This window comes from Kogia breviceps, chromosome 10 (assembly GCF_026419965.1).
Source record: "Kogia breviceps isolate mKogBre1 chromosome 10, mKogBre1 haplotype 1, whole genome shotgun sequence".
Lineage (NCBI taxonomy): Eukaryota > Metazoa > Chordata > Mammalia > Artiodactyla > Physeteridae > Kogia > Kogia breviceps.
Window position 1 is genome coordinate 16,355,948 of NC_081319.1, and position 72,089 is coordinate 16,428,036.

Sequence of the window (72,089 nt, forward strand, 5' to 3'; positions counted from 1 at the left end):
TGTGAGGGAAAAGCAACAAATAACAAACAAGGGAATCCCCATAAGGTTAACAGCTGATATTTCAGCAGAAACTCTGCAAGCCAGAAGGGAGTGGCAGGACATATTTAAAGTGATGAAAGGGAAAAACCTATAACCAAGATTACTCTACTCAGCAAGGAACTCACTCAGATTTCATGGAGAAATTAAAACTTTTACAGACAAGCAAAAGCTAAGAGAATTCAGCACCATGAAATCAGCTTTTAAAACAAATGCTAAAGGAACTTCTCTAGGCAGGAAATACAAGAGAAGGAAAAGACCTACAAAAACAAACCCAAAACAATTAAGAAAATGGTAATAGGAACATACATATCGATAACCACTTTAAATGTAAATGCATTAAATGCTCCAACCAAAAGACAAAGACTGGCTTAATGGATACAAAAACAAGACCTGTATATATGCTATCTACAAGAGACCCACTTCAGACCGAGAGACACATACAGACTGAATGTGAGAGGATGGAAAAAGATATTCCATGCAAATGGAAATCAAAGCAAAGATGGAGTAGCAATTCTCATATCAGACAAAAGAGACTTTAAAATAAACATTATTATAAGAGACAAAGAAGGACACTACATAAAGATCAAGGGATCAATCCAAGAAGAAGATATAACAATTGTAAATATTTATGCCCCCAACATAGGAGCACCTCAATACATAAGGCAAATACTAACAGCCATAAAAGAAGAAATCGACAATAACACAATCATAGTAGGGGATTTTAACACCCCACTTTCACCAATGGACAGATCATCCAAAATGAAAATAAATAAGGAAACACAAGCTTTAAATGATACATTAAACAAGATGGACTTAATTGATATTTATAGGACATTCCATCCAAAAACAACAGAATACACATTCTTCTCAAGTGCTGATGGAACCTGCTCCAGGATAGATGATATCTTGGGCCACAAATCAAGCCTTGGTAAATTTAAGAAAATTGAAATTGTATCAGGTATCTTTTCTGACCACAACGCTATGAGACTAGATATCAGTTACAGGAAAAAAACTTTAAAAATACAAACACATGGAGGCTAAACAATATGCTACTAAAAAACCAAGAGATCAATGAAGAAATCAAAGAGGAAATCATAAAATACCTAGAAACAAATGACAATGAAAACACAAAGACCCAAAACCTATAAGATGCAGGAAAATCAATTCTAAGAGGGAAGTTTATAGCAATACAATTCTACCTGAAGACACAAGAAAACTCTCAAATAAACAACCTAACCTTACACCTAAAGCAATTAGAGAAAGAACAAAAAAAAGAACACCCAAAGTTAGCAGAAGGAAAGAAATCAAAAATATCAGATCAGAAACAAATGAAAAAGAAATTAAGGAAACGATAGCAAAGACCAATAAAACTAAAACCTAGTTCTTTGAGAAGATAAACAAAATTGGTAAACCATTAGCCCAATTTATCAAAAAAAAAGAGAAAAGACTCAAACTGATAGAATTAGAAATGAAAAAGGAGAAGTAACAACTGACACTGCAGAAATACAAAGGATCATGAGAGATTACTACAAGCAACTATATGCCAATAAAATGGACAACCTGGAAAAAATGGACAAATTCTTAGAAATGCACAACCTGCCGAGACTGAACCCGGAAGAAATAGAAAATATACACAGACCAATCCCAAGCACTGAAATTGAGACTGTGATTAAAGATCTTCCAACAAACAAAAGCCCAGGACCAGATGGCTTAACAGGCGAATTCTATCAAACATTTAGAGAAGAGCTAACACCTATCCTTCTCAAACTCTTCAAAACTATAGCAGAGGGAGGAACACTCCCAGACTCATTCTACGAGGGCACCATTACTCTGATACCAAAACCAGAAAAAGATGTCACAAAAAAAGAAAACTACAGGCCAATATGTCTGATGAACATAGATGCAAAAACCCTCAAGAAAATACTAGCAAGCAGAATCCAACAGCACATTAAAAGAATCATACACCATGATCAAGTTGGGTTTATCCCAGAATGCAAGGATTCTTCAATATATGCAAATCAATCAATGTGATACACCATATTAGCAAACTGAAGGAGAAAAACCATATGATCATCTCAATGGATGCAGAAAAAGCTTTCGACAAAATTCAACAGTTTATAATAAAAACCCTCTAGAAACTAGGCATAGAGGGCACTTACCTCAACATAATAAAGGCCATATATGACAAACCCACAGCCAACATCATTCTCAATGGTGAAATACTGAAACCATTTTCACTAAGATCAGGAAAAAGACAAGGTTGCCCATTCTCACCACTATTATTCAACTTAGTTTTGGAAGTTCTGGCCACAGCAATCAGAGAAGAAAAAGAAATAAAAGGAATCCAAATCACAAAAGAAGAAGTAAATCTTTCACTGTTTGCAAATGACATGATACTATACAAAGAGAATCCTAAAGATGCTACCAGAAAACTAGTAGTGCTATCAATGAATTTCATAAAGTATCAGGATACAAAATTAATGCACAGAAATCCCTTGCATTGCTATACACTAATGAAGAAAAATCTGAAAGAGAAATTAAGGAAGCACACCCTTTACCAATGCAACAAAAAAAAATAAAATAAAATACCTAGGAATAAACCTACCCAAGGAGACAAAAACCTGTATCCAGAAAACTATAAGACACTGATGAAAGAAATTAAAGGCGATAAAAACAGATGGAAAGATATACCATGTTCTTGGATTAGGAAGAATCAACATTGTGAAAATGACTCTACTACCCAAAGCAATCTACAGATTCAATGCAATCCCTGTCCAACTACCACTGGTATTTTTCACAGAACTAGTACAAAAAATTTCACAATTTGTATGGAAACACAAAAGACCCCGAAGAGCCAAAGCAATCTTGAGAACGAAAAACAGAGCTGGAGGAATCAGGCTCCCTGATGTCAGACTATACTACAAAGCTACAGTAATCAAGATAGTATAGTACTGGCACAAAAACAGAAATATAGATCAATGGAACAGGATAGAAAGCCCAGAGAAAAATCCACGCACATATGGTTACCTTATCTTCAACAAAGGAGGCAAGAATATACAATGGAGAAAAGACAGCCTCCTCAATAAGCAATGCTGGGAAAACTGGACAGCTTCATGTAAAAGAATGAAATTAGAACATTCCATAACACAATACACAAAAATGAACTCAAAATGGATTAAAGACCTAAATGTAAGGGCAGACACTATAAAACTCTTAGAGGAAAACATAGGCAGAACACTCTATGACATAAATCACATCAAGATCCTTTTTGACCCACATCCTAGAGAAATGGAAATAAGAACAAAAATAAACAAATGGGACCTAATGAAACTTAAAAGCTTTTGCACAGCAAAGGAAACCATGAACAAGATGAAAAGACAACCCTCAGAATGGGAGAAAATATTTGCAAATGAATCAACAGACAAAGGATTTATCTTCAAAATATATAAACAGCTCATGCAGCTCAATATCAACAAAACAAACAAGCGAATCCAAAAATGGGCAGAAGACATAAATAGACATTTCTCCAAAGAAGATATACAGATTGCCAACAAACATATGAAAGGATGCTTAACATCACTAATCATTAGAGAAATGCAAATCAAAACTACAATGAGGTATCACCTGGGGCTTCCCTGGTGGCGCAGTGGTTGAGAATCTGCCTGCTGGTGCAGGGGATACGGGTTTGTGCCCCGGTCCGGGAAGATCCCACATGCCACGGAGTGGCTGGGCCCATGAGCCATGGCTGCTGAGCCTGCGCATCTGGAGCCTGTGCCCCGCAACGGGAGAGGCCACAACAGTGAGAGGCCCACGTACCGCAAAAAAAAAAAATAATAATACAATGAGGTATCACCTCACAATGGTCAAAATGACCATCATCAAAAAATCTACAAGCAATAAATGCTGGAGAGGGTGTGGAGAAAAGGGAACCCTCTTGAACTGTTAGTGGGAATGTAAATTGATACAGCCACTATGGAGAACAGTATGGAGGTTCCTTAAAAAACTGAAAATAGAATTACCACATAACACAGCAATCCCACGACTGGGCATATACTCTACGAAAACTATAATTCAAAAAGAGTCATGTACTACAATATTCATTGCAGCACTATTTACAATAAGCAGAACATCGAAGCAACCTCAGTGTCCATTGCCAGATGAATGGGTAGAGAAGATGGGGCACGTATATTCAATGGAATATTACTCAGCCATAAAAAGAAATGAAATTGAGTTAATTGTAGTGTGGTGGATGGATCTAGAGACTGTCATACTGAGTGAAGTAAGTCAGAAAGAGAAAAATAAATACCATATGCTAACATATATATGGAATCTAAAAACAAAAACAAAAGGTTCTGAAGAATATAGGGACAGGACAGGAATAAAGACACAGACGCAGAGAATAGAGTTGAAGACACTGGGAGGGGGAAGGGTAAGCTGGGACGAAGTAAGAGAGTGGCATGGACATATATACAGTATGAAATGTAAAATAGCTAGTGTGAAGCAGCTGCATAGCACAGGGAGGCCAGCTTGGTGCTTTGTGTCCACCTAGAAGGGTGGGATGTGGGGTGGGATGGTGCAAGAGGGAGGAGATATGGGGATATATTTATACATATAGCTGATTCACTTTGTTATACAGCAGCAACTAACACAACATTGTAAAGCAATTATACTCCAGTAAAGCTGTTAAAAAAAAAGATTAAAATCCTACCTTCCTGGTACTCCAAAATGTAGAAAACATAAATTGGCCAGTTGCTGCAGATAACAACTGTATATTATTGAAATAACAGACTCTTGGAGTCCTGATCTACTATTTAAAATTTTACGACTGAATGTTTTATCCAGATTTTCAAAACTCCTGTTGTGCATGATTTACACGGTGCTATTTTGCTATTTTGAAGTCTATGTAAATATAGTGGTGGGCGTAATAAATTCTTAATACATAAGTTTAAACCATTCTGTGCTCCTTTTAGCAAAGTGTGATAAAAGATAAAATAGGCATATAATCGTGTTTGTGAGAAGGATGTTTCTAAGAAAAGAAACACTGTCTAACGGAATAATTTTGCAATTGGAATATAAATATTTCCAGTATTTTTTTTCCCACTGAATATGAGTGGGATACTCTTATATGACAACATAGACTTGATATGTACATTGTTTGAACTAATAAGTACTTTCTCTAGATAAAAGTACAATGTTTTAGGGCACTAGATTTTTGGGTTTTTTTCTTGTTTTCTTTTTCTCTCACCAAGATACCTCTCGGAATACATTTCTTAAGCTCATGAACTAAACCATATAGGATTAGAAAGGAAACACATTCTGAAATGCAATTATAAAAATATTAATAACATATATTTGTAGTATAGAAATATGTGCACTTCTTTAATAACATATTAAATAGCACAACCTAGCAGTGAGTTTAACAATAACCATAATTTCAAAGTAAAGAATAATATTTCAAGATATCAGAAATATATGTAATGTGGTACAAAAATATCTGTAATTTTTATTAGGTACGACTAATAATAGTGTGGTTTGTTGCCTACAATCATAATTAAAGGACACGCTGAAGATAAAGATGTAATATTTTATATTTTCCCACTCAAATTCACAAACCTCCTGAGTTCTATCAATGACCACTGGATAAGAATTGTGGTTTTGGAGTAACAATATGATATTGATAGATCTTGCTAAAAGAACCTTGAGGATGTTCTAACCCAAAGTGATTTTAAGAAAGAAATGACTAGAAGTTCTCAATGTTTCCACAAAATAAATTTTCATTTCTGAATTCTTAAGAGCTGCAGTAGCAACTCAAATATTTACAGAAAATGAATTAATAAAATGGGCCAACAGGAACATAGGACTTGTGAAGACACAAGCTCTTTCTGAAAGAAATCACATACATAAGCCAAATAAAACGTCTTGGGACCCACCTAGTACAAGGGCCAACAATTTGTAAACTGTGATAAAATGTGCAAAACCAAAGATAGTTTTAAGTATTTATTTTTGAAAGCTATTTGCAAATAGTGTCTTCTGTCTTTACCAGCTATGTATATTGCTACAGGTAAACAGATAATATTATCTCTGCTTCACAACAGAAAAACAGATGAAGAACAATCTAGGTCACATAGCTAGTTAGAAAGTCTAAGCATAATAGCCAGTATTCCACTTTCCTCTAAAGAATAAGTCATTCCTGAGACCTTGTGTTGGTGACACATATTTAGAAAAATAAAAGCCAAACTTAACTTATTGTGTGAGCAAACAGTAAAACTTAACTTGCAAATGAATGCATAAGATAGTTAAGTCCCTCTGTGTTGAGCTGTCTACTATATGCGTTGTGCTCAATTCTTGACAGGTATGTATTCTGCAAGGAAGGTGTTGGCATCAATATTAGATACTCTAACTAGTATTAGACAAAAAGGGAGTTCAGGTAGGGAAATCTTAAAGTGTCCAATGGCACCATATAGCCAAAACCTCATCATAACTCTTCTGTCACATTTCCAATTCCATTATTGGCATAAATGGAATCTTCCAAAACCAATGCCAACATGAAAAGAATCTTTTAATCAGACTGTTACTAAGTCCAGCTTTGTTGATTCAACATTTCAGAGAATGTTTTAACCTCTGTATATCTGTTGACTTTAAGGGTGTCAAATAGTGTGGATCAATTTTAATCTATGAACTTTTTAAAAATTGAAATTATGCAATCCATATTTTATGGAAGAGAGGAGCAATTCTATGGCAAAACTCAATTTTGTTAAAAAGGTTTTATTATTTTTTTTAATCAACTGAAAATAAAATTTAAATAGATACATCGGCATAAATATCAGCAAATAACTGTTAAAATCTTTAATCCTCTTAATAATACACTACTGGAAAATTTGAAGCTGTTCATACCACATAGGTTTCCAAAGGTTAGCATGGTCCCTGAGCAGGGAGGACATGTAAATTCATGAAGCGTTCCATATTTTTTAAAGCATAGCTCTCAAAAATAAATTACAAAAGTTAATATTAAAAGTGCTGTATACACACATGCAGATAATGTAAGATGCATTTTATGCTTTCAAAAGAAACCGTGTGAATATAAGTACATAGGTTAAAGGTGAAATGATGGAAATAAATATACCATCCAAACAAAAATCAAAACGGATAATGTAAGAATGGCTATAATAATTTTAAAAAAAGGAAATAAGAAGTGTTTGTGAGGGTGTGGAGAAGTTGGAACCTTCACAGATTGCTGGAGGAATATAAAATGGTGCAGCTACTTTTTTTTTTAAACATCTTTATTGGAGTATAATTGCTCTACAATGGTGTGTTAGTTTTTGCTTTATAACAAAATGAATCAGTTATACATATACATATGTCCCCATATCTCTTCCCTCTTGACTCTCCCTCCCTCCCACCCTCCCTCCACCCCTCTAGGTGGTCAAAAAGCACCGAGCTGATCTCCCTGTGCTATGTGGCTATTTCCCACTAGCTAGCTATTTTATGTTTGGTAGTGTATATATGTCCATGCCACTCTCTCACTTCGTCACAGCTTACCCTTCCCCCTCTCCATATCCACAAGTCCATTCTCTAGTAGGTCTTTGTCATTATTCCTGTCTTGCCCCTAGTCTCTTCATGACATTTTTTTTTTAAGATTCCATATATATGTGTTAGCATACGATATTTGTTTTCTCTTTCTGACTTACTTCACTCTGTATGACAGACTCTAGGTCCATCCACCTCACTACAAATAACTCAATTTCGTTTCTTTTTCTGGCTGAGTAATATTCCATTGTATATATGTGCCACATCTTCTTTATCCATTCATCTGTTGATGGACACTGAGGTTGCTTCCATGTCCTGGCTATTGTAAATAGAGCTGCAATGAACATTTTCATACATGGCTCTTTTTGAATTATGGTTTTCTCAGGGTATATGCCCAGTAGTGGGATTGCTGTGTCATATGGTAGTTCTATTTTTACTTTTTTAAGGAACTTCCATACTGTTCTCCATAGTGGCAGTATCAGTTTACATTCCCACCAACAGTGCAAGAGGGTTCCCTTTTCTCCACACCCTCTCCAGCATTTATTGTTTGTAGATTTTTTGATGATAGCCATTCTGACCGGTGTGAGATGATATCTCATTGTAGTTTTGATTTGCATTTCTCTAATGATTAATGATGTTGAGCATTCTTTCATGTGTTTGTTGGCAATCTGTTTATCTTCTTTGGAGAAATGTCTATTTATGTCTTCTGCCCATTTTTGGATTGGGTTGTTTCTGGTTTTGATATTGAGCTGCATGAGCTGCCTCTAAATTTTGGAGATTAATCCTTTGTCAGTTGCTTCATTTACAAATATTATCTCCCATTTTGAGGGTTGTCTTTTTGTCTTGTTTATGGTTTCTTTTGCTGTGCAAAAGCTTTTAAGTTTCATTAGGTCCCATTTGTTTATTTTTGTTTTTATTTCCATTTCTCTAGAAGGTGGATCAAAAGGGATCTTGCTATGATTTATGTCAGAGTGTTCTGCCTGTGTTTTCCTCTAAGAGTTTTATAGTGTCTGGCCTTACATTTAGGTCTTTAATCCATTTTGAGTTTATTTTTGTGTACTGTGTTATGGAATGTTCTAATTTCATTTTTTTACATGAAGCTGTCCAATTTTCCCAGCACCACTTATTGAAGAGGCTGTCTTTTCTCCACTATATATTCTTGCTTCCTTTATCAAAGGTAAGGTAACCATATGTGCGTGGATTTTTCTCTGTGCTTTCTATCCTGTTCCATTGATCTATATTTCTGTTTTTGTGCCAGTACCATAGTGTCTTGATTACTGTAGCTTTGTAGTATAGTCTGATGTCAGGGAGCCTGATTCCTCCAGCTCTGTTTTTCGTTCTCAAGATTGCTTTGGCTCTTCGGGGTCTTTTGTGTTTCCATACAAATCGTGAAATTTTTTTGTACTAGTTCTGGGAAAAATGCCATTGGTAGTTGGAAAGGGATTGCATTGAATCTATAGATTGCTTTGGGTAGTAGTGTCATTTTCACAATGTTGATTCTTCCTAATCCAAGAACATGGTATATCTCTCCATCAATTTGTATCATCTTTAATTTCTTTCATCAGTGTCTTATAGTTTTCTGGATACAGGTCTTTTGTCTCCTTGGGTAGGTTTATTCCCAGATATTTTATTCTTTTTGTTGCAGTAGTAAATGGGAGTGTTTTCTTAATTTCACTTTCAGATTTTTCATCACTAGTGTATACAAATGCAAGAGATTTCTATGCATTAATTTTGTATCCTGCTACTTTACCAAATTCATTGATTTGCGCTAGTAGTTTTCTGGTATCATCCTTAGTATTCTCTATGTATACTATCATGTTATCTGCAAACAGTGAAAGATTTACTTCTTCTTTTGTGATTTGGATTCCTTTTATTTCTTTTTCTTCTCTGATTGCTGTGGCTAAAACTTCCAAAACTAAGTTGAATAATAGTGGTGAGATTGGGTAACCTTTTCTTGTTCCTGATCTTAGTGGAAATGGTTTCAGCTTTTCACCATTGAGGACGATGTTAGCTGTGGGTTTGTCATATATGGCCTTTATTATGTTGAGGAAAGTTCCCTCTATGCCTACTTTCTGGAGGGTTTTTATCCTAAATAGTTGTTGAATTTTGTTGAAAGCTTTTCCTGTATCTACTTAGATGATCATATGGTTTTTCTCCTTCAATTTGTTAATATGGTATATCACGTTGACTGATTTGCATATCTTGAAGAATCCTTGCATTCCTGGGATAAACCTCACTTGATCATGGTGTATGATCCTTTTAATGTGCTGTTGGATTCTGCTTGCTAGTATTTTCTTGAGGATTTTTGCATCTATGTTCATCAGTGATATTGGCCGTCGTTTTCTTTTTTTGTGACATCTTTGTCTGGTGTTCGTATCAGGGTGATGGTGCCCTCGTAGAACGAGTTTGGGAGTGTTCCTCCCTCTGCTGTATTTTTGAAGAGTTTGAGAAGGATAGGTGTTAGCTCTTCTCTAAATGTTTGATCGAATTCGCCTGTTAAGCCATCTGGTCCTGGGCTTTTGTTTGTTGGAAGATCTTTAATCACAGTCTCAATTTCAGTGCTTGGGATTGGTCTGTGTATATTTTCTATTTCTTCCGGGTTCAGTCTCAGAAGGTTCTGCATTTCTAAGAATTTGTCCATTTCTTCCAATTTTTCCATTTTATTGGCATAGAGTTGCTTATAGTGATCTCTTATGATCCTTTGTATTTCTGCAGTGTCAGTTGTTACTTCTCCTTTTTCATTTCTAATTCTGTTGATTGGAGCCTTCTCCCTTTTTTTTCTTGATGAGTCTGGCTAAAGGTTATCAATTTTGTTTATCTTCTCAAAGAACCAGCTTTTAGTTTTATTGATCTTTGCTATCATTTCCTTCATTTCTTTGTCATTTATTTCTGATCTGATCTTTATGATGTCTTTCCTTCTGCTAACTTTGCGGTTTTTTTGCTCTTCTTTCTCTAATTGCTTTAGGTATAAGGTTATGTTGTTTATTTGAGATGTTTCTTGTTTCTTAAGGTAGAATTGTATTGATATAAACTTCCTTCTTAGAACTGCTTTTGCTGCATCCCATAGATTTTGGGTTGTCATGTTTTCATTGTCTTTTGTTTCTAGGTTTTTTGATTTCCTCTTTGATTTCTTCAGTGATCTCCTGGTTATTCAGTAGTGTATTGTTTAGCCTACATGTGTTTTGTATTTTTTACACATTTTTTCCTGTAATTGATATCTAGTTGCATTGCATTGTGGTCAGAAAAGATACTTGATACGATTTCAGTTTTCTTAAATTTACCAAGGCTTGATTTGTGACCCAAGATATGATCCTGGAGAATGTTCCATGAGCACTTGAGAAGAATGTGTAGTCTGTTGTTTTTTGATGGAATATCCTATAAATATCAATTAAGTCCATCTTCTTTAATGTATCATTTAAAGCTTGTATTTCCTTATTTATTTTCATTTTGGATGATCTGTCCATTGGTGAATGTGGGGTGTTAAAGTTCTCTACTATGATTGTGTTACTGTCGATTTCCCCTTTTATGGCTGTTATAATTTGCCTTATGTATTGAGGTGCTCCTATGTTGGGTGCATAAATATTTACAATTGTTATATCTTCTTCTTGGATTGATCCCTTGATCTTTATGTAGTGTCCTTCTTTGTCTCTTGTAATAGTCTTTGATTAAAAGTCTATTTTGTCTGATATGAGAATTGCTACTCCATCTTTGTTTTGATTTCCATTAGCATGGAATATCTTTTTCCATCCCCTCACATTCGGTCTGTATGTGTCCCTAGGTCTGACGTGGGTCTCTTGTAGACAGCATATATACAAGTGTTTTTGTATCTATTAAGCCAGTCTTTGTCTTTTGGTTGGAGCATTTAATGCATTTACATTTAAAGTAATTATCGAGGGCTTCCCTGGTGGCGCAGTGGTTGAGAATCCGCCTGCCGATGCAGGAGACACGGGTTCGTGCCCTGGTCCGGGAAGATCCCACATGCCGCGGAGCGACTAAGCCCGTGAGCCATGGCCGCTGAGCCTGTGCGTCCGGAGCCTGTGCTCCGCAACGGGAGAGGCCACAACAGTGAGAGGCCCGCATACCGCAAAAAAAAAAAAAAAAAAAAAAAAAGTAATTATCGATATGTATGTTCCTATTACCATTTTCTTAATTGTTTTGGGTTTGTTATTGTAGGTCTTTTCCTTCTCTTGTGTTTCCTGCCTAGAGAAGTTCCTTTAGCATTTGTTTTAAAGGTGGTTTGGTGGTGCTGAATTCTCTCAGCTGTTGATTGTCTGTAAAGGTTTTAATTTCTCCGTCAAATCTGAGTGAGATCCTTGCTGGGTAGAGTAACTTGGTTGTAGGTTTTTCTCCTTCATCACTTTAAATATGTCCTGCCACTCCCTTCTGGGTTGCAGAGTTTCTGCTGAAATATCAGCTGTTAACCTTATGGGGATTCCCTTGTGTGTTATTTGTTGTTTTTCCCTTCCTGCTTTTAATATTTTTTCTTTGTATTTAACTTTTGATAGTTTGATTAATATATGTCTTGGCATGTTTCTCTTTGGATGTATCCTGTATGGGACGTATCCTGTAGGGGACTCTCTTTGCTTCCTGGACTTGATTAACTATTTCCTTTCCCATATTAGGGAAGTTTTCAACTATAATCTCTTCAAATATTTTCTCAGTCCCTTTCTTTTTCTCTTCTTCTTCTGGGACCCCTATAATTCAAATGTTGGTGTGTTTAATGTTGTCCCAGAGGTCTCTGGGACTGTCCTCAATTCTTTTCATTCTTTTTTCTTTATCTGTTCTGCAGTAGTTACTTCCACTATTTTATCTTCCAGGTCACTTATCCATTTGTTATTCTGCCTCAGTTATTCTGCTATTGATCCCTTCTCGAGAATTTCTAATTTCATTTATTGTGTTGTTCATCACTGTTTGCTTGCTCTTTAGTTCTTCTAGGTCCTTGTTAAACGTTTCTTGTATTTTCTCCATTCTATTTCCAAGATATTGGATCATCTTTACTATCATTATTCTGAGTTCTTTTTCAGGTAGACTGCGTATTTCCTCTTCATTTGTTAGGTCTGGTGTTTTTTTGCCTTGCTCCTTCATCTGCTGTGTGTTTCTCTGTCTTCTCATTTTGCTTAACTTACTGTGTTTTTGGTCTCCTTTTCACAGGCTGCAGTTTCGTAGTTCCCATTGTTTTTGGTGTCTGTCCCCAGTGGCTAAGGTTGGCTCAGTGGGTTGTGTAGGCTTCCCGGTGGAGGGGAGTAGTGCCTGTATTCTGGTGGATGAGGCTGGGTCTTTTCTTTCTGGTGGGCAGGTTCACATCTGGTGGTGTGTTTTGGGGTGTCTGTGGCCTTATTATGATTTTAGGCAGCCTCTTTGCTAAAGGATGGGGTTGTGTTCCTGTCTTGCTAGTTGTTTGGCATAGGGTGTCCAGCACTGTAGCTTGCTGGTCGTTGAGTGGAGCTGGGTCTTGGCATTGAGATGGAGATCTCTGGGTGATTTTCGCCGTTTGATATTACGTGGAGCTGGGAGGTCTCCTGTGGACCAATGTCCTGAACTTGGCTCTCCCACCTCAGAGGCACAGCCCTGACCCCTGGCTGGAGCACCAAGAGCCTGTCATCTACATGGCTCAGAATAAAAGGGAGAAACAAAAGAAAGAAAGAAGAAGACAAAATAAAGTAAAATAAAATAAAAGTATTAAAATAAAAAATAATTATTAAAAAAAAAATTTTAAGTAATTTTAAAAAAGAAAGAAAGAAGAGAGCAACCAAACCAAAGAACAAATCCACTAATGATAACAAGTGCTAAAAACTATACTAAAAAAAGAAAAATACAGCCAGACAGAACCCTAGGACAAATGGCAAAAACAAAGCTATACAGACAAAATCATACACAGAAACATACACATACACACTCACCAAAAGAGAAAAAGGGAAACAAATATATATATCGGTGCTCCCAAAGTCCACCTCCTCAATTTGGGATGATTCATTGTCTATTCAGGTGTTCCACAGATGCAGGGTACATCAAGTTGATTGTGGAGATTTAATCCTCTGCTCCTTAGGCTGCTGGGAGAAATTTTCCTTTCTGTTCTTTGTTCACACAGCTCCCGGGGTTCAGCTTTGGATATGGCCCCGCCTCTACAAGTAGGTTGCCTGAGGGTGTCTGTTCTTTGCTCAGACAGCTGGGTTAAAGGAGCAGCTGATTCGGGGGCTCTGGCTCACTCAAGCCTGGGGGAGGGAGGGGTACGGAGTGTGGGGCGAGCCTGCATGGGCCGAAGCAGGCATGACATGGTGCACCTACTGTGGAAAACAGTTTAGCAATTTCTCCCAAAGTTAAATATAAAACCTCACAACCCAGCAATTCCACTCCCAGTATATACCAAAGTGAAATGGAAACATAGACACATGAAGTGTGCAAGTGTATTATTCATAAACACCAAAAAGTAGAAACAGCCAAAATGTCCATCAACTGACAAATGGATAAATCCAAATGGGGTAGGTAGAATAATGGCTCCCAAATGTGACCGTGTCCTAATCCTCAGAACCTATGACTGTGTTAACTTACATGGCTAAAGGGACTTTCTAGATGTGAGTTAGTTAAGGAACTTGACATGGGGAGATTACCCTGAAAGATGAGGGAGCCCAAAGTAATCACAAGCGTCTTAACATTGAAAGGACACAGAAGGGTCAGTCACAGGAATTCAATGTGAAAACTACCTGCTTTTGTTGGTTTTGAAGATGGAAGAGGAGGCCCATAAGGCAAGGAATATGGGCAGTCCCTAGAAGATGAAAAAAAAACAGGACATGGATTCTCCCCTAGCCTCCAGAAAGGAATACAGCTCTGCCAACACCTGAGACCTGTATTGGACTTCTAATCTACAGAACTGTAAAATAATAAATGTATGTTCTTTCAAGCTACTAAATTTGTGGTAATTTGTAATATCAGCAATAGAAAACAAATCCATGCAGCTACAAAGATAAACTTTGAAAGCATTATGCTAAGTGAAAGAAGCCAGTCACAAAGACCACATATTATATGATTCCACTTCTATGAAATGTCCAGCATAGGCATATTTACAACAGCAGAAAGTAGACTAATGGTTGCTTACACTTGAGAGTGGGGTTTCTAGGAGAAATGGAATTAACTACTAATATGTATGGAGTTCCTTTGAGGGGGGAAAGGTGTTCTAAAATTAGGTTATGATAATGGTTTCACAATTCTGTGTAAATATACTAAAAAGCAGTCATGAGTGAGCTGTATGATATATGAATTATATCTCAATAATGCTGTTTTTAAAACAAAATAAAAAAGAAAGTTGGGATGACTATGTTAATGTCAGATAAAGTTGACTTCAGAACAAAATCATTACCAGAGATAAAGAGGGACATTATGTAACAATAAATGGGTCAGTTTACCAAGAAAACATAGCTATCCTAAATGTTTACATCCAACAACTAGAGTTTCAAAATACATGAAGGAAAAACTGATAGGTAAATAAAGGGAAAAGTAGAGAAATCCAGAAGTGTAGTTGAAAATTTCAGTCCTCCTATTTGGTAGGTCTGTTTGCTAAAAAGACCTGAAAGCAATGAAACCCTAGTGGCAAAATGCACACCTAGCACCCATTATCTTGGTTTCTAAATACCATCTCCAATAAAAGGAACCAGAGCTCCTTGAAGAGATGGCTGACATGGAAAGTACAACAGGATGAACTTAGAGTATTTTGTGCCAGACTGTAAGGATGTTTTCAAAGATTCATTGAAACATATCAGAACAACACTGGAGTCAGGTTAAAAGGACTACTACTGGCAAGGTCTGGTACACCTGAGCAAAATAAATTATCATGGTGATGAATTATAAACCACTGAATAAAATAAGTATCCATGAGTCCATACTGATATAAATAAATGTGAGAAACTAAAAAAAAAAAACAGAGGAGAAAGAAAAACTCTTCTTTAAAACAGGATTCCAATCATAAATAGAGAACTGATGAAAGAATTAGAAAATCACTACATGACAACCACTATAATAATAATTTTTTCAGGCAAGGACTATAAATAGATGCTAAGATGGGTGAACAAAAATCTAAAAGTGTCTCCTAACAAGATACTTACTAATTATAAAGAGGAAATTCGTCACTTTATAGTAAAGAAAACTGGTAGCTGCCACCTTAACCAAGTGACCAAAGTTAATATCACCAGTAACTGGACAAACTGCCTCATCTTCCTACTGGTATGATGCACTGAGCAGGGTACTTCTGTGGTATTCCTGCCAAAAATGCATGACCCGAATCTAATCATGAGGAACCGTCAGAGACACACATTGAGGAATCTTCTGCAAAATAATTCGTCTGTACTCCTCAAAAATGTCATTGACATGAACGACACAGGGCTGAGAATATGTTACAGAAAAAGGGGACTCAAAACTCATGATAACTAAATGTACTCCGTGATCCTGGATTGGATCGTTGATCAGCAAAAACAAAACAAAAAACAAAACAAAACAAAAACAACCCCCACACCAATTTTGATAAAAAGGGCATTAATGAGAGAAAATTTGACTAAGGACAACAGATTGAAGTATTGTGTTAATATAAATTTCTAGATTTTCAAAACTGTCTGTGATTGTGTAAGAAAAGGTCCTTATTCTTAAGAAATACATGCTGAAGTATGCAGAAGTTACAAAAGTGCTGTGGACAGGGTACTAAAAAAGGATATCTGGGGCTTCCCTGGTGGCGCAGTGGTTGAGAATCCGCCTGCCGATGCAGGAGACACGGGTTCGTGCCCTGGTCCGGGAAGATCCCACATGCCGCGGAGCAACTGAGCCCGTGAGCCATGGCCGCTGGGCCTGCGCGTCCGGAGCCTGTGCTCCACAACGGGAGAGGCCACAACAGTGAGAGGCCCGCATACCGCAAAAAAAAAAAAAAAAAAAAAAAAAGGATAGCTGAAGAACATCTAGCCAAATTTGGGATATAAGGGAGAGTTTTCCATAGGAACTGATAACTAATGGTATTTTAATTTCCTATTTCTATTGTACAAATTACCACAAACTTGGTGGCTCAAAACAACACAAATTTATTAAGCTTTGGAGATCAGAAGTCCAGTGGGTCTTACTGGGCTAAAATCAAGATGTTGTCAGGGCTGTGCTCCATGTGGAGCTTTAGGGGAGAATCTGTTTCCTTGCATTTCCGTTTCCTGGTGATTGCCCACTTTCCTTGGCACTTTGCTATAGACTTCCGTCTTCAAAGCTAGCAATAGGTGTTTGAATCTTTTTCAAGTCGTATCACTCTGACACTAACTCATCTTCCACCTCCTTCTTCCAATTTTAAGGATACTGTGATTACTTTGGGTCCATCCTGGTAATCCAGGATAATCTATTTAAGAATCAGACAATTAGCCACCCTAATTCCATTTACAATCTCAATTCTCCTTTGTCATGTAATTTAACATTTTCACACAGGGATCAAGGTGTGGACATCTTTGGTTGGCCATTATTCTGGCTACAAGGAAAGGGCTTAGTTTTCCTTCTGTACCAGGTACAATATTGTTAATCTTTTTTTTTTTTGGAAAAACAACTCATATCGACTAAGAAATAATGTTTTTGGTTTATGAAAGTAAAAAGTGCGGAAGAAGAGGCTGGATTTAGGACAGGCTTGATATCTTCAAATGACTGGTTTCTATCAATCTCTCTCTGTTCTGCTGTTTTCAGCATTGATGTCATCCTAAGTCATTCACCCTCATGATCCCAAGACGGTTGTCAATAGGTCTCACAGATACAAAATTATCCCTTCATGTAAGAAATAGAGAGGTTATTGTTGTCTCAGCAACCTGAGCACAACTTCTGAGGTTCATTCTGATTGGAGCAGCTCATATGCCTTTCACTGCACCAGTTCTATGGCCAGAAGAATGGAATGTGGTAATTGGCTTAGCCTTGCTGCCAGGTTCCAGGAATGGATTCAGCTTCTCCAAAACAACCAGGATCTCAAATGGAAAATTCTTGAGAAGAGAATAAGGAGGAATGGATTGAGGAGGACAACTAACAAATGTCCAGTCTATCCCCATATCCCAATCTCATATAGACAATTATAATATTTTATTAATAAATTGTGAAGAACCTAGAATATTTTAGGAGTTCTGTAATTTTACCCAACAGTATCCAGTAAAGCAATGCAAATTAAAGGAAATATGTGGACACTAAGCTCATTATTACATGAGTTACTGAATCTCAAGGTAAAAGCAACCAGGCAGTGTTGTCTTCTCTGAAACAGTATCTGCTCAGTCTTCCACAGAAATTAGAAAACAAGAAGTCTTTGGTTGGTTCTTGAATGCAAACGAGAGAAAGATGGACAACTCTGCTCAACATAATCAGATTTCTGCCTTTTTTTTTTTCCCACAGCAAATGTTTTTTGCCTGTAGTGAATTTTTTACTTTAATTTTAAATCTTTTATTTATTTATTTTTTACTTTCATATTAGAAAAAAGACTCATGAGTTACCCAGCTAGTTTTTTCTACACCACTCAATTTGCTTAAACCCAGACTTAACAAGTAAAAGTCCTTTGGTGCCTCCGGTTTTTTACACCCTACACTACCTTTCCTTTACAAAACCAAACTCCTCTCATGAGAAACTCAGTTTGGAAATAATCCTATTAATTAGCTTATAACTGAATCACAATTTTGCATGACTGAAAAGTTAAGTTACATATAGAAAAACAAAACGGTCACTTAAATTCTTCACTGTAAGTTTTTTTTAATATAAAATTTATTTATTTATTTATTTTTGACTGTGTTGGGTCTTCGTTGCTGCGTGCGGGCTTTCTGTAGTTGCGGCAAGCAGGGGATACTCTTTGTTGTGGTGCGTGGGCTTTTCATCACGGTGGTTTCTCTTGTTGCAGAGCACAGGCTCTAGGCACACAGGCTTCAGTAATTGTGGTGCCCACACCTCCTCAGTAGTTGTGGCTCACGATCTCTAGAGCACAGGCTTGGTAGTTGTGGCACATGGGCTTAGCTGCTCCGAGGCATGTGGGATCTTCCCAGACCAGGGCTCGACCAGGGCTCGAACCCATGTCCCCTGCATTGGTAGGTGGAGTCTTAACTACTGTGCCACCAGGGAAGTCCCCATTGTAAGTTCTTAAACATGTACTATAAAAATTTCAGAGGGGAGTTTCTTTTTTTCTTCTCCAAAGAGTAGAGTGCTATATTAGTTGTTCTCTTTGTTCTTTCTTTTAGATTTTAAAATTAACATACAGTAAAATGACTTTTTGTCTGTATAAAATTCTATGAATTTTAATGTAGTCGTATACATATAACTACCATCACCCTGAGTATACAGAATAGTTCCAACACCTCCAAAACACCCAAGGGTAATTTCTTTGCAATTACACACTCCACCCAACTTCTGGCAACCCCTGGATCTACTCTCCATCACTATAGTTTTATCGTTTGGAAAATGTCATATAAATAGAATCATACAATATGCAACTGTATTAGATTCTGACTGCCACTACAACAAATTAGTACAAAGTCTGTAGCTTAAAACAATGCAAATTTATTATCTTACATTTTGGAAAGTCAAAAGTCCAAATTCAGTGTCAGCAGGCTAAAATCAATGTGTCAGCAGGGCTGCTTTCCTTTTGGAGACTCTAGTGGGGAATCCATTGCCTTGCTTTTTCGAGCTTATACAGGCTGTCCTCATTCCTTGGCCCATGCCCATCATCGTGTTGCTTTGTTTCCCTCTGCTTTCATCATCACATCACTTTTTTCTGCCTTTTGATCCTCCTGCTTCCCTCTTTTTTTTTTCTTTTTTTCGGTACGCGGGCCTCTGTTGTGGCCTCTCGCATTGCGCGGAGCACAGGCTCCGGACGCGCAGGCTCAAGTGGCCACGGCTCACAGGCCTAGCCGCTCCGCGGCACGTGGGATCTTCCCAGACCCGGGCACAAACCCGTGTTCCCTGCATCGGCAGGCGGACTCTCAATCACTGCGCCACCGGGTAAGCCCTCCTGCTTCCCTCTTATAAAGACCCCATGATTACACTGGACCTAATTGGATAATTTCCCCTTCTCAAGATCCTCAATTCAATCACATCTGCAAAGTACTTTTGCTATGTAAGAAAAAAATGCATTAACGGGTTTCAGGAATTAGGACACAAACATCTCTGAGGGGCTATTATTCTGTCTGCTGCATCCTTTTGAGACAGGCTTCTTTCAGCAAAATGCCTTTGAGATTCATCCAAGTCTTGTTTATCTCAGTAGTTCCTCCTTTTACTGATGAGTATTATGCTATTGTATGAATAACCACGATTTACGTATCCATTCACCAGTTAAAGTGTATTTGAGTTGTTTCAGTTTAGAGCAATGATTAGCATCACTATTAACATTTCTATATAGATTTTTGTATGAATAAATTTTTTAATTTCCTTGTGTACGTACCAAGGAATGGGATTCCTGCATCATATGTTTAACTTTATAAGAAATTGCCAAGCTGGTTTCTATAATAGCTGTAGCATTTTGCATTTCCATCAGCAGTGTATGAGAATATAGTTGTTCAACATCTTCATCTACACTTGATACTGTCAGTTGTTTCATTTTAGCCATTTTAACAGGCTGTAGAGGTATCTCAGCATAGTTTTAATTCATATTTCCTTAATGGCTAATGGTGATGAACATTGTTTCATGTGTTTATTGCCATTTTTGGAGAAATGTCTGTTCAAGTAATTTGCCCATTTTTAATTGAGTTGATTTCTAACTTTTAAGTTTTGAGAGTTATTTACATATTTTGGATAAAGTCCCTTGTCTCCACTTGCAAATATTATTTCCTAGAATGTGTTTTTACTGACTAGGACTTCCAGTACAATCTAGAATAGGGGTGGTGAGAGGACATCTTTATTAGTTGTATATTGCTACATAAGAAACTGCTAGAAACTCAGTAGCTTTAAAAAAAAAAAAAAAACACATATATAACCTGCTAAGTTCCTGTGTGTCAGGAATCCAAGCATGGCTTGACTACGTTCTCTGTAGGGGATCTCACAAGTCTGAAATTAAAGTGTCAGATGTGTTCTCCTGTAAAATTTGGGGATCCTCTTCCAAGTTCATACAGGTTATTGGCAAAATTCAGTCCTTTGCCCTTGTGGGATTGAGGATAGGTCCCCATTTTCCTGCTAGCTGATGGCTGCGTTCACTCCCAGAAACTAGAGGCCACTCTCAGGTCCTAGCCATGTGGCTTTCTCAGCACATGGCAGCATACTTCGTCAAAGTCAACAGGATGCTCTCTCTCTCCAACTTCCTAGACAGAGTTTCATATATTGTAATTTTGGAAGTTACAATTCTATAACCTTTGTCCATTAACGTTAACCTAATCAAGAGAGTGACTATCCCAACATCTTTACAAGTCTTGCCCACACTCAAAGGATAGGTATCCTGTGAGACATTTAAACTCTGGGGTGGCAATTTTGAGACCGTCTCCCAATTCTGCCCACCACAAAATCCTTGCCTTGTCCTCAATCTTAAAGAGAAAACATTTAGTCTTTCAACATTAAATATGATGTTTTGCTGTAGGTTTGATTTAGAGTCCTTTTATTAAGGTGAGGACACCATTGTAATTGCATCCTATTCATCCCACTGGTGAGGGAGAGATTCCTGCCCTAGGGTTATGGAGATGGCAGAACACAGGACAGTCAACACTGGACAGATGAGAACAACAGCAGTTTATTAGTCACATATATTCACAGCATGGGGGAGAAGGACACTGTACATGATGCAGGGCCACAGGGGTTTGAGCTTGGGAACAGAATAATCAAAAAGGGAGAGCAGAAGGCAAGGTTTGTAGTATCAAGAAGGTACGGTTAAATAAAAAAAAAAGGTTCCCTTGAGGATATGATTGGTTTGTTTGAATAATTCCACGAGGTGGCAAGGAACTGAAACTCACTACTCAGGGATAAGCACGAATTGTGCCAGATTCCCTTGATAAAAAGGGATGTTTGGCTAGGGAACCTTGTCCCCAAAAGCAAAGGAGAGAAGGAAACTTGTGCTTAGGCTACTTCAAGCCTTCCCAGTCTCACCAGATGACGGGGCAGCACATAACATCAGACCTTACACAACAGAAGTTTTCTTATATTCTTAGTTTCCTGGGAGTTTCTATTACAAATGCAAGTTGAATCTTGTCAGGTGCTTTTTCTGCATCAGTTGAAATGATCATGTAGCTTTTCTTTTTTTGACTGTTAAAATATGATTTAATTTTATTGATTTATATTCTAATATTTTAAAGCCTTGAAATTCTAGGAGAAATCTCACTTGGTCATGGTGTATTATTCATTTTATACGTTGCTGGATTCTATATGCTGATGTTTATGGAGGATTTTTACAGCTATGCTCATGAGGAGTATAGGTTTGTAGTTTTCTTCATTCATATTGTCTTTGTCTGGCTTTGGAATCAGGGTAATGACAGCCTCAGAACACAAATCGGATGTGTTCTGCATGTTCTATTTTCTGGAAGAGACTGCATAGAATTGTTGTTATTTCTTCTTGAAATGTTTGGTAGAATTCACCATTAAATTGTTTGAGCTTGGGTATTTCATTTTTAAAGGTATTAGTAGCAAATTCAACTTCTCTAATACATAAAGCAGTATTTAGATTACCAAATTCATCTTGGGCAAATGTTGGTAGTTTACGGTTTTTAAGGAATTGATCCATTTTATCTAAGTTGGAAAATTTATGTCCATAGAGTTGTTTGTAGTATTGCTATCATCATTTTTATGTCTGTAGGGATATTCTTTCTTCCCTGCTATTGTTAATTTATGTTTTTTCTCCTTTTTTGTCAGTCTTGGGAGAGCTTTATTTATGTCATTGACTTTTCAAAGATTCATATTTGTTTCATTGATTATTCTCTATTGTTCCCCTATTTTAAATTTCATTGATTTCTGCTTGTTTTGATTTATTTTACTTTTTTTTTTCCAGTTTCTTATGGTGGAAGCCTATAATGTTGAGTTGAGACCTTTCTCCTTTGTAATATAAGCATTTAATGCTATAAATTTCCCACCAAGCACAGCAGCAATTGCATAGCACAAACTTTTGACATCTGGTGCTTTAAGATCTATTCAATTTAAAATATTTTCTAAAATCCCTTGAGACTTCCTCTTTGACCCATGGATCATTAGGAAGTGTATTGTTTGATTTCCTTGTGTTATAAGATCTTCCTGTTTTCTTTCTCCTAATGATTTCTAGTCTAATTCCATTATGATTACTGTATACAATTCGTGAGTATAGTCTATTTCAATTCTTTTAAATTTTCTCTATGATTCATGATTAGTTCTACATTGGTGAATGTTCTATGTAAACGTCAAAAGAATTTATATTTTCCTGATGATATGGATTAGGTATATCAGCTAGATCCAGCTGGTTGATGCTGTTTTCTTGTTTTTCTCTAACTTTGTGATTTTTCTGCCTACTAGCTTTATTGATTACTGGGAAAAAATATTGAAATCTACAAATATATTTGTGTATCTATCCATCTCTCCTTTCAGTTCTGTCAGTTTTTGCTTTATAATGTTTTAATATCCTATTGTTTGGTGCATACATATTTAGGATGTTATAGCTTCTTAGTGAATGAATTGAACTTTATCGTTCTACCTGCAAATTATTTTTTCTCTATATTATCTTCAGAGCACTGTAATTAGTCACTTGAGCTTTTTTGATTACTATTTGTATTATATATCTTTTTACTTTTAATTAACCTGCATGACTGTATTTAAAGTGAATTTCTCGTGGGCAGCATATAGTTAGGTCATGTATTTTATATGAGACTTTTAATTGTTGTGTTTAGAACATTTATATATTATGTAATTACTGATATATGTGGATCTACCTCTACCATGACTTATTTTTGATGGCTCTCTCTGTTTCTGTCTCCCTATTTTTCCCTTTCCTGTCATTTTTTGGGTTTTTTTAATGTATTTAGGTATCCAGTATTAATGTATCTTTTCTCTGTACATGGATATCTCTGGAATCTCTTCCTCTTCTTATAAGGACACCAGTACTGGATTAGGGCCTCACTCTTATGACCTCATTTAATCTTAAATACCTTTTTGAAAGACCCTATCCCCAACTACAGTCATACTGCAAGGTACTGGTGATTAGGACTTCAACATGTGAATGTGGTGGGGAGACACAATTCAGTCTATAATACCATCATAACCAAATTTAAGTGTACAGTTCTAGAGATGCTTTGTTTAAATGAAAATATCTCCATCTTTAGACATTATGTTTGAAGATGCAAACGACCTTGGAAAGAGTAATACAATTTTTTTTGTACAATATTAGTCATTGATATTTTAATATGACTTAGTTTATGGGTTCGTTTTTTTATGGGCTCTTTTTTCTTTATAATTAGTTGAAAGTGGGGCATTGAGCAACTTATGATTAAATAACAACTCAATATGCAAAAACGTAATGTTTCCAATCCCTCTACTTATTGCCTCCCATTTTCCTCAAATAACATTTATTTATTTATTTATTTTTTGCCGTACGCGGGCCTCTCACTGTTGTGGCCTCTCCCGTTGCAGAGCACATGCTCCGGACGCGTCGGCTCAGTGGCCATGGCTCACGGGCCCAGCCGCTCCGCGGCACGTGGGATCTTCCCAGACCGGGGCACGAACCCGTGTCCCCTGCATTGGCAGGCGGACTCTCAACCACTGCGCCACCAGGGAAGCCCTCAAATAACATTTATTAACTGTCTATTTTATTTGAGGTAATTATATATGATGATAAAAAGTCTTTATGAAAAGGCTATTTCTATCAAAGGAACCCCTTAACTCCCACCACCATGCTGAGGGAACTCAGAGGAGCCTTTAGATTCTCTTTAGGCCTTATTTAAATTTGCACAAAATAATCTCAAGCCAGAAATTTTCCATAGATGTTCCCTGATGATTCTGAATTGGAGATTATACTCTTAGGACTGGAGAAATGACTGACCATCCCAGTAAATGCATTCTAGTCACTATAGAGTAGTCAATCCAATTACCTTGGACCTAAGAAGTTTAAATTAAGCCTCTTTTAATTTGGGGAAGGTTTCAATTGCTAACAGGATCATTGTACCTGATTTCAAAGTACAGGCTGTAGTTTTCTTTTTTAAAAAATTCATTTTTGGAAATAGAGCAATTCCCTCAGAGGAAGGATGATAAAAAACAATAACTGAGTTTCCCCTCATGCCTGAATTTACTGCTGTATCTCATACTGACATAATTAATAATAAACAGACATGTCCTTTTTCTTTCTTTACTTTCATGTGTTCCTATATTGTCTTACCATATTATGATTATAGCAATTAGTAAAGGAGGAATGAGCGCTGCATCTACGTATTACCATCATCGTATTAATTTACATTGGAAATTCCCTGTATGCTTTGACATTCTGTGCTGTTCTGTGTTGAGCCATCTGAAGTTTCAAAGAGGGCTCTCATTATCAAATTAATTCTGAAACAAGTAAGCTTTTGCCCTCCCACTTCTTTCAGGAGAGACCTACTAACAGATGTTCTTTTATGTTATACACGTATCTCTGTTACCCACTTTGGGGGGGGTACATGATTTATCTGCTTTGTATGATGCAAATGAAGTGAGAATTTGAAAAAAAATGGTGTCATGGACTTCTTTGTACTTACCTTCTTAACCTTTTGAATTGTAACAGACAGTAACCTTTTCCTTATTTTATGTTTAATTAAATCTTCCACACTCTTCAAACAAAACCATTTCTTCTCTCCATAACGTAAACTGGAGATTGCTATTGAACCTTTCTTAGCTTTTTAATATTCTTTCTTCAATCAGCAAATATAATGCCTGCCAAAGTTGCATTTATTGGATGAATGCTTATTGTGTGTTTACAGTGAAAATGTCTGCATCTCAAAAGATAATATTCTAAAAACTTAATTTATTTTCAGATCAAAAGTTGATATCTATTTAGATTTTATTTGAATATAAACTAGAGTACATATTAAAAGGGATAACGATAGTTCCACAGCTGTAAGTTAAAAAAAAAAACATTTAAAATTCATTTTTTAATAGCTTCTGTAATTTTTTTTTTTTTTTTTTTTTTTTTTTTTTTTTTTTTTTTTTTTTTCTGGTATACAGGCCTCTCACTGTTGTGGCCTCTCCCGTTGCGGAGCGCAGGCTCCGGACGCGCAGGCTCAGCGGCCATGGCTCACGGGCCCAGCCGCTCTGCGGCATGTGGGATCTTCCCGGACCGGGGCACGTACCCGCGTCCCCTGCATCGGCAGGCGGACTCCCAACCACTGCGCCACCAGGGAAGCCCTAGCTTCTGTAATTTGGACAAAATACTCTGATAGAGAAAAAAAAGTTATTTTCTACTCTGGTTGAAAGATACCCATAATTCTTTAAGGAATCAAAATCTGCCATTTATTTCAGATATGTATCTTTACAAAACTTTCACAACATATCTGCTTCTACTAAAAAAATGTTGTGATGATGTACAGTTTTACTGATGTTAAAGTGTTAGAATATTTTTACTTCAATAAATACAATTCTCTAATAGTATTCTTTCTAAAGAATAAAGCAGGTGCTTTGAATTTTTCTTATGATTTGAGGCTAACAACAAAAAACTGAATTGTCACATCACATTTGTGGTAACTAACCTGTAGTCCTTGGTAATTATTTTATTCTCTTTGCCAGAGTATATGCTTTACACCCTAACTTTTAAGAATAGTTAAGAATATTTTTGGTGTCTTTTATGGAACTACTTTGCAATGGAGATAAGCCTAACAGATGAAACAGGTCATGTAAAATCATTCATTCAGTCAGCAAATAATTATTCAGCACCTACTACAACCCAGTACTGTTCTAGGTAATTAAAATATATCCCTGAGCCACTGAGACAAATATTCCTGTCCTTATAGAGGTTATAGTCTAGGATGGGAGTTAAAGAAATATATGAGAAATATTAATAAGTAAATTATCTACAATACAGGATGATGAGTATTACAGATAAAAGGAAAAGTCAACTAGAATGCAAGGAACCAGGAGTTGAGGTTGGAGCGTATTTTTCAGGATTCAATAAATGGTCAGGGTAGGTCTTTGAAGACACACTGGAAGGTGGGGAGGGAGTTAGCCATGTAGATTCTGGGTAAGAGCACTGCAGGCAGGGGATGATTGAGGAAGATCCTAAGCAATGGTCAAGGAAGGAAAAAGAAGTCATATGATTTAAGGGAAAATAGCAAAAGGGGGAAAACAGCAGGTCCTCCAGGAGGTTAAAGCGCTGAGAAAGGGGTCTTGATTGCTGTGTATTAGCAGTAAACCCTGGGCTTCCCTGGTGGCGCAGTGGTTGAGAATCCGCCTGCCAATGCAGGGGGACACGGGTTCGTGACCTGGTCCGGGAGGATCCCACATGCCGCGGAGCGGCTGGGCCCGTGAGCCATGGCCGCTGAGCCTGCGCGTCCAGAGCCTGTGCTCCACAACGTGAGAGGCCACAGCAGTGAGAGGCCTGCGTACCACAAAAAAGAAAAAAAACAAACAAAAAAACCCCCCAAAACAGAAAACTCCCCTCATTTCCTGAGGTTTAGGTTTTCATGACTTTCAAAATCTCAGCTTTAAGAAATATTTTTCCATAAATCTTTTGTAAATAAATATCAGAATTGAATATTTAGATTACCCTGAGTTATTTTTGACTCATTTAACAAAATAAAATTGGGTAAGATTGTGTCATTAGAAAGTAATGAATCAGATATGTTCTGTTCCTATTTGGGAGAAAAGGACATCTGCAACAATCACCCCATTTTGAGGCCAGCACCTTATTGTGAAAGACTGCTGCCTTGCTGAAGAAGGCTCTGAGAGTAAATTAGTGTCTTAAGAGTTTTATAATTGAGAAAATGTTACCAAAGTTGGATGTGAAAGCTAGGCTCAAGCCCTAACATACAATAACCATAGAAATAAAGAATTCTATTGAAAAGAAAAGAAGGTAATTATGAAAGAGGGAGAGGGGAGGAAAGAGGCATGGTGGGAAATGTGTACAATGGTTAAACAAGCCAGACGCAAAACAAAATATGGTCTAAAATCTTGACAAGTCATGTGCATCATTTCAATATGGAAATTAGATCTATTAGGAAGAAAACATGAAATAAGCAATGAGAAAAAACACATTTGTTTCTCTCACAGTTTGACTAAATGGCCACAGTGTACTAAAAACTATATGGACATTAAGATGAAATACCCCTGGCGGCTTTCAGGCTATAGAAGGTATTTTAATCGGTATTTTAAAATCACAACACATGGAACCTAGACGATTCAAACTAAAACCTTTTATTTTCTAATGCAGAAGTAACCCAGTCAGCTATTCCTATCCTACCATAACATCAATATGCTTTATAAAGAGTTACACTTACCCCGTTTAGTATCATTTGGGAGTTTAATAATTGTTACTTCTCTTTCATCATGCCTAGGAAGAAGTCTATTTATTTGGTATTAAAATTTTTATAACCCTCCAGATTTTCACTAAGGATTCTATTATTTGAAAAGCATCAACAGACTTGAATATAATTGAAACTTTGAGTAATCCGAAGTCAAATAGTTGAAACCCTTATCCTAATTAAATTCCTTACTAATTTAGAAACATGCATCAAGTTAAATTAACTATTATAAACTAAAGAATGTCACTCACCATCTGGTTCTACAAACTACTGCAATCACTAACCTGCAGTACACCCTGAAAGGAATTCAAGGGTGAAGATCAGTAATGAGGCACTCTGTGCTTGAGGAAAACAAGCAGAAAAGACCCTCAGATAGTTAGACATATTTTCAGGAGAAAGTTTTGTGAACCTAAATTCTTGCATCTTCTCATACTTAGAAAAGCACTAAAATATGACCTAAGATATCTGTTCCTCGTGATAGCAGTAATCTTCCATCAAGATGTGTGCTTGACTGCACGTACCCCATTGCCAAAATCACATATATTCTACTCCCCCCACACACTTCTTCTGAACAGTTCCCCAGAGCTATCTGAAAGGCTGTCTCCCAGGCAAGAGTCCTCAGTAAGATAGAGAATAAATTTAACTCACTGCTCTCACACTGTGCATTTTTTCCAGTTGACTCCATTTTTGTTAAGTGTAATAAAACCACAAAACTTGTCTATTATTATCCATGACAGATAATCCATGATAGCTCTGGTTACCTATTAAATTAAAAAAGGCATTTTTATTATATCAATATAATCTGCTTACTTAGGTCTAAACCAGTCAAAGAGAAAAATGTTTATATATTAACTAAGCTTAAACTTTGCTTTGGTCTCCTATGTAAAGATTAATTCTCATGCAGGTAACCCCAAAACACGACAACTTCAAAAAAAAATTCCTAACTCTGATCACTTATTCTTACAATTTAAAAAAAATTGCAATAAATACTATCCTTCAAGGACACTGATAATTATGGGATTGAACAGGGTCATTGCTAAAATGATTCTCACCTCTAATTACAGTAATGGCAAGTTGTTTTACAGACTATCATCTGCTTGATACCTGGGATAATTCTTTTCCTTTTAGCTTCTACAATAAAGCAGTGAACCTCTTTTACACTAAACCCTATGGCCTATAAAATCTCATCATTAGTAAAAGGTGGTTTCAAGTCTAGAAAAAGCACAATCAATAGAGTTAGAATGCCAGCTTGACAGTTGTCCACAGTTGGCATATCTGTAATTTCCCTACACTCTTTGTCTCAACGAAGTGAAATCTGCATTTTTTTCCTCTTCAGAAATTCAATATAAATCATAGATAGAATCCACTAACATGAAAAGTTATTCCAAGTAACTGACGACTATTATCTTTCCAGAATAGAAATGAAGAAATTTTTGCCAAAACAGCAAACATGACTTACTTTGTTTATCACAGAACTGTGGCATTTACAGTACACTCTATTCTGTGATACCAATTTACCTCTGCAGATTCCACTATAAGTCACATGCCTTTAATAAGGACAATGAAAAAATACAAAAGAGATTTGTAGGCTTGAAAATATGCAGAAAAGAGATACCTAGTGACATTCAGCACAGAAGCTGATACTTTCTCTTATCGTCTTCTTTTCAAAACAGATATTTGTATACAGAAAAAAATCCACACATATATAGGAGATGACAAAATAAATATGTTTTGTGGAGTCTGCAATGTAAGAGAATTCAAGAAGATGAAAGATAATCCAATGGTAAGAAAAGAAGAGAAGGTGCTTGCTTCGGCAGCACATATACTAAAATTGGAACGATGCAGAGAAGATTAGCATGGCCCCTGCTCAAGGATGACACGCAAATTCGTGAAGTGTTCCATATTTTTACGCAGGAGGGAAGAGATATGGGAACATATGTATAACTGATTCACTTTGTTGTAAAGCAGAAACTAACACACCATTGTAAAACAGTTATACTCCAATAAAGATGTTAAAAAAATAAAAAGAAAGAAAAGAAGAGAAGGAAGTGTGATGGAGGCAGATATGAAATTTTGAGTTTACTAAAGAATAAAATACAGAAGACTCACCTTTTAAAAATAAAACAGTATCTCATGGAACATAAAGAACCCTAACATTTAATAAATGACTACCCTAATGACTGCAGTACAATTACCCACCCCATTCCCTTCTCTGGAGACATATTCTGCTCCTGACCTATCTACTTTATTTTACCCTAAAATTCTCATCCCTCCCAGCACTTTATCATTCCTTACATAGCTGTTCATTCCACATTTTTCATGGGTATCACTAATGATGAATGTAATGGGATATTTTTGGACACTTAACAGAATTAGGTAACATAATCTTATTTACCTTTGCAACTTCCACTTGAAATTTATGTCCAAAGCACATTATCACAATACTCTGTCCTACCCATAATCCACACAAGATTGGGGCAGTGAAGTTACAATAGTGAAGATTCAACATTTCAGCTATTGCCTGTGATTCTATAAAAGAAGCAGTAGGCTACACAATTCTCTTGAGACTTGTGATATCTAGTTCCCTAAGTTAGCTACAGTGGTGGTTTACACCAGAACTATTAACGAGGGACTAAATATAAGCTTCAGTTAGGGTATATATATAAAGGTGTGGAGATATATTTTCATACTGTTAGTGGTCGTTTGCAGACTTTGTAAAGTTTATCACTGAAGCCCCAAGTTACCCATGAACTTGAGGTTAAGAACCCTGCCTACAAGAAATCCTTAAGAGCATTCTCTGCCTACTTCCTCCCCCATCAGTCATCACTCAGAGCAGGAGGAGGCCGCTGTGCTGAGAGGTGCTTTTCACTGTGTCTACGAGGAGATGAATTATTGACTCCAGCCCCTCCGAAAAACCAGGAGGTGTCTTTGTTCTATGAAGTTTACCTTCAGTAAGTCAGTGAATAATATTTTCTGGTATTTTTTTAATGTATGAGAACGTAATGCTTTTACTCAGCATTATGGGGAGAATTCAAAAATAAAAATAAGAACTCTGAGATGTTTGTTTTCTCAGGAGTGGGCTCAAAGCATAACTGGGCATCAAAAAACCCTGTATCTCATACAAGTGAATAGTGTCTTTATAGACTGCTTTCTAATGGAAGATTTGCACTTTTAAAATTGAGTTTTCTCATTAAAAACATGCTTTTCCTAAGCAAATATTCAGTACTGTATTAGTAATTCCAAGGAGGAACCACACAGTCATGAAACTAACCATATACAGGCTTTCATTTCAACTGCATCAGCAGAGCATATTATTTTGCTAATATGTTTCTGGTTATGAACATTTTTCTTCTCTTGCTACATTTGTTTTGGGGGTTTGAATTGTTCTTGTCTTCTGGTGTTATAAAGGACTATTATGCTCACAACAAAGTTGACACTTGTCAACTGACTAAAGAGTTGATGGCAAGAGGCACAAATTTCAGGCCAAGTTAAAAACAACACATTGCATAATGGTCTGGCCCAAGCACTCTTGAAAGTCACAACCAGCTGATGTGATAGGAAGAACACTGAATCTGGACTATAAAGAAAATGTTCGTTTCCTGCCTACCAGTGACTACAGTGGTATGACCTTGGATAGTAAACCTATCTCAGGCTGTTTCTCATTTTTAAATTGGCTATAATTATAACTGCCCTATATACAACACAGGGATATTTTGAAACTCAAATTAAACGATGAGCTAGATCTCCTGTCCCAGATATGAGGGAAAGAAAGAGGAGGAAAAAAATTAGGAGAGCTTAGATAAGGTGTAAGTTAGAAATCTTTTCCAAATTACTACTTTTATGTTGGGTAGAGATTACCATTAGAGGAAATGAAGGCCAAGAAATACTAAAAGAGGTCATCAAGAAAGCATCATTAGGGCTTCCCTGGTGGTACAGTGGTGAAGAATCTGCCTGCCAATGCAGGGGACACGGGTTCGAGCCCTGGTCCAGGAAGATCCCACATGCCGTGGAGCAACGAAGCCCGTGCACCACAACCACTGAGCCTGTGCTGTAGAGCCCCTGCCCCGCAACAAGAGGAGCTACCTCAATGAGAAGCCCATGCACCGCAAAGAAGAGTGGCCCCTGCTCGCTGCAACTAGCGGAAGCCCATGTGCAGCAACGAACCCAACAGCCAAAAATAAATAAATAAATTTATTGAAAAAAAAAAAAGCATCACTAAAGATTTGTGTTCTCTTTTACAAACTAATTCTCCCTCCTACATCTCCATTTTCTGATCTGCTTGATCGAGGGAAAAATTTGCTCTCTCTAAAATGCTAAAGAGTCTAGAATAAGACTCTGCCCCATTTTTAAAAAGTGCAACTAATTTCACTGTATGCATGAGAAAGAATTTTAACAGATTATGTAGTCAGTTCACATTCTTGTAAATTTCCTCTTGTAATTTTGATAATTTTCAAAACTTACATAAGTTTTTGTTTGGTTTTCCAAGTGATAGCAACAAGAGAATCACCCCACTAGCAGATATTGTACTATGTGCCTGGTACTGAGCTAAGTTCTTCATACATTTTATGTTATAGAAACCCAGTAGTCCCTATGATCTTGGTATTTTTATTACTCAAAATGTATACATGAAAAAAATGAAGCTTGTTCTCAAGTATCAAAACCCAGATTTGAATTCACATGTGAACCCATATCTTTCTGACCACAAAGCGCATACTCATTTCTAAGTAATACTCATTGTGTAAGATAATAGTCATTAGAAAACAGTGAGGCAAGATAAAATCTTTGTTCCTTAGAACTTTACAATATAGATGAGGAAATTAAATAAGTAAACAAATGATAAAACCAAAAGAAGATTAAAAGGAAAGTAATAGGGCTTCGCTGGTGGCACAGTGGTTGAGGGTCCGCCTGCCAATGCAGGGGACACAGGTTCGTGCCTCGGTATGGGAAGATCCCTCATGCCACAGAGCCGCTAGGCCCGTGAGCCATGGCCGCAGAGCCTGTGCTCTGCAACGGGAAAGGCCCCAACAGTGAGAGGCCCACATACCAAAAAAAAAAAAAAAAGTAATAGAAGCTAATATTTATTTTTTCCAGCTTTATTCAGATAAAATTAACGTATAATATTGTATAAGTTGAAGGTGAATAATGTGATGATTTGATACAAGTATCTATTGTGAAATGTTTAACACAATGAGGCTAATTAACACATCCTTCACATAATTACCATTTTGTTGTTTTGCTGTTGTTATGGTGAGAACAGTAAAGCTCTACTCTCATGGCAATTTCGAGTGCACAATAGGATATTATTACCTGTAGTCACCATGCTTCGGTTAGATCCCCAGACCGTATTCATATTATAACTGAAAATTTGTACCCTTTGACCAGCATCACCTCACAGCCCTGGGCAACCACTATTCTACTCTGTTTCTATGAGCTAAGTGCTTTTAGATTCTACATAAGAGTGAATCATACAGTGTTTATATTTCTCTGTCTGACTTATTTCACTTAACATAATATCATTAAGGTCCATCCTTATTGTTGCAATTGGCAGGATTTCCTTCTTTTTTTTACAGCTTAGTAACGTATGTATAACATATATATATATATATATCACATTTTCTTTAAGAGCTAATATTCAATGACTATTTATATGATGCCAGTCTTGTACTAGGCACTCAACATCTCCCAACAATCCTACGAGATCAGTGTAATAGCCATCCCAGTTTTATAGATGGCAAGACTGAAACTTCAGAAAAGCTATGTAATTTGTTCTAAATCACACATCTAGGGAATAACCCTTATGGGGAAAAGCTCAGGCACAAAGACTTCAGGGCATCTTGCTAACTAATAAGAGTAGCACAAAAGTCAATGGAGAACAGAGAGTGTGAGTTAATGAATGTCCAGTTAGGGAGATAGGGATATAAAAAGATTTCTGGTGTAAGAATATGTAAATATATATTCATTGTGATATTGTGATATAATAAGAAATACATACTTTGGTGTTCATCCTCAGCTCCCAGCCAGAGCTCTTAAATCCCTTGGATAAAGGTTCTAAAAGCAACTTTTGTTCTAATATCTGATCTTTACCCCAATTCCTGACACAGAGCTCCTAAATCCCTTGGAATTTCCTTGGTGGTAGGAATGTCGTTTGTTCTAATGAGGCAATACTTGTTGTGCTCCTAGATAGCTTCAGGATGGGGGCTGGTCCCCAGACGCTTCAAGCCATGATTAGAAACTTAGAACTTTAAGCTTCATCCTCCATCCTCTGGGGAAGAAATGGAGAATGATAATTATTAATCATGCTTATGTGATGAAGCCTCCAAAAAAATCCCTGAACTAGGGAGTTTGGAGAGCTTCCAGGTTGGTGAACACATCCACATCTGGGAGGGTGCTGCACCCCAAACTCCACAATGATAGAGGCTCCTGTGCTTGGGGCCCTTCCAGTCCTTGCCCCATGCACATCTTAATCTGGCTGTTCATTTGTGTCCTTTAAAATATGCTTTGTAATAAAGCAGCAATAAATAAGTAAACTGTGCCTTCTAGGTTCTGTGGCTGCTCTAACAAATTATCAAACCTCCCATTTATAGCCATATTAGGTAAGACTCCCATTTATAGCCAACTCAGACAGAAATTCTGGGTGACCTGGGGGCCTACTACTTATGAAGTAGGGGGCAGTCTTGTGGGACTGAGCCTTAATCTGCAGGGTCTGCCCTAACTTCAGGCCATTAGCGTCAAAGTTGCTTGGTGTAGTAAACCCACACATCTGGTGTCAGAAGTGTTTAAGTATGAGAGTAAAGGAAAAAACAGTGAGTTTTTCCTACAGATGCACATACAGGTACAACAATATATGCATATGTATAAAAATAACTTGAATTTTTGACTCATTATCTGGGAATTATCTATCCAAAAGTCCTGAAGAGATGTCAAAGAAATCAATGACTTTTGGCTGCCAAAATCTAAGTCTGGATTTTGTAGCAGATAAACAGGAAACGAGTTAGAAAATATGACTAAAACATGAAACCACCGCTCACAGTACCTGATCCTTCCACAAATACCAAATCACTGGGCAGACTTCCAAGCACTGTCACTCTGTAAGAAAAAGGGCTGGTTTTCTTTTGTTCAAATTGCCTCTGACTTTATATACACATCATCAGTGGTATGATCTCTACCATGCCTTGAGAATTAAAGGTCAATGTCAACCAACAATGAAGGAAAGGGAGCTAGTCCTAATTTAGAAGGGTTTCAGGACCAAGTTTAGGATATTAAAATGTTCAGTCATGCCATATTAAAATGAAGTTGCTGAAGTTTTACAAAAATGATCCAGATAAAAGAAAATTCAGAGAAGTGTGGAGGGTATGTGAACATGGACACATGTGCTTACTGAGGCTGCAAGCAACAGATGGCAGGCTTATGCTTTTGAACCACATTAGAAATAAATTTAGGTCCAATTGAGTCCAAGAAGACACACATTTAACATAAGCAAAATAAACCTGAAGAAGTCAGCAAAAAAGAGAGATCCATTCCTTTATTTGTCATAATGACTGCGAAGGTATTTTGTAAATTACAGATCACTCTTTTACCTATTTTCAGAACTTAGGGAGCTGATTTGGCTGTTGATAGTGATATTAAAATCTGAATAATCTTCAAATTTGCACTTCTGTTCATGCACACGTTGCCAACTTTTACCCTCACTCCAAAAAAATTAAAAATGGACTAATCATCCCTCAGTCACCTATTTTAACACACTCATCTTTTAAGGCATTCCAAGAGTTGTATTTGTATTGTGGATTTGAGCAATGGTGATTTCAAAGGTATTGATGAAAAGCAGTTTATGTTTTTTGATGAGTTCAGTGGGTTCAACAAATTGAACTGATTAAATTCAGTGAATTATACCTTATTCCTCTTCACAGACTTCAGTTTGCTTTTGAGAAATAACCGAAGGTTTATTTTTAAGTTGTGTCTAAATTGCAGGTATCTATGTTAATAAAATAGACTATGACAATTATTGTTTCAATATGTATATAAGTATTCCTTATGACAATTAGCAGGAAAAAAAATGAAATTTAAACTTATTAATGTCAAATAACTAGATTCACAAAAAGAAACATGTTAAAATAAAGCAAAATCTTTCTATCAGAATCAAAGATCAAAGTTTATGATCACCCCACAACTCTGTAGCCTTATTTTTATTGCCCTCAAATTTACAAAAACAGTATTTCTTTCCTATAAGACTGAAAGGAATGTGGTGTTAATGCTCTTCTGAGTATATCACCTATCTTAATGATAATAAGACTCTTTGGAATGTTTGCAAAATAAATTTTAATTGTAACTCTCTCTTTCTTTACGGTACTATATTTAATTTAAATTTCCACTTAGTAAATGTATCAATAGACTTATGCCCATAAATTAATACGTGATACAGATCTGTTTAACTAGAAATTAAAAGATTATTTCTGAAATAAAAGATAATCATTTTTAATTAAAAGTTTATTTCTTATTTTTGCCATAAACTAGAGACTTGAGTCTATTTTCTCTCCTTCTCTGTTGCTTGTATCTACCATCTTTCTCATCTTCTCTTCTAAATAGCAATCTGCTTCCCTCTGATAAGCACTCTCTCCTAATATATGTTAATATCAGCTTCTCCATGTGATACTGAATGTGATGTGTTATACAAGCCTGGAAATGCACGATGGTGAGATGACTCATGGGATTGAAAGTAGAAGTAGCCATGGCTTAAGGTCATCTCTGATGTAAGATCCACTTAACTGATCCCACATCTAAACTAAGAATTGTGTGTTATATAATAGGAATGGCCGCAGACTGAGAGTCAAGAGACATGTTATTGCAATCCATGCAGTGAGTGACCTTGGATAAGTCACCTAGCTTCTCTGTACTTATCTTTGTCTATTTACTATTTAGTACTCCTTTCTTAAACTTCAGACTACTTAAGAGTCCCCTAGGAAATGTGTTCAAAATACAGATTTGGGGGCCCTACTCCCAGATATTCTAACTCAAAATACCTGGTATAGCCTGGGAAATTAACAAGCAATTAATTCTGATGCAGGGAGTACAGTGGGTGTTTTTGTTTGTGTGTTTTTAAATTAACTTATAAATTTATAATTGCCTGTCCTTGGCTTCTTATAAATGGAATCACTCATGCATAATTTGGCGTGGGGAGTCTGACTTGTGGTGCTCAACACCGTACTTTTAGTATTGGTTTATGGTATTATATTTGTAGTTATTTTTGTTCAAATGCTCTGTTTCATTACATTTAAAGTCTGTCTCTTATAAACAGCACATAGTTGAATCTTGCATTTTCATCCAGCCAGAGAATATCAGATTTTTAACTGGAGTGTTTTTTGAACCAAACAAAATTTAAAAGTGAGAACCCTGTAATCAAATTTTGGTAAATGTATGAAAATATGCCAAAACCATATCCAGTTCCCTGTATATTCTCCACCTTTTCTGACCATGTTGACACCTCAGCTTAACATTCCTGACAATCAGCTGGTTAAGAAGTCAACACTACTATGTATATACAAATTGGGGTTGACTTTTACGCTGTGGTTTCATAGGTTTCATCATGAAGTGCAAGCACATAAAACCTTCAAAAAACACACTTTTTTTTTTTTAAGAAAAGAAACAGAAAACACTCACTGAAAAACAAAGTTTGTAAGTGAAATGAATAGAGCTGTCAAATTAAACTCCAAAGATTTTATACTCCAAAAAAAAAGTATCCTTTTAAAAAAAGAGATAAATTTTAATAAAATAATACAGCACAAGAGAAAAGACCCAAATGAAGAGAGAAGAGAAAAAAGTTAAGTGCCATTGGAAAATTTTAACTAAGTAATTTCTGTTGAGGTAACACAATAGAAATGACTTTTGGGAAGTTATGATAACAGACTCTATTTTCTTGGAGTAGTTATTAACTGTCTACCAGAATTAGTGATTAATTATACATATAGGATTATGTTTAAATCCTTTGTCTAATATATTAAATCTTTAGTTTGAAAATGGAAATATTCCATTTTCTTTAGGACTAATTCACTAAGTATCAGTACCAGGGTTCTATTATCTAATATGTTCAATAATATTTGCAAACTGTTTTCTAAATCCTCATTATCTTTGGTTGTTGTAAACAAAGAAAGTATTTGAAGGGGATTAGAAGTATGTGAGTGATTACCATTTAAATAAAGTTGATTCAGCCTAGAAGGGACAATAGAAAAGATTTCAGTCTCAGTAAATCCACTTTAATGTCAGTAAACAAATGGCCCAAAGTAGCTTTACCTGGTTTTGGCTGTAAAGGGTGACATGCAAGAGACAAGACTGGGAAAACAGCCTTTTTCTGTATCGCAGCCAGCAAGAGAAAACTGACTTTGATTCTTGGACTGTATTCCAGTGTGCTCTCAGCTCTTTAGCTTAAATGCTATCTGTTTATATAATCTCATAACTCAATTTATCCATCTATTTAAATGCATTTAAATGTGGTTTTCACACATGGCCTCAATTTCTCCTTTAAATGGTTATAATAAACATCCCCAAACTGGCATTATGAATGACTGTGATGGAATTTTAAATTGTGTCATTTAGAGATCCAAAATATATTGCTCTTCTTAATGATTTAAGTTCTAGTAGGTGATGTTCACACTCTTAAATGATTTGTACACTGACAGGACCATTCAACATTGTTTCTTTAAATGTCCCAAATATTCACCTCTGCAGAATGAAAAATTGAAATGTGTTTATTTTGAAACATAGAGGTTATGAGAATCAAGAAAATTATATATATATATATATACTAAAATTTACAGTTGATAGAATTAGTGCAAGGGTAGTTGATATGGTAGTGCTAATAATGCCAAACTGATGTATCTGATCCTTATAATAATGGCATAATACCTAACATGTGGTTGTGGCTCAGGGCTATGTATAATAGCAACTGTTAGATGTGCATTGTTTCCATTACTTTTCACAACTCTATAAAGTTAAGTACCATTCTTATCACCTATTTTACAGTTAAATAAACTGAGGCACACGGTAGTTCAATTTTTTGAAGCAAATTGAGGATTTGGGTTCAGATAGTTGGTCTCTAGAGCACATGATATATAAAGTAGGCCTATGGCTATTTACTTCTAGTGCCTGACACATAATGAGATCTCAAAAATTACTTTGTATGATCAAAAGATTTTAAAAGATTTTTTTAAAGTTCCCAGTCAATCCAGTATTCCTCATTTGGGGGCATCTACATTAAAATCAGCTAATTGTATCTAAGATTATTCCATTACATTAGTTCTGTGACTTTCAGTTAATCATTGACTTTTGGATATAAAAGTGTCTACACTGAGGTAGTGGTTCTTTCCCTTTTTAGTTAATAAAACTTTTTTATGTTGGAATAATTTTAGATTTACAGGAGAGTTACAAATATAGTACAGAGAGTTCCCTTACACCCTCTGTCTTGTTTCCCTTAATGCTATCTCACATAACTACGGTGCACTTGTCAAAACTGAGTAATTAACATTGGTTCAACACTATTAACTTAATTACATCCAGTATTTGGATTGCATGGTGTTTTGACTAATATCCTTTTAGTACATACACTAGGATCCAATTCAGGATACAAATTGCTTTCATCTTCTCTGATCTGTGAGAGTTTGTCAATCTTTTCTGTTTTCAGTGGCCTTGGCCTTTTTTTAGGATACTGATTAGATATGTCATAAAATATCCCTCAATTTGGTTTGTCTGGTGTCTTCTCAGGATTAGACTAGTGTATGGGTTTGAGGGAAGAATACCAGAGAGGTAAAGTGCCCTACTCATGACATGAAATCGGGGGTACATGATATCAACATGAGTTAACATGAAAGATGTTAACCTTGGTCACGGTCATGTTTGCCAGGCTTCTCCACTGTAAAGTTATTCCTTTTCCCTTTCCATACCCTATTCTTTGGAAGTGAGATACTAAGTCTAGTCCACACTCAAGTGGAGGAGAATTAATTTCCCCTTCCTGAAAGGGAGAATATCTATATACATTAAATTCTTCTACAAGGAAGATCTGTCCTTTTTAAAAAATGCATCATCTTCCTCTGGAAGAGAAGAAGAAAATCAAGAAGACAGAATACGAAATCATTATTAGTCATGAATATATAAATCTGATCCATCACTAGGCTCAACTGTATATTTGGCCTTGCTATTGGAGTGGCTCATTCCATCATTTAGCCATTGAGCAGATTTTCCACTCAGCTCTCAGTCCCCAGTAAACTGGAAAAAAACCCTATCATCTCACCCTCTACCATTTTATTTATTGCCTTCTAAGATCAATCATACAGAAAAACCTTCTTAAAAGCCTTGCATCTCTGTTATGGGTAAGATATCTAAAGGAGGGAAGCAAGAATAGGGCAGAGAAAGGACATAAGCAAGGATGTGGGATTTGGTTTTATTTAAGTCTAACCTTGCCTGATCCATGGGGGACTCTGGAACATAAGTTGCACCACATACGTGAATCACCTTGAGGTAAGGGAGTGGCCTTCAGGACCTCCAGATCAGTGATTTACTATGTGACTTCCTGGGTGGCATGGATCCTATCAACCGAAGCTAGCTCTTTGGAGAAGGAAGGCTAATTCCCTTGGAGTAACAAGCCACTAGCTGCCATCATTCACAACAGCTGATGAATGGGTGTACTGGGCTGGAAAAGCAGGATCTAGGTGGGGAACCAACAGCATCCATTACATTGTGCACCTTACCTCTCAATCCAGATGACCAGATATTTATGGAGAATAAATTACGGTACATATACAAGTTATAACAGCTATCATGTACTTGCTTTTATTTAATTGATGGTTTCAAAAGAGAGATGCATAATATAGTACACACTAATAACAGCCTTCCTTTCCTTTGTTTTTTCATGGAATACAGGTTTTAGTTTGCAGGATGGTTTGTTTTCTTCCCTTGCAGAAAACAGGCAGATATCTATTTTGAATAGATACGGCCAAATAATGTCACATTTTAGAAAGTAAATTAAGATTTAATGATTTACAGGGGAAAATCCTCCAAAGCAATAGGGAGGATTTTTTCACGATCTCTAGAGCACAAGAACAATGTGCAATTCTTTATGTAAAAAGCAAATGCCATGCTTTTCTTGTGTAAATGGCATGAAATTACCCTTATAAATAGGGTATCTGATAACAAAAGGGAGTCAAGTTTGCTTAAAGGAGCATTCAAGATAGATGGCTCAGCATTAAAAGAATTCAGAAAGCAAGGTCTTCAAACAACTAGCGCATGAACAGCCACCAGTGCGTATCTTGTGACTGAAGAAATGTATAAAGATCTGTTGTGTAATAATAAATCAACCCTTTGGAGAAAACAGGAGGTGTCGGAGCCTATAACTGGGTCAGATGCAGAATATAAATTCTATCACTTCTGCATCAGTGGTTCAGATCCAGAAAACCCTATGACACAGAGATGGGCAGAGGGTCTCAAAAGTCTTGCTGAGAGTAACATGTTAAAGCAGCCTAACAAAATTGGAGTGACACTGTGCATCTTAAAGAAGCATTCATGTTTTTCTGAGCATAGAGGGAAAATACTGATTTGAGAGTTAAAAGGGGCTAGTCCCATAGCATTTACTTTAAAGTCTCAAAAGTGGGCTTCCCTGGTGGCGAAGTGGTTAAGAATCTGCCTGCCAATGTAGGGGACACGGGTTCGAGCCCTGGTCTGGGAAGATCCCACATGCCACGGAGCAACTAAGCCCGTGAGCCACAACTACTGAGCCTGCGCATCTGGAGCCTGTGCTCCGCAACGGGAGAGGCCACGACAGTGAGAGGCCTGCGCACCGCGATGAAACGTGGGCCCTGCTCGCCGCAGCTGGAGAAAGCCCTCGCACAGAAACGAAGACCCAACACAGCCAATAAATAAATAAATTAATTAATTTTAAAAAATAAAATAAAAATAAAGTCTCAAAAGTTGAAGGATAGAAAATACCTCAAAGTTTTGAAGAACTAAATTTATGCAACAATTAATAACACCCCTCATAAGTGTAGAGACCACATCTGATTAGAGTTATGTCCTTATGACCTACCCAAGGACTAGAAATTTAGAATATTTTCCACTATCTGTGGAGTGAATTAATGTGTGAATAAATGCATAAAAATACGTATGAGGTAGCTGTAGAAGCATCATCCTTTCCTTGGCCTGTACATGTAAACAGCCACGGTACTCATCAGGCCTGGGTCTCCATCCAACCCCTGCTAATAGCTACCTCTGTGACCGTAATCAACAGCCTTAACCCCATGTAGCCCTCTTGTTCCAACTGTAAGCTATGTTATTCAAAAGGAGATTAAAGGTCTTTAGGAAATCTCACTTTCTAAAAATTTGCTCTTTAACCATAGCTATCATCTTAGTGCCTGGAAGGGACAGCATATGGAAGCCGTGAAGAACTGTATTGTGCAGTCATCAAGTACATGGACTTGGAATTCAGATGGGGAAACAGACATGATTTCAGCCTCACTCATGTCTACCATCTACTAGCCTTAGGATCTCCAGCTGGCTATTTAACAACTCTTTATTTGTAAAATTCTGATGTGATAAATATTAAATAATTTAATTCTGTAACAGACTTAGCATAATTCCAGGCACATAACTGTTACTATAGCTGCTGTCAGAGTTTGAGAGAGTAAGAGGTGTTCCTCAACAGCATCACTGTCCTCCTTGTTTTCCTAAGACCAGATACTTTTTCATTTTTAGCTTAGCAAACTCCTATCATATGAAAGCAATACTCTGAGAACCCAAACAAATCATTTGGTACTGTCCTCAAGTAGAATTATAGAAAAGTAACAAAACCCACAAGATTCTTGTCACCCTCCCCCATTCCTCTCTTTCTTGCTCATATACATGCATGTATGTATGTACGTATATACACACACACTCGCGCGCGCACACACACACACACACACACACACACACACACAGAAGGTTTGGTACCTTCTTGGATGGTGTGACCATTCCAGATCAAACATGAAGATTTTTTTGTCCAATGCTGTTTGCAGAAACAAAACAAAAAAACGTAGAAGTCACACATATTTTACTGAGGGAAAAAAATGTTTTTTAAGTATTACATGGTTTTAAATTTTGCTATTGTATCTAGTAAAGGCCTGTTGGTGTGTGTGGTTGTTATTCGTGCTAGTTCACCAAATATCTCCTGGTTTCTGTTTCTAATCATATAGTAAATTTATTAGTCAGGGTTCTCCAGAGAAACAGAACCAATAAAATATAGAGATATACATATATACTTACATAGAAAAAGATATATTATAAGGTACTGACGCATGTGACTATAAAAGAAGTCCCACAATCTGCCCTCTGCAAACTGGAGCCCCAGGAAAGCTGCTGGTGTGGTATAAGGCCTGAGGGCCAGAGAGCTGATGGTGTAGATTCCAGTCCAAAACTCAAGGCATGAGGGCCAGGAACACCAAGGACGAGAGATCAGTGTCCTACCTAGAACAGTCAGGCAGAGGGCAAATTCCACCTGCCTCCGCCTTCTTGTTTTATTCAGGCCCCCAGTGGACTGGGTTATCCCCCCCACCTTGGGGAGAGCCATATGGTTTACTCAGTCCATCAATTCAAATGCTAATCTCTTCTGGAAACACCCTCACAGACACACCCAGAAATAATGTTTAGCTAGACATCTGGGTATCCTTTGGCCCAGTCCAATTGACATATGAAACTAACCATCAGAATAGGCTCACATTTCCTGGACCCTCCTGCTGGTGGGACCAGGAAATTTGATGGGGTCATTATTGTGAGCAGAAGTGATGTATGTTGCTTCTCAGTTAAAGCAGTTAAATTGCCAGCTCAAGTCCCCTCGGAGCCCTCTTTTCGTCTGCCACAGTGATTGGCAATAGATCAGCACCGTCCAGGAGAATTTTCTGCGAAGATGGAAGTGTTCTCTGTATTGTCCAATATATTAGCCATTAGCCACAGTACATTGGGCTACTGAGTACTAGAAACGCGGATAGTGTGTCTGAGGAGCTGTATATTTTATTTTATTTCATTTTAACCAGTTTAAAGTTAAACAGACACATATGGCTGGAGGCTACTACCTTGGACAGTAAATTACTAGGTACTGACTGCTCTCCCAGCCTGGGTCCTAGAGTGAGGACAATGCAGAGCAGAGCCCCCAGGCAATCAGCAATGGAAATGTGCCGTAAGTAAAAAACTTGTATGAGTCACTGGGATTTTAGGTCTGTTTGTTACCAGAGATAGCTCAGCTCTTTCTGATAAATATGGGTTGTCTTCAGGCTCTTTCAGTTGCTATAAACTAGCTAAGCTACCCACAGGCACACTCTTAGCGAACATGTTACTAATGAGTGATAGAACCCCTGCTCTAGCTAATTGGGCCAAAGGTAGACAGTTCATCGGAGGTGGGCTACCGTCTCTTTTCTGAAAATTTAAAGACAGAGAGACTGGGCTCTATCAGCAGCTAAACCATTATGAAGAAGCTGTTGCATTTGCTATTATTCTTGACCTTTGTTGTCAATTTTTTTCCCCCTTTGGATTCAATGAGGTAAGCCAGTATCTTTCTAGTAGACTCTCCTTTTTCTACCTTGACAATAGTAATTAATACCAAGGAACACAGATTTACATGTCTGTAATGAGGAAAATGATCACTTGAATGAAAACTGACAAGAAAATAGATTAGCTAATGTTTTTCAGAATGTTAAGAAAGGAGGGTAGAAGCTTTGCAATGGCATTGTGATTTAATGTCCTTTCTGATAGATTTATTCAGCAAATATATATTTAGTGTTTGTTATGTATGTATTTTGGACTCCAGGCTAGATACAGGGAATTCAGTGGAAAACAAAATAGATATGGTCCCAGTCTCCATGGCATGTATAGAATACAAATAGGTTTGAGTGCTTCAATGGAATCACATGTCTTTCATTTCTAAAGACTGTGTGTAGATCCCTACTGGTGGGTTGGGAAGTATTCTATCATAGTCCGGGTGGCTGAGATAACAAATGCTTCCCCTCCCCCATCCCTGTTTTCTGCACTTAAGAAAATCCCAGCAAGTTCAGGGATTTAGAAGTTGGTTACAGAATGAAAATCTACGAATATACTTTATCCTTACTAGCTTAACCCAGACATTCACAGGTAACTAATTACTTATATCTTAAGAGATCAAAATGGTATGACTGCCTGATTAACAAACCATCTTACCAGCAGGAGACAATAATAATAATAACTACAATCCAGTAAGAGCAGTATCATTAACTGTTCCTTGATTTTTAGCCAGGCAGTATACTAAGGGCCTGGATATATTTGTCATTTAATCCTTATCACAACCCTATGAAATAGCTGTCATTGTCTCCATTCTATAAATTAGGAAATTGATGCAAGAGTAGAAGGAGGGAGACCCAGGACAGAAACTTGATTATATCTGACGTCACAGCCTTTGTTTCCAATCACTGCCTCCCTTCCAAACAAAGAAAGCCTCAACAAAGAGTAATGACAGTACTGAGACTTCCAACTTCTAGTGTGTGGGATGCTTTAAACTTTTTGAAATAAAACTTTTCCATTTTTTCATGCTGATTCTCTAACTGATGTACTTTAACATATTGATGTGTTTTTAAGGTTACTAAACACAAAAGTTTTTACTATAATCAGCCTCCCTTTCTTGGTATTTTCACTGAAGCCTGGGATTGATCTAGAATCAACATTTGAAAACCAAATTACTTCAGTAGTTCTACGCACAGTGGAAAGTTTGGGGCAGGATGGGAAATAATCAACCACTACAGTCTCCAAAATATATGATTGTTTTTGTGTATTTAAAGCATACTCAAAGCCTGTGACATTCAGCTTCCTATATGTTACCAGTTTCACTTCAGTAAGTTAACTTTAAATAGTCAAAAATAAAATTCCAGATGGTAAATACTAGAGAATGTGACATACAAACAGAAACACGTACAAATTCCACCCAATGACTGTAAATGGTATCAATCTTTGCCTTCTTATAGATGATAAACACAGTATTGTATTAAACATTAGTGAAAATAATTAACAGTCTTTCTAAAGACTATAAAAGTCATCCCATAGAAAATAATAAATACACAGTCAGTTGTATAGATTACAATGTGGAAAAATTATAATATGCAATAAATTAATTTGCCCACATTACTGACAGATAGATCTTACTAATTAAACAAAATAAAGAATATTCTTTCCGGTAAAGCAAACACAGAAATATTACTTGAAAACAAAGATACTTATAAACTTCAGTGGAGTATAATACCACCAATAGTACATGATGCCGTCTTCCCAAAGGTGACTTTAGAATCAACAAATCTTTTAGCTTGAAGAAAACTACACTCTTAATGAACAAATGAAGAAATACAATTAATTTCCATATTATTCTGATGCTAATATGTTTGTAGGTGCATACCGAAAAAGGTTTAAATTTGAAAAGTTTTCCAGAAAGCACTATAAGGATTCAGCAGCATTAAGTGAGAAAAAAGTGAATGAAACTAGTTTCCTTTGAAACCATAAGAGACATTATATATAACAAATTTTTAGTGTTACAATCTATATCTCAATACACAAAATTCAGTATACTTTCATTCTATCAAATTCACTAATTTATTTGAAAGCATATATCTATATCTAGTTTCAAAAACACTTTAAAATTGCTTGTACTCTAATCAGATTTTATTTTGCTTTGAGAAGGTTCAGCCTAACCTTAAACACTGTTTTTAATCTCTTCCAAGTTCTCTCTTATCACAGCAACATTGCAATGATGAAGAAATACCCCCTAGAGATGGGTTAAGATCCCTTAACGGAGTAGGAACCTGGTTAAAATGTGATCAATCTCATTTAGGTAACAATTAGAAAAATATCAGTCATGATGGGAGTAGCCACACTGGGTAGTGTCTTCTTACGGAATATATCAAATAAAATATGCTTTATTAGAAGAATATATTCACTTGTAAAGACACACATTCACTATGTACGGTCGTCCAATAGAGTTCAAAAAGATGATGGATTTCTGAGAACGTTCCTCAGACGTGCCAGCAAAAAATCCTCTGCTTTAAGCCACCCTAATCACTGCCACTCTACTCTCTCATTAAATCACACCCAAAATATTCAGAGGGGAACCATCCTAAAAAGTGATGGAAAATACATGAAAATATTTGCAGAAAATAAGAAGTTTCCACCTAGTATATTGTACCAGTAAGCTGCAATATGTTGTTGAAGAGAGGAGGGTTTACATTTTTCGTTATGGCCATTCCTTAAATCTTTTTCTAAAATATTGCTTAGCAGTGAAAGTAAAAATGATTGCTCTTGTCATATATGTCCTACATAAAAAGTTGACAACCACAACAGTAAGAGGCTGGCCTTTGCTATGGAACCAGCTAAGTGTGGTAAAACACAGACACTGAGAAAAGGTGCCCCTTCCTACCCTTTTTCTGATGCTTAATTGTGTAGCTTGATTCTCATGTTGTTTGTTTTCTTTTGCTTTTTAGCCCCTCATCATTTTCAGGTGAATTTTTTTTGTGATTTGGAACCTATTTTTTTAACAAAAATCTAGGCACAGAGAATAAAGAAAGATTGGCTTTTCTGGAAGAAAAGAAATTGATCATACAAAAGATGCTATAATCTTTGACTCTGATATAAAGAAACATTCACTTGTGATGTTTCCACCAAAAAAAGGCTGTGTACATCAACTGTGTGTGTGTGGTTAAACAACAAAGCGAGTAAATTTAAGATGTTTCAAACTAATACGTTCAGATTATTTCTCACTTTCCTTTATCGTTCAGGAATATCCTATCTTTCTGAAGACCTGAACATCTCTGTATTTGTTCTATGCTTTTAAATCAAAGTGTCTTTCAAAACCCTACCTGAAAACTAGGAGGTGGGAAAAAACAAATGACCTCCTTGAGGTAGATTCATTTCCCATTTTTGCTGCTTTTATTCTAACAATCTCATCGACTATTACACTTCCTCCCACAAAAATTAATTTGTCTCACAGACCTCACCAACTTTTAGATTCATTCTAATTAATTATTTTATTGGTCCTACAACCAAATGCAATATTTTTCTATTATGTGTGTTGTTCAATTATGGGAAGAAAAATAATACATCTTAGTGTTCTGAATTGTCTCTCCATCATCACTTTCTTTGAGGAAACCATACCTTCACTCCCATTTTTATAATAATCATTGTCAGTCATAACATTAGCATGAATCCAATCTTCTCCCCCTAAACTGAAAGCAAGTGATCCAGGTTTGACCAGGGCTCTGGTGTCAGACAGCCTGGATTATAATTCCAGTTCCACTACTCACTAGCTTGGATAAATTATTTATCTTCTCTATGGCTTAGTCATCACGTCTCTAAAATTGTAAATAATAGGACCTACCTCATAGAACAGTCCTGAGGATTAAGAAGTTCATACATGTAGAGTACTTATAACATAGTAGGTACTTAGTAAAACATTAAAGTATTATTACTTTGATAGCAATGATTATTTGAGTTGCCTGTCATCATCTGGCCTGTACGATGATGAAGCTGAGGCCAGTGGAGCCAAGATAGGGAACCCAAGTCTTAACAACAGCATTTGAACTCTGGAACATGCTGATTTAAAGCAGGTCCTGAGACTTGACAATCATGTTACCCAATAAGATACACCCTCCTCTTTCCTTTCTTTTTCCTTTTTCTTTCTTTTCTTTTTCTTTGCTTCTCCTTTTTCCTTTCTTTCTTCCTTCCTTCCTTTCTTTCTTTCTCCCTTTCTTCCTTTCTTCCTTCCTTCCTTTCTTCCCTTCTTTCTTTTCTTCATAAGCTTATTTGAGTTGGATGTTTCTTATCTGTAACTCAAAGAGCCTTGAACTAATATAAAGTGTAAATCTTCACACAGGATAAGAGGTTTATTTGCCCCTCCTAAAATGAATTATCCAATTCAGGATAAAAAAAGTATTATAGGATTTTTCTGCCTAAACAGACAGCCAGGAGATAAAGTTATTCCAACTTCGCTTTCAATCAATGTAGGAAGAGAAGATTCCATTAGAGTCATCTAGAACCAAGAAGGATCCAACATGGGTCACAGTATGATTATCTTTAAATTACCATTATTAAGCTGAGTACAAAAGGCCACAAGAATCCTGCTGCAATGAGAAGTGTCGTGACCACTGCTGTGAGTCTTGAGACCTACCTTGTCTCTTCCTTATACCTAATAAGTCATATTATCATTTCTGCATTTATATTGTATTTTGTCACCAAAATTCCCATAGTGCTTACCATGAAGTCTATGTGTAATTAATTGAGTCATCACTATCTGTTCTTTTCCCACAAGTTCCAGATTCATCTTTTTGTTGGTCAATTATCTGTGAAAGGTACATGAATGCCATGTTCCCTGTATGTTTGGAAGCTTTCTCTGTAATCTTTTAGAAAGTCCATTTTATTTTATCTCAGAGAAACAAAGTCTAACCTCAATATATGACCCTTTTGAACTGTTTATAATGATATTGTTTTTTTAATAATGAACTTACAAAATATTATGTAGCTGGATCTGGTCCTTCTGCAACTTCCTAGTTTCATAAATTTTATATCTGGAAAGAAACTCCCCCAAAAGATGGACTATTTCTGTGTTTCACAAATTTGATAGCATATAAGCATCATCACAGTGTTCCCAGTGTCTGGAACTCTTTCCTCTGAGATAGTGATTCAATGGATTTGCCCCACAGCTCAACCACCTGCTTTGCATAAACTCCACAGGTAATTCCAATAAACTGTATGGTGAACTACTGTATGATGAGAAATGCAAGTCCTGAAAAAATCTAGGAATTAAGGAAGTTCCTTATGGACCTACTGCTAGCTTGAGCCAAAGCTAGAATTAGAACCCAGAGTTTTAATTGCCAAATCAGGACTGTTTCCATAATACCACACTGCCTGAATCTGTGTAGTGTTTATCTCTTACAGTCAGCTGCTCTTACCCCTTCTATAGCACTCTATTTTCCAAGGAAAGAGAGACAGAGGAAGTCAATCTGACCACTGGGCTTACCAAGACATTTATCATAAATTCTCTTTTTTTTTTTTTTTCCTAAGGCAATTTGAGTCAGGTTTGTCACTGAAGAAAGTATCCTAAATAATAGATACTCATTCTGAATGCTAAATACGATAAAGACAGAACTCAAGTTAGATGAACTCAATATATATTGTCTGGGCATAGACGTTCTCTGGCATCATAAGGAGTCAAGAATGGTTTTTAGGAGGTAGTTAGTACTGACCATGACCCTGCATGTGGGACAGCAAAATGTAGGAGTTCAATCAGCAGATGGACAGTGGCCTTGCAAGAATATCTGGGCCCCGAATGAGGCCAGGAAAGAGTGCCTAGATGAGGAGAGCCTGGACAGCAGGAATCAGATTTTGTTCTGCTTGGCATGACCACACCTTCCCACCATGGTATCTTTGAAACAGTGAGCGGGCTGACTGTGTTCTTTTAAGTGTTGCTGCTAACATGCTTATCTGGGAGAAAATTGTCCTTGTCCAGAAACATTCCTGAATGGGCACAATTACTTATGAAGGTAAAGTCTCCTGAGTTCTGGCTGGATGGCTTTGAGGTAGAAAAAGTGATCATTAAATTGTTCTACATAAGAAATTAAGAGAGTTTGGGTTGGTGGGAGAGGTGAGTGAGGAAAAACAGAAGAAATGAGACTGCAAGATAGAGAGAAAAGGATGCAGGGACCGAGAAGCACATCAACAGGTGCTGGCCTTAAGAGAAAGCAGGGCAATGAGACGTGTCCGGCATGCTAGCTAAATGACTTTAAGACTGAGGATGGCTAATATTTAACTTCTATTCACTTCGTAAATTCGTAAGTTATAAATGTCACTTGCTGGGTAGAATTGGGGTACAAAATCTCTAGTTCCCACCCACAGTGTCCCCGTTCCATACAGCACTGAACTGCAAGAATGGCATCAGAATTGTCGTGCCTGTTCTGTCAATACTGCAGGGATGGGAGTACGACTCCACAGGAGCAATGCTAGGTGGGGTAAAGTGTGGATGGAGCAAGAAATCAGAGTACTGGCTAACCATGAAACTTATGCTCCTTGACCTTCAGACATCTCAGAGGGAATAATATACTTCCTGGGGACAGCAAGGTAGATTTGAACTAATTTTATTTGCATCTCAAAGGACAGAGTGAGTTACTTCGGTTGTTATCTGGGTTATACCTAGAACATAACTGGTACTCAAGAATTCTTCCCGAATGACCGACCTACTTCTAAGTGGATACTTTAAAAGTTTGAAAACTTGCTTTTTACAGTAAAAATTTGCCCAGAGTATTATGTATTCTGTCAGGCACTTCAGCTGGCACTAAATGGTGAAATCTGAGGCAGAAGGATATCATTTTGCACCCATCATTTTGGGAAACTTTAATAAGAAAATTTATTTTAATTACCTAGCTTTATCTGGGGTAAATGAAAATAGCCTGCTTATTAAACTGGCATGGTAAAAACTTTCTGGAAGGCAGTTCCAAGAGATCTATCAAAAGCCTTAGAAGTATGAGTTCTGACCAAGAAATTTCATTTCTCGGAATTTGCTATAAAAAATACTCAGAGAGATATACTGCAAAAAGTCCTATGATAATGAATTGGTTCACTAAGTCTTGCCACATCCATACAAAAGATAAAGTAACAAACAGCTATTTAGGCAGCTTTTATAAGACTGTTTAATGGCATGGGGAAAAATGTTATACAGTATGATAAAAAAAAGCCATAATGTATATTATGACCTTTATTTTGTATACATATATACATCTATATAGTCATATGTGCAAGCTAGAAATATATATATTTGCATATAACCTAATTTAAAAATATTTCTAGAAGCATATACCTCAGAATTTTAACAGTAGCTACCTTTAAGTGATGTAACAGTGAGTGATCTTTATTTGTGCTCTTTTATTTGCAATTAATATATGAGGTATGTGTGCATGGTAGCTTTGTCTTCAGAATTTCTCACATGTAATTTACAATGTGCATAAAATGAAATAAAAATAAGAGTTAGAAATAAATATATCATTTTAAAGTGGGGGGAGAGTAGATTTCCAAAAACCTGCACTTGAGTTTATGTGATACCCAGCCTCCGGACTTAGCAAAGAGCTTGTCCTGCCCAAGACTCACACCTTTATCTTTCTTTGAAGATGAAATACTTTGGCATGATTTCTGTTTTATCTTATTAATTTAAGTATGTTCTCATTACAAAGTAAGAAACAAAAGCATGCTGATTCAAAAATATTAACAAAACACAGAAATACATAGACTCTAATGTGAATGTCTCAATTCCACCCAATCTTCTAAACCCATCCTTTAATACACACACACACACTCACACATACACGTCTTCTCCTTCTCTGAGATAATCACTACATGTATGAATTCAACTTTATATGTATGTTTAAATATGTGTATGTAGTTAATTTCAAACATAAATTGAAAATGCTCTCTATCATTTTCAGTGACTTTTATTAATTTATTTATTTTTGGCTCTGTTGGGTCTTCATTGCTGCACGTGGGCTTTCTCTAGCTGTGGCACACAGGCTCGGTAGTTGTGGTGCACGGGCTTAGTTGCTCCACAGCATCTGGGATCTTCCCGGACCAGGGCTCGAACCCATCTCCCCTGCATAGGCAGGCGGATTCTTAACCACTGTGCCACCAGGGAAGTCCTTTCAGTGACTTTTTTTTTTTTTTTTTTTTTTTTTGAGGGCCTCTCACTGTTGTGGCCTCTCCCCTTGCGGAGCACAGGCTCCAGACGTGCAGGCTCAGCGGCCATGGCTCACAGGCCCAGCCGCTCCGCGGCATGTGGGATCTTCCCAGACTGGGGCACGAACCCGTGTTGCCTGCATAGGCAGGCGGATTCTCAACCACTTCGCCACCAGGGAAGCCACTTTCAGTGACTTTTAATCTAAATATTAAGTCTTGGAAATTCGTCTATGTCTATATATAGAAGGTCATCTCACTGTAAAATGTCTTCATGTTATTTTATGGTATGGATACATTGAAACTTATCCAGTCATCCCAGTACTAGACATTTAGTTGTTTCTATGCTCTGGAATCATTTATACAATGTAATTTACATCATGTAATAACATCTGATTTTTGAATCATTTATAGAAATTAACTTACTTTAGCCTATTATGGTTTAGGGGCAATTCTCTGAATGACTTTTCGATTTATTCCTCAGATAGCCATTTGTACAGGTATGCTACTACCTGAGTCAACTAGGAAAACGTATTTGGATGAGACCTTTCTCCTCATAATTAAAAGAATTCCACATATAAGAGAACTTCATATCCTATAAGTTGAAAACTTAAGGAACAAAAACAGACGTCAGTGATTTACTCACTTGAAAAATACCAGGACTCCTTTATAGATTTTCAGTGTAAAACTACCCCCTGACTTCTGAATAAATTCTCTGACTCCTCAAGTTTTCAAATGCATTTGCCCTCTTTTCAGGTGCATATCATCAATGCTTTCCTTTCTAACAGCCTTTTAAAAAATGTGTTTATTTTATGAGTTAAAGGTCCTTTCTCCACTCTAGATTGCAAAACCAATCTGGAGAAGCTTTTTGGAAGGCAAAGGTGGGGGTCCTTGGGTTACAGTCATGTACATGTAGGGAGGGAAAAAGTTCCCCTCGACCCTCTTACAGTGCCTGGCTGGGTCTGAAAATTAAACTCACAAATATAGATTAAAAGGGAAGAAAAGCACACACATTTATTTTTATGTGATGCCGGAGCCTTCATTAGGAAGTAAAGACCCAGAGAAACAGAACTGAGTGTCGGTTTGATGCAGAGCAGGTGGAGGAATATGAATTTAAGAATATGAGGATTAAGTGTAGTAAACTGGGGGAAACAGCAAACACCTGTTTGTGAGGATTCTTTTTGGTGTCTATTTGCCATCAAAGATAAGGATGATCCATTCTTCTGGGTATAGGGAGGGCACCTCTCATTTGAGAGATTTATGACCTGTTTCAAGGGAGAATGGTGGGGGGAAAGGTCAGAGTAACCTTCCGACTTCTCCCACTTTCTCAAACTCCTTCAGCTTAATATATTCGATATGCCCAGGTGTCATACTTCTGGGTAGTGTCTCTTCAAACAAACAGCATAAGCCCTACATCACAATTACATACCTGTAGTCTTGGCCCTTTTTTTCCTCAAAATATTGTCTGAAAACTCATATATTTTGGCAAGATAGCATTCACCTATTTTTAAATCTCTTCCATACAATTTATGTCCACCATATCCTTCCTATTTTTATTTATTTCTGTCTTTTCTTCTTTTGCTAACTCTGACTCTCATGTTCTCATGTACATAAATTTTTTTTTCCTGTGCAGCAATATGTTTTAGATTTAACTATAAGGAAGTTTCTACTAGGTTCTTTGCCTACTACAATTTTTTATAACCAAGCTTCTAGTTTCCCTTCCTTCCTCCCTCCCTCCCTCCTTCTTTCTTTTTCTCTTTCTTTCTTTTTCTCTTTCTTTCTTTCTTTCTTTCTTTCTTTCTTTCTTTCTTTCTTTCTTTCTTTCTTTCTTTCTTTCTCTTTCTATGTATGTATGTTTGTATTTACTGCTGGTACATATCCTTGAGTAATTCTTTCAAAGACATAATAAAATTCAGAGTCCTTCCATGATAAAAATGATTGTATACTTGAATCCAGAGGAAATCCTGAATTTTAAATTATTTTCTTCTTATTGTTCTCTTATATTCACTGCTATTGAAAACAACCCTGACGTCATCTGCATTTTCATTTACTTGTAGGTCATTTGTTTTATGCTGTAGTGTTTTATTTCTCATTGTTTGCCTTTTAACTTTTCTTTTTCTTTTTTTTTTTTTTTTTTGCGGTACGCGGGCCTCTCACTGTTGCAGCCCCTCCTGTTGCGGAGCACAGGCTCCGGACGCGCAGGCTCAGCGGCCATGGCTCACGGGCCCAGCCGCTCCGCTGCACGTGGGATCCTCCCGGACCGGGGCACGAACCCGTGTTCCCTGCATCGGCAGGCAGACTCTCAACCACTGTGCCACTAGGGAAGCCCTTAACTTTTATTTTTAATCCTTGAAATTCTAGACTTTCACTAGAGTGGCTGAAAAATGAATATTTTTTGTTTCATTCATCCTATTAGCTGCCTTTTCAGAAATTTTTCTATTACTTTCTTTCATCCTCTCTTCATCTCACTGAAACTTCTAGATGCCTCATCTCATTCCTATTACCTTTTAGTCCTTGCTTTCCATCTCTTTTGACTTTTGCCACATATTTCCCCAAAATCCCTGGGCTTCCTATTCTTGCTCCTTCATTTCCTCTGTAGTGGTGCCCATTCTGATATTCAGGAAATTTATTATTATTATTATTATTTCACAAGAGTTTCTTTAAAAAAAAAATTAAGGTCTTGAATAGGTTACTTTTCCAGCCTGTAGTTGAGGTTAGAATGCTAATCCTCCCTGAGGCTCTGATACAACTTAATTAAGCATTCCTGAATCTTCTGCTAACTCTTCCCCCCTAATCCCCGACCCCAGTTCGAGTGTTTCTCTTCCCTTGCCTGAGTTTTCCTCACATACATAAAGATTGTCTGCTATCACACTGCAGTTGAGAAGCTGACCATGATTACAAGAGTCTGCCCTTGGCAGTTTGGAGAAAGGAGCAGAACAGGCTATATGTATGTATGTATGTATATACATTAACATATATATGTATACACACATACATATATAAACATATTCTTTCTGTTATTTGAAGGGATTTGGAACAGAAGGGAATATTAGAGACACGTGTTTATTTTGTCCTCTGAATCCAGACTTCTCAGTATTTTGTGTATGTTTTCACCCTTGGATTATTGCCAAGATTGCCTCACTTACTTCTATTTTTAAATGATATGATGGGTATCATTTTAAAACCATTACAATTCATTCCTAGAAACAGATGCAATAGAAAGAAATACATAATATTAAACATATAAAACATAGGCCCACATCTTCCTTACAAGATTTTATGAGCATTAAATAGGACAATATATAAAAGAACAGCATAGGGGCTTCCCTGGTGGCGCAGTGGTTGAGAGTCTGCCTGCCGATGCAGGGGACACGGGTACGTGCCCCGGTCCGGGAAGATCCCAGATGCCGCGGAGCGGCTGGGCCCGTGAGCCATGGCCGCTGAGCCTGCGCGTCCGGAGCCTGTGCTCCACAATGGGAGAGGCCACAACAGTGAGAAACCCGCGTACTGCAAAAAGAAACCAGCATAAAATGTAGAGTGCTACGTAACTATTATGAACCATGTTTTAATATCCATTGTAAGCCCTTGTCTATTCAATTGATTGATTAATCACATTTTGCTGAATGCATAACCTTGTCCATATCACATTTCGTTTTCAAAACATACAAATTATAAGAATATCATATTTTATATGCACACTAAAAGCACCTATCTATGAAAATAACAAATACACACCAGTTTACATTTATTCTACACTTACAATGTATGAGATACTGTTATGGGCTGAATTGTAACTCCCTCACATTCTTATGTTGAAGCCCTAACTCCCAGTACCTCAGAATGTAACCATATCTGGAGATAGGGTCTTTCAAGAAGTAATTAAGTTAAATGAGGTACTTAGGGTGGGCCCTAATTCAATATGACCCACATCTTTATAAAAAGAGGAAATCTGAAGACAGACAGAGGCACAGAAGAAAGACCATGTGAGGACACAGCAAGAAGGCAGCATCTGTAAGCCAAGGAGAAAGGCCTTAGAAAACAACAAACCTGCCAACACCTTGATCTTGGAATTCTAGGCTTTAGAACTCTGAGGGAAAAAAAAAAAGTTCTTTTTTTTTTTAAGCCTCCCAGTCTATGCTATTTTGTTATGACAGCCCTAGCAAATAAGTACAGATACCCTGCTGTGCTTTAAGAACAATATCTCTTTGAAACATCAGACTAGCAGTACTGAAGTAGAGATGCACTGATCCCCTAGTTCATGGATGCAGTAACTCAAGTTTAGGGTCACTTACTCCAGAGTTAGGTACAGTCGGGGCTAAGTCATTCAGCAAGGTTTTCTGATACTCCTGTCAGAGCTGTGCTTAGATACGATAAATACTTTACTATAGGCTTAAATACTATGCTATTCAACTTTAGGATGCTCAGACAAAAACAATTTGGCCTTTTTAAGAAAACTGTGGTAAAATACACATAACAAAAAATTTACCATCTTCCCTGTTTGTAAGTGTACAGTTCAGCAATGTTAAGTACATTCACATTGTTATATGATTACATCGCTATGCAGTCAATCCCTAGAACTCTTTTCAGTTGAAAAACTGAAACACTGTACCCATTAAAGAATGTCGCCCCACTGTCCCCTCCCCCAGGTCCCTAGAAACCTCTATTCTACTTTATGTCTCTGTAAATTTGACTACTTTAGGTACCTCACATAAGTGGAATGAAACAGTATTTATCTTTTTGTGACCGGTTTATTTCACTTAGCGTAATATCCTCAGGGTTCATCTATGTTGTAACATGTGTCAGGATTTCTTTCATTTTTAAGGCTGAATAACATTCCACTGTACTTATATATATTCAATTTTGTTTATCCATTCATTTGTTAATGGACACTTGGGTTGCTTCCACCTTTTGGCTATTACGAATAGTGCTTCTATGAACACGAATCTCTTTGAGACCCTGCTTCCAATTATTTCAGGTATACACCCAGAAGTGAAACTGCTGGATCATATGGTAATTCCGTTTAATTTTTTTTTGGAAACCACTGTACTGTTTTCCGCAGCAGCTGGACCATTTTACACTCCCACCAACAGAGCACAGGGTTCTAATTGCTCTACATCCTCAGCAATACTTGTTATTTTCTGTTTTTTACCAGAAATTTTAAGTTGCTGGGATTTGAGTCACTTTCATGGTAACAATTTACATCTATATATGTTCTACTATTTACAATATTATTTTTTTCTTCCTTAAATCTTCACTATAAACCTATGGGTATATTACTGTCCTCAGGTTATAAACAAAGAAACTGACATTCTTTCAGTATAAATAACTAATCCAAGACCTCATGACCAATGAGCAGAGAGACTAGGCTGTGATTCTAAGATTCCAACTGCAATTTATAGTCTTTTCCCATGACTCTACGCTGCCACCTTCCTTATGTATTCAGCTTTTAAACATGAAGAAAACATTTTATAATCATGCAATACTTGAAACTAGGAGGAAAACATAAACTGTAAAAAGTAAGATTATGAACTCTTTTCCTCATAAATGTGGTAACAAAATGCCAGTAGCTTACATATTATTGTAAGGCACTGATGTCAGGTTTGAAGAAAAGTAATAGAACAACAAAAATAAAACTGCACAATAAAAGATTTTTTAAAAAGGTTGAAAATCTTTGATGCATTAAGATGAATGACTTAAAATGTCAAAGTTCATCATCCATATGCCCCAGTAATCTAAACTGAGGCCAAGATAACATATCTATTTAGACCTATTATTAGGGTTGAGATACAGTAATTAAGACATTGTGGGGGCTTCCCTGGTGGCGCAGTGGTTGAGAATCCGCCTGCCTATGCAGGCGACACAGGTTCGTGCCCCGGTCCGGGACGATCCCACGTGCCGCGGAGCGGCTGGGCCCGTGAGCCATGGCCGCTGAGCCTGCGCGTCCGGAGCCTGTGCTCCGCAAGGGGAGAGGCCACAACAGTGACAGGCCCGCCTACCGCAAAAAAAGAAAAAAAAAGACACTGTGTGCATGATATGTAGATAGTAAATAATTGACCGGCTGCTTCAAAACAGGCATCTGAGATTGACCAGTAAATATGCATGTTATAGTGGCTCTGCATTAGTATCAGTAATAGTTATAATAGAGAAATAAAATTTATTAAGCAATTAATATATATCATTACAGTCACTCTCTGATCAAGGTTATAGTTCCCATTTTAAAGATGAGAAAATGAGGGTTAGGTATTTGCCCAAGTTCACAGATCCAGGAATTAAACAGTTAAGACTAGAGTGACTAGGTGATACTGACCACAAAACTATGACCTTTAGCACTGTACTATACCACCTACAATTTGACAGACGATGACTAAACTGCCATATAAACCCAACACACCTCCCATCAGACTGTCCAAGTTTTTCTTCATTGATCATAATGCTGATTGAAATTTAAGTGATGTTATTAAATTACCTCTCTCCTTGAATACATTTAGATGCAGATATTATTGTGCTATGTGCTAGTTAATACTGACAAAGTCTAAAGGGAGAAAAAAGTAATAATAGCTTCATTATCAGAAAAATATGCTTAAGTTATGTGAATATCATTTAGAATGACCAGCAGTATTTTTTTTTATAACTTTCAAAGTGCTATTCATCTATAGGAGAAAATTAAGCAAACAGTTGCTTCAAAAAATTGAAATTACAAAAATCCTCTGATCAATTGGAAGAGGGTGTGTTTACATTACGCTAATGAAAGCATGATCCTTTAGTGTGATGTCTTACTGAAAGACATCACACTAAAGGATCATAAGTGGAAAAAAAGGGGGCGAGGTTGGAATAGAGAATATATTCTCATGAAAGAAAAAAGTTTAAAAAGCATAAGATCCATAGAATAAGAAATAAAGGCAGATGGGAAGTAAATTAACCTTCAGGTTTACTGCAGCACGATAAAGGGAGATCGAACTGAAAGTTACATGCAACATTTCATTCCAAATGTGAGGAAATATTCTCACTGTAACTGCTCTTAAGGTGATTTGTTACCAGTAATGAAATGATTATATTTAGACTTTAACTTTGAGGTGGAATAAACCATTGGGTTCCACAGTTAATCAGTGAATTGTTCATTCATGTAAGATTTCACAAGGGGAGGTTCAAAACATATATTGCAGAATATTAAATAACTACATTTGTCTAGAAGTTTCATTTATTTTTAAAATACGTTTACTGGCAATCTGGTGACAACATCTGTAATATTAAGGGATAAATTTAAGAAAAAGATGTTGGTCCTTTGGTCAATTTTCAAAAGAACCTTAAACAGAAGTGAACATTTTGGAAAAAATTAGCTCAATGATTATGATTTCATGTTAATAAACAAACTGCCTCTTTCTAAACTTCTTCTTTAAGTCAAAAAATTCTAAGAACAGGATGAGAAGGACTGATAATGGTCCAAATCATACACACACACATGAATACCCTCTCCTTTCAAGCACAACTGAAGCACTTGCCTCACTAAAACCCACCAAATTTGCAGCAAGCGTCTTGCTGCTTTTGCTCCCTTCTCCTGAAAAGTCCCTCTTATTCCCCAGGTTTGAGGAGATACTTAACTTCCTTTGAGAGTTTTTCCTGTAGCAATGACCTGAATAAAATGCTCATTCCCTTACAGTTTGAGTCTCAGAGAATTTTCGAGAGTTCAACATCACTTATTAAAAATGACAACTTTAAAAAAATAAAATGTCATAATCTACAATATTTCATATTATTGAAATAGTCCTTAGATATCTATGTATTGTAATATATCATTATTATGAAAAATAAATCAAAACTATAGAAATCGGAGTATCTTAGAAAAAATATATTTATGGTACAGATACTTAGGCAAAACAGAGAAAGCTTCCCCAGTAGTGTATAACAGAACTAATGTTTACTTATATTTCAACACTATACATTCAAGATGAAAATCCACTCAAATAGAATAGAAAGTCTTTTTTTTACAAAATAATATATTATTATCCCTTTGAAAGTAATCAAATGATATTTTTGCACCTAGTCACAGATGGTAACCAAACATTAATAATATTCTCATATGTTCTTCCTTATTAAAAATCACACTAAAAGTTAATGTGACTGTATTCAGTCAAATCTCTAGCTTAAACTCTTTAAAAGGCAAAGTCTTATCTTTTCTATTATTTCCCCCAAATTGTTGAGGAGTTAATAAATACAGTGTCAGGTCTGGGAATTGATGTTTACACTACTCACAACCTAATGTGACCCTGTTACTGTTCATGAATGCTGACTAAGACACAAGATTCGTGGGTCAGAGACGAATGACTTTATGACACACAGCACAGGCAGCAGCACGCTGTCACCCCTGCTCCCAAGTCCTGGGGTGGGCGTGGAGAAGCAATGTGTTTGATGCTGCACACACAGTGGGTCTGTGTCGTAGTGGAGAACTCTGAGGTTGGGGAAATCCATCGTTCTCATAGCAAACCATAAGCAAGCCTGCTCTTTGTCCACACAAGATGTAACCTGGTCGCTCAAGGTTAGTGGCTGAATAAATAACCCTGAGAAATACCTGAGAAAGGCTGTAAAAGCTTGTAGCTTTAGTAGAGCCAGCCAGACACATAGGAGGGAAAGAGGCCTAAGGACGCTGTGTCTACCAACTGCCTCTTCAAACACGGATCAGAAAATAAAGAAGTATCAAGGAAGAGAAAGAAAGATCTTCTTGGTAAAAACAAGCCTAATCCTTATCCTAAACAAGTTGTTCTCCCAATTTCCCTGCTCTCCACTCCAGCCACTTCGGGCTCCATTCACTACATCTTGATTTTTTTAACTTCTTTCCCATCTCAGGACCTTTGTACGTACTTTTTTTTTTTTCTCCTGTGGAATGTTCTTCACTAGTCTTCTCTTGTTATTGTCCTCACATATAGCATCTCATTCCTGGTGTGTTTTCTCACAATTTATTCACCAAAGCCATCAGTGAAATGTCAGGTCCCTAACGAATTTAATATTCCATACACTTAGGGCATATCTTTTTTTCATCCAAAGCATGTCTTCACAATGCATTCAAACGTTTACATATATTTATTTTCATTCAGTTAATATTACCGTACTAAATGCCTACTTTGTTGCAGGTTCTGTATTAGGTGTTGAGGACAAAATAGTGAACAAAACTGGCATGGCTTCTGTTCCCTTCGGGAGCTCTGTTGTGATCTCATACCCATATCTAAGCGGCACTGGAAAATTATCCTTTGTCCACTTATAGTTATACTTGGGTACATATATAACTATACGTGTACGAACGATCATTTTTAACAGCTGTGAAAAACATGAGGTAAGCCGCATCTGAGAGGGATTCTCCTATACTACTTTAGACCTAGGCCAAGAATGATACTGAATTTCAAATTGTACGAAGTCAATCTGCATGATTTAGAATAATTTCTTTCATGGATTAATAGTTTGAACCACATGAAATTGCCACTTTGGTCAGTCCAAAATGGGTGGATATTAGCATTTCATCAGGTTTAAATATAAACAATTGTATGCAAAGTCCAGAAGAATCATATTAGTCTCATATCTATGGGCTGTTTAAAAGACTTTTGAAATATCTCCCTTTGTAGGATCCTAAATCAATAAGTACTCATCTTCTAATACAGAATAGTGGCTTTGTGTAAGAAGACATGAAACATTGCAGCATATGATCCTCAATTGCTTGGGAATTGGGTATGAAATGTGATATATGTTAAGAAACTTAGCATATGAAACATGATAATTGAAAGTAAAATTCACTTTAGTGTATATGTGAATCTACAACTGCCTCTTTCATTCTGAAGAAGAATACCAGAACCATTTAGATGCTTGGCAATAGAACTTAGGACCTGCTAAATCACTTCAAATTTGAAAAGATCAGATTTTTGTTGCTCCAGGTGTATTTTCATGGTTTAAGTTCTCATATAATAAAGATTATATTATTGGCCTTAAGTTATTGAAATATATAAAATATTTTATTAGAACTATTTAGTAACTAATTTCTCAGCTCTCTGTCCATTTTTGCATCCTTCTTCAGATCATAGTAAAAGACCACCTGGCCCCAAGTGTGGCATGTGACTGAGGCCTGATCCTCATTCAGTTGAACCAAAAGAAACTGCCTATACTTGACTATTTTGAACCTATAGAAACAGAAATCACATGTGATTCAAACTAATAGTTTTCCAAGGCCAGGCAACTGTGATTGGTCCAAGAGGTGAACAGGTGAATCAAAGCAGGGCCAATCAGATGCCTTCCCCGGATAACCAGGCAATGAGAGAATTTGCTGGTTTTGAAATTGCTGTTTATGGCAGTCATGATCCTCACTACGTGGAAAGAGCTTTGCTGAGCTGGAGCAAGAGGCCCATAGAGAGACGCAGAGATGGAAGGCATACATACAAACAGTATCTGGGAAGCACTGAGACTTCGTTTTTAGTCCCTAAGGCCTTAGATTTCATCCTTTCATTCTGAGAACTACCCTGTTTCATTCCCTGCTACATCACGAATAAATAAGCTCTTTTTGTTAATCTTAAGGTAGTTTGATTGTGTTGTCTGTTACTTGCAACTGAAAGAGCCCTTACACAGGGATTGGAAGTGTTCAGGGAGAGCATGACAGGTGCAAGAATGAAGATGAGACAAACTCTAACCTAAGAGCTTTCTCTATGTGGTAAGAAAATAAGACGGGGAAATCAACACAGTCATTGTTATTGTGTGGCAAGTATCCCCCCTTTACCCCAGGAGAAAACTGCAATGGGGAATCTGGATCCAGAAGCATAAAGGTTAATCAGCTCAATCCAAATTTGTGTTAAAAGGCCATATATGTGACAAAAGCAATTAATTAATTGAACTGAATTAAATAATTAGTTAGATTAGTCCTAGCCTTAGGAAAAAAAACTCACTTTATGTCGACATTTTTGAAAAATAATTTTTATGGTTAATTTTTTTTTTTTTTTTTTTTTTTTTGCGGTACGCGGGCCTCTCACTGTTGCGGCCTCCCCCGTTGCGGAGCACAGGCTCCGGACGCGCAGGCTCAGCGGCCATGACTCACGGGCCCAGCCGCTCCGCGGCATGTGGTTTCTTCCCGGACCGGGGCACGCACCCGTGTCCCCCACATCGGCAGGCAGACTCTCAACCACTGCACCACCAGGGAAGCCCCTGGTTAATTATTTTACACGAGCTGGAGATAATGTGAAGTAGTAGAAATGAGAAGGGAAGATAGCCTGGACAGGTTCTAACACATAAATAAATGGACAAGAGTAGCATTTTGAAAATGCTACTAAAGGCACAGGGTCTACTAAAACAGCATACCTTGTGAAACATGGAAGAGAAAGCTGGAAAGGAAAGGCCAGATTATATGAAGTCTTCACATAACAGCAACCTGTGGAAAACACCGTTAAATGAACTTTATGGCTCTTTTCCCTGCACTCCCATACATGGCACAGTTCAGAAAGGCTCTATTTATAAAGGTCACATGTATATCTTCCTGTACCATTTAAAGATTAGCAACAAAATATGGACATGTAATTTTATTCGTATTTCTGTTTTACATTTTGATATATGATTGTGTGTGTGGCTTTATGAAAAAGGCAAAGAAAGAGAAAGAGAAATGGAGAGAAAACGGAGGGAGTGCGAGCAAAAGAGAAAAAGAGAGAGAGAAAGAGAAAAATTGAGATCAGAATTTACCATTTTGCCCTCAAGTTCCCTTCCCTGGAGGTAAACCATTCTATTTTTGATTCACCATCTGAGGATCTGTGTTTTACTTATCAAATGATGTCAGACTGGCTTAGTAAGTGCTAGTAGATGTGATTCAGAGAGCAACAGACAAGGTCTGCAAAAACCTGCTTCTGAACTTGTTACAAGTTGAGAAAATTGAAGTCATAAAGATAATGATCAATAGATGTGCCACCATTCTAATTAAGAACACCAGGGTCTGTCAGATGTTTGGAAATAGAATTGATGACCTAAAAAATAACCTCGGATTAGAAAATATCAGGTTTGTGTTGCTCCGGAGGCTACTGAGACAGCTTTGTCAGCTGAAATATTCTTTCAATAGTGGATTATAAAAGTGTGGGAAATGGATAAGGCTGACCACTGTCAATGTCCTAGGGCATTCAGCATAAACTAGGACAGTCACACAGATGTGTGTACAGGTATAAAGGTTTAGAAAGAAGATCTACTTGAATCTCATTTTCTTCCATTTAGAACATTTGTCATTCTAAGTGATCATTTCACTCTGATGAAACTCTTCACCTGTTATGAATAAGAGCTGGAGAATGTTTTAGATATAGCTACTTTCTTCCATCTTAGGAAAGGCATTATGGAATTCAGATTTATGTTATGTTTGAACGTAACTTGAAGAAATTTTAGGCTGTCTCTGCCGTTATGTGGAGACCTTTAAATGAAAGTGTATGCCAGTGGATAATGTCTTTATCATTCTTAGTAATGCACTGTTAAGAGGTTATGGCATTTAAATTTACTTGTGAAACAAAAAGTTATTTGTTTCCTTATAATTCAAGTACTGCATAAGCTGACAACCTCTTTTGTGGAATGCAGAACAGAAAATTACTAGCTTGTGGCTTGCTTTCTTCTTTTCTTTCTTTTTTCTTTTTTTATTTGCTGTACGCGAGCCTCTCACTGTTGTGGCCTCTCCCGTTGCGGACCACAGGATCCGGACGCGCAGGCTCAGCGGCCATGGCTCACGGGCCTAGCCGCGCCGCGGCATGTGGGATCCTCCCGGACCGGGGCACGAACCCGTGTCCCTTGCATTGGAAGGCGGACTCTCAACCACTGTGCCGCCAGGGAAGCCCCTTGTGGCTTTCTAAATAGAAAGTACCATTTAAGTCTCAGTTTTTCAGATATTTAGTATTTCTGTTTCTCGATATTTTGGGTTCTTATCAATGGGATTTAACCTAAATATATTCCAAAATCCACCTCTAGGGAAGGCTTTAAAGGGATTTTTCAGATCTCTGCATCCAATAAATTGTAAGCTTGGATATTTTCAGGTTAATGTTCATGAATTTAAATTTCATCATATATTGTTTATGCAAGGAGAGTTACAGAATCATATTCTCAAACTAACTGCAAAATGAAACACTTTTATGGGCCAGGTGGTCTTCTAATCTAAGGCTTTCACTTCATGTCCTAAATCATTTACTTTTTCACATCTGCTATAATTCTTTGTTTTTTCCCCAGCAGAGGGTGCAAAATATTAAACCTTAGAACTATTGCATAAACTTGTATTAAATCATATTCATTTACAAATTCAAAAAAAAAATCCTTAACTGTTCATGGAGTCTGACTTGATTATGAGCAATAAGGCAGTTAAATAACAGCCTCTCTGAAGGGAGGGTCAGGATTGTTAGTGAATTATTAAGGAGACAACTTACTTGGGGGGGGTGTTAAAAATGAGGGTCATAATAAGGACAATCTAGTCATGAAAGAAACTAACCTTAGATCTAGTAAGATAGCACAGCATAATTCTGATATACATACGTGTATACAATTTATATTGTAAATGCAGTAAGAGACAACTCATAAGCATCAACTCAGGGCATCTTCAAATATGATTTAAAGTAGAATCATCCTTGGGTATCTTGGATGCTGACCACAAATAAATCCCAGAACAACAATGGCTAAGTGAAACTATCCAACCCTAGGATTGCTATTTCTTTCACGAATCTTTATAACCTGATATGCCAGATGGAAATGTTGGCCACAATTCTCCACCCCTGCCTGCACCTATGCCCTTTGCTCCAAGGTTTTTCAGTTCTCATACATTCAAAGTATACTTACCCACCCACCGACTTTAGGCTTAGCCATTTGGATTTTTTTTTTACCAACTCAATATTATTGTTTTTTAATTGAAGTATAGATTCTTTATAATATTGCATTAGTTTCAGGTGTACAACATAGTGATTCGATATTTTTATATATTATACTCCATTTAAAGTTCTTACAAAATAATGGTTATATTTGCCTGTGCTGTACAATATATCCTTGTTGCTTATTATTACCAGCTTGATATTAGCATCATGATGCAAGCAAAGGCTTGAAATATTTAAGTGGTAGGGCTTGCTGCCTTTCATTTCTGCCACCACCATGAGAAGGTGATGGGTAATTTGCTGCATCTCCCGCCAGGCCTCCAGAGTCAACACGTGGTTAAAGACTGAGCCCAATTTGTGGTGAGGAGCCTAGACCAGCCAGACCCACACTTGGAAGCACAGCTAGATCACCAAACCACAGACACATGAGCATGAATAAATGATTGCTATTTTAAGCCACCAAATCTTGGGGCAATTCGTTATGAAGTGTTATCATTGTGAAGATTAACTTTTACACCACAGTCCATCCTCCTCTAGAGGAACTGTCTTAATTATCTTAGTTTCAACACGTCGTTCCATTTATATAACACGAGAAATACTTATAGACCAAAATTTATGATCTAGGCACGGGAGATACAAAAATGGAAAAAAATAGCTCTTGTCTTTTGAAGGGCTCACAGAATAAGAAAATGTGACAGGCACATAAACTAAGAAATGTAATGTGATAGAAGCATATTTATAGTGGAGTGAAATATATGTGGAATGAGCCAAAGATAAGTGGTCATCTCTATCTGACTGAGAGTTAGGAGTGTTGCTAAGAACTACTTTGCAGAGGGGCAACCCTTTATAAATTCACAGAAGCAAAGCGAAATACGGATTTCACTACCAACTACAATCTAGACCATCAAGATACACAAAAGACACAGACAGTTTAAAGACAAATGCAGACTAAAAGATTCATGCTATTCCAATAAATATGAATTATGTACCAACTCTGTACACAGAATCCTGTGCCAGGCTCTTAGCAGATACATAAATGAATAGAATGAAGGTCCTGTCCTCCAGGTAATTGTGACAATATTGTAAGGCTTAAACAAGCACATCATAAAAAAATATAAATATCACATAGGCAAGGTATAAATAGGCCTTGAACTCAGAAGGTTACTACTATCTAAGGCTTGCACACAACAACACTAATTCAAGGCAGAAGATAATGAAGACTCAGTGTGAAGTTCAGAACTTGCTATGAAGGTTTACAGGAAAGTGGCTTCTGGAATGTTTCAATAAAGAGAGATCATTTTAAAGGTGCTGGAAACAGAAGGCCAGAGGCTGCTCCCCTTTTTTGAGGCTTTCAGGATATTAAAAGAGAATGTTCATGCCAAAAGTAGGTTATAAAAGTTGTGGTATATTTTTAATGTTTTAATGTCTTTGCATCCTATTTTCTACTGGGGGATGCACTGCTTAGCAGAATCATACCTTTCATAAATGGCTTTTGGATAGGTCAATGGGGGAGGCAACCAGAAGGCTGTACTGAGATGCCAATTTGACTGCTACACTGCAGTGAGGGTCTGAGTGGCTTAATGCAATTGGGAGGTCCCAGGTGTCAGAACAATTATCTTACCCTCCTTGCTATGGGATGTTCAGTATATGATTAAACCTATGTTGAATATATAATTAAACATCTCAGAGAGGTTACAGCCACGAAACTCTGGGCCAAATTTAAGCCTTTAACTTAACAGAGACCCAGTCTCCCTAGAGACAGCCATCTTTGGGAATGAGACTTGATTTCAAGACTAGGTTTTGGACTAAGAACTGGTAGAAGGATTTCCTCAAAGTCTTATATGGCTGACTGCAGTCTCTTGGGAAGAGGACTATATCTCCCTAGACCATGCTTGATACTCATGACCTCCAACTAGGTACAGAATCTCCACTACCATTTCCTTGTGCAGTGGCTGATAAAACCAAAGAGGTCTCCACAACAGGTTGTTTTAGGGAAATAGGAGAAGATGAGAAATGTAGGCTATGGCTTCTGATGGATGTCTGTTGTTGCTTCCTGCCCAGCCTCAACTCTCTATTTGTTTGTCTACAAGATCTTACTTTTCCTATGAGTATCACAGTCCATGCAGTTGTGGGGAGCTGACTTCTAGGTCTGTGCCTAGGTACGAGGGTGGGACTGTGACTCAAGTCCGTCAATCATAGCATCACCTCCTCTGGTTCCAGAGACTGGATCAAGGATAAGCAAGTAACCTAAGGTAGGCCAAGGAGTACAATGAGATTTCATTCTGGAACTTCTTTTGGAACTGCTGGGACTAAGAGCAGTCTCTTTCAGATACCCTTGAACCATTAAGGATGTAGGCCTGGAGCTGCCAGGAGTCACCAAATGGTGAGAACAAGTTTGACACTGAATTTAATGCCAAGGGTAATAGAGGCACAGGAGAAGAGAGAGGCAAAGGAGAAGAGAGCTGATGAGATGATTTAAGGCTCTGGATCTAGGGCCTCCCTGGTGGCACAGTGGTTAAGAATCCTCCTGCCAATGCAGGGGACACGGGTTCGAGCCCTGGTCCGGGAAGATCCCACATGCCTCGGAGCAACTAAGCCCATGAGCCACAAGTACTGAGCCTGCGCTCTAGAGCCCGCAAGCCACAGCTACTGAAGCCCACATGCCTAGAGCCCGTGCTCCACAACCAGAGAAGCCACTGCGACGAGAAACCCACACACTGCAACAAAGAATAGCCCCCACTCAATGCAACTAGAGAAAGCCTGCGTGCAGAAATGGAGACCCAACGCAGCCAAAAATAAAATAAATAAATTTATTTTTTTTAAAAAAAGGCTCTGGATCTAACTTTATCTAAAGCTAACTCTAGCTCTGGATTTTGGGTTCTATGAACACATTTTCCTCTTTTTTGTTTGAGTATCTATTATTTGGTACCCAAAGCGTCCTAATGCTAATAGAATACTAATAAGAAGCATCATGTAAAGTTGAGGAATTTATATTTAATTTAGTCGGCAGTTGCAAGTTTCTAGAATTTAAGGTGTGGGACAGTTGAGGAAGAGGTGACTGTGAAATGAATTTGCTCTAAGTCAACTACAATTTATTTCAAAAAAAAGAGAAATAGGGCTTCCCTGGTGGCGCAGTGGTTGAGAGTCCTGCCGATGCAGGGGACACGGGTTCGTGCCCCGGTCCGGGAAGATCCCACATGCTGCGGAGCAGCTGGGCCCGTGAGCCATGGCCGCTGAGCCTGAGCGTTCGGAGCCTGTGCTCCGCAATGGGAGAGGCCACAGCAGTGAGAGGCCTGCGTACCGAAAAAAAAAAAAAAAAAAAAGAGAAACAGAGAGAGTTAGGTGGATAATAAGAGTGTTAAAAGGATAAATGAAGAAAGTTTCTGTGGACTTACTTCATGTATATGTTAAAATACTTGGAGTCCCCCAGTCTCTCTTAGAGTTTAATCATGCAGATGCATGTGAAGAGGGGAAGTACATCATACAACCACAGGTGTCCTGTTCATAGTACATACCTATGAAATCATCTGTAATTGCATGCGTTTCATAACAGAGAGCAGATCACATTTAAGACAGATTCAGAAAGCAACAGTGCTTTCCAAATATCTAATCTACAAAACATTGTAACAAATGCAGGAGGTTGGAGGCTTTGACAATTCTATTTAACAAGCAGTAAAGGGAGAAATAAGGAAGGAGAGACACATTTTCCCCTGTTCAACCAGATTTAATGTCCAGAATACTTCCTGACCCATTGTAGCCCATATGCCTCTACCCGCTTCATGTTTTAAGCCCAAATATTTTATTCTCAGATTAAGGGTAGTCGAACCAAGTGGTTTTCCAGTTTTCAGGATGAAATGTTTACCACAAGCCAGAAACCATTTTAAAAATCACCTACTACTTTCCCATGAGTCCTGCAAGCAAACAGATATGCTATACAGAGAAAATGCATGTATCTTACTGCCACAGTTTTCCAAGTAGAAGGGAGAAGATGGTATATTGGGAAAAACAAGTCTTTAAAACAGATATTTATATTTAAAAATCTATATTTTTAATATAGATCCCAATCTGGGAGGGGGAGAAAATAAATGATGCATGGAATATAACAGAGATGTCTCTAAATTGAAATAATTGTTCTCATAATACTACTCTTAGCCTGTATTTTACAGACATGCTTCCTTTATATTGTTTTTGGAAATGGGGTTTTGTTTTTGCATTGATGGGTCTCCGTCAGTGATGAGATTCCCTATGACTATTCATTACTTGTTACAGCTCAGTCTCTGGTGAGCTGTGAATATTTATGAAGGCTGTTCCTTTTTTGATTGGCTCTGATCCTGTTAGCCTTTTTAAGAGTAAGGTTTACAGGAGATTTGCACTCTTGGTAAACAGGGCAGCATACCAAATACAGGGTAGAGTTGGAATGTTTTCAACAAAAGCAGCACCTGGGAGTATTAAAACTTGGAAGAATGTGTGTAGCCCCCAGGCTGCTTTCGTGGAACGTATGCCAGTTTTGAGATTCTGCCACTTCTTGCTTAAAGTTAATGATCTAAATGTTAAATGCAAGAACTCTCTAAAAAAGAGTGGTGGCAAAAAGAGATTAACAATGCCGAAAAGGCAGATTTACCCTCAAAGGCTCTATCAGTGAATCACAAGGCCACATGTCTAAGAACCTTATCATTTTTTAAACATGCGGTATAAAAGTTGTTCCCTAAGAAAAAGACACCAGAATCAATGGCTACATACACTAAATTAAGAAAAGAGGGAAATGCATAGACATGTGTGCAGAAGAGGGAGGGTTTGACTGCTTGTGGAATTATATTGTTCTCTAGTAAACATTAATTGCCCAAGCCTTGTTAGATAGCTTTGGAGGTCCACAATGTAGATTGTGGCTAGTTTCCAGTAGCAAACTTCCAACATGAATCAAAGAAAGGACACTGGAAAAATAACTAAAAGGAAAGGAAGAAAGGAAGGAAGGAAGGAAGGAAGGAAGGAAGGAAGGAAGGAAGGAAGGAAGGAAGGCAGGAAGGAAGGAAGGAAGGAAGGAAGGAAGGAAGGAAGGAAGGAAGAAGGGAGGGAGGGGAAAGGAGATGAAATATACTCAGGGACACAGTGCTTACCTATTTTACACAAGAAAGTAATCGATTTTTAGCAAGCCCAAATTTGGATGTAAGAGCTGAAAAATGATAGCACTATTTTTTTATACATCCCGTTACCTACTAAATTGAATGTCTTTAGCTATCACCTGAAAACCTACATACAAATCCAAGACATTTTTATGCTAGTGGGAGGGCAGAGTTAAATTCGAAAACTACAGTTACAGGCTTACAACAGCTTTGCCAGGGGTCTTCATGGTGGTGTGACCCACGCGGTTGCCCTGCTCTTGGTTTAACGCTATGTTGTGGCTGCCTTGAAATTCTTAATAATTTTGTCGTTGGACTTGTGTCTTATTAATGAAATCCACTGGACAACAGAATATGTGCTTGCGCAGAGGAGATGCGTGCAGTCCGGGTGTCGACAGTCCTTTCTGTGCCATTCACAAGTGTTCTTGAAGACCCATAGTCACAGACTTCTGGTGCAC

At 37.2% G+C, this 72,089-nt stretch overlaps 1 non-coding gene across 1 annotated transcript; it reads left to right on the forward strand.

The window, feature by feature from the left end:
* The first annotated feature begins 29,748 nt into the window (after positions 1 to 29,748).
* On the forward strand, positions 29,749 to 29,855 carry LOC131764724 (U6 spliceosomal RNA). Its single transcript, XR_009337926.1, has one exon. It is a non-coding gene; the product is annotated as a U6 spliceosomal RNA (small nuclear RNA).
* The last annotated feature ends 42,234 nt before the right edge of the window (positions 29,856 to 72,089 follow it).